Source organism: Pipistrellus kuhlii, unplaced genomic scaffold (genome assembly GCF_014108245.1).
Source record: "Pipistrellus kuhlii isolate mPipKuh1 unplaced genomic scaffold, mPipKuh1.p scaffold_m20_p_61, whole genome shotgun sequence".
NCBI lineage: Eukaryota > Metazoa > Chordata > Mammalia > Chiroptera > Vespertilionidae > Pipistrellus > Pipistrellus kuhlii.
This window is the reverse complement of record NW_023425564.1, coordinates 479,049-542,500: the sequence shown is the minus strand read 5'-3', so window position 1 is coordinate 542,500 and position 63,452 is coordinate 479,049. Positions and strand designations below refer to the sequence as shown.

Genomic DNA, 63,452 nt, shown 5'->3' with positions numbered 1-63,452 from the left:
AACTGTTTTCCTTTAATATTTCAAATTAGCTTCAGATACGCCTGACGTGAAATGTTAGCTCTTCTTAATAACAGACCCAGCTTCTAGATAAGCACATCATGTCACAGGTAAGAAGAGTCTTTTGTAAGTCTCCCTGGTCCTAGCAGCAGTAACATAGATAAGCTGTCATGAGGGCTCCACAGACATGCTTTGGAGTATCCATCCCCATCCTCTTACTACCACCATGCAGAGGATTTGATGGCTGGAGCTCCAGCAGCCATTGTGAGCCATGAGGATGCATCCCATGTCCGAGGGAAGTAGAGCAAAATCATCTAATGAATGTGGATCTCTTGTGATTTCATGAAGCCAATGAACCCTTTTCATGTGACAGAGAATAAAAATCTATGTTGTCTAAGTAACTATTATTTGAAATTTTGCAGTTGTATTCAGTAAAATAAGCTCACATAATACACTATCCTTAAAGTAAAAAAATAATTATACTATCCTGGCCTGAAGTCATGGGTTCAAGCCTGTTGAGGTATTCAATGTGTCCCAAAAATATGCACTTGATCACAGCTACTGACATCATTAAAAAAAAAAAAAAAAATAGCCCAGCCAGTAGGACTCAGTACTTGAGCATCAACCTATGAACCAGGCGGTAACTGCTCAATTCTTGGTCAGGACACCTGCCCAGGTTGTGGGCTCAATCCCCAGTAGGTGGTGTGCAGGAGGCAGTCAATTTGTGATTCCCTCTCATCATTGATGTTTCTCTCTCTCTCTTTCCCTTCCTCTCTAAAATCAATTTAAAAAAAAAAAGGAGGAGAAAACAAGGTGGAAGCATAGGGTAGACACCCCAATGCAGCCTACCACAACAAATTTGAATTTAGAACTGAAAAACAGGGGAAACATCGCCCTGAAGTGCCAGACGGCTGGCTGAGAGGAGGCTCTGCCATCTGGGAAAAAGAGAGAAGGCACACTGAACCTCAGGAACTGTGAAGGAACAGAGAACTGTGTGTGCGAAAAGGCGGCTGTCCAACTTTGCTGCCAGCTTGCTTGCGGAGCACGGAGAGGGTGGGCTGAGTTCCCTGCTGGCTTACTCCCTGCGTGCAGAGGGCAGATAGCTAATGCGCGGCTGGCCTTCTTGTTCTGGAGGAAAACAGAACTACCCTATTGTGCTGATAGACGGCTCCAGACAGGGAGAGGCTAGACTGACTGTCAGGCAGTGGGCAGAGATCTCTCGGAGGTGTGTGAAGCCAGTGGCCATTACTACAGGACTCAAAAACCAGACCCTCATAAGGAGGAGCTGAATAAAGCTTGTCTGTACCACCCAAGACTCTGCCCCATCCAAGCGGAGCACAGAAGCCCTTCCAGTGGCTAGCTTTCTCGTTCGCAGAAATGGGACTCTCCTAGGGAGTGACAGACAGGAATCTAAAGCTTGTCTGCACCTATATCAAAGAGGTGCGCATGCCTGCAACCAATTGTGCGGGATTCAACAAAGCTTGTCTGTGCCATCCTGAGACTCCGCTCCATTCAAGCAGAATACAGAAACCCTCCTAGCTGAGACACTTCTGATCCTCATAGCCAATTGGCTTGGAGATCAATGCTTCCCAGTGATATCAGCAACAAGCAAGGCTTAACAATAAGACTGCACACACAGCCCACAAAGGGCTACACCAAGACTGTCCACCTCAGGTAATTGGGAGGCTGACCCACTGAACCCTATAGGACACCTTAGCACACAAAGCCACCCTACCAACTCAGGGAAGCTGTGAAAATGCCGAGACAAGGAAACAGATCACAAACAAAAGAATTGGAGAAAAAGAAGTGACTGGATGTAGAGTTCAAAACCACTCTTATAAGATTTTTCAAGAATTTCCTAGAAAAGACCGATAAAATAAACGAGACCTATGAGGATATGAAAAGGGATAAACTAGAAATAAAGAATACATTGTCTGAAATAAAAAATATTATACAGAGTCCTAAAAACAGAATGAAAGATCGCAAGAATCAAGTCAAAGATTTGGAACACAAAGAGCCAGAGGACACTCCTCCACAGAAACAAGAATATAAGAGAATCCAGAAAGTTGAAGATAGGGTAAGAAACCTCTAGGACAATTTCAAATGAACCAACATCAGAATTATGGGGGTCCCAGAAGAAGAGAGAGAGCAAGGTACCGAAAGAATACTGGAAGAAATAGTGACAGAAAACTTCCCCCACCTGGTGAAAGAATTAGATTTACAAGTCCAGGAAGTGCACAGAACCCCAAACAAAAGGAATCCAAAGAGGACCACACCAAGACAAATCATAATTAAAATTCCAAGAGCAAAAGACAACGAGAGAATATTAAAAGCAGCAAGAGCAAAGCAGGTAGTTACCTATAAGGAGCACCCATACGATTGTCAGCTGATTTCTCAACAGAAACCATGCAGGCCAGAAGGGAATGGCAAGAAATATTCAAGGCGATGAATAGCAAGAACCTACAGCCAAAAATACTCTACCCAGCAAAGCTACCACTCAGAATTGAAGGCCAGATAAAGAGCTTCAATAATAATAATAATAAAAAAAAAAACCTAAAGGAATTCGTCACTGCCAAACCAGAATTATATGAATTGCTGAAAGGGATTCTTTAGGAAGAGGAAGAAGATATAGATAAAAATTATGATCAACAAATATGTATTGAATAACTATCAACAAATGAAGCTAAAAGCCAAGGGAATTAAAAAATCTGATGAACAATATTAACTGGTGAATATAATAGAATCAAAGGTATAGAAAGGGAGTGAACTGATGACTCTCGGGGAAAAGGGGAGTGGAGGGGTGAGAGAAGAGCCTGAACAAAAATTGTGCACCTATGGATGAGGACAATGGGGGTGGGGAAAGGGCAGAGGGTGGGGTGGGAACCTGGTGAAGGGGAGCAATGGAGGGGAAAAAAAATGAGGAACATTTGTAATAATACAAACAATAAAGATTTATTTTTTTAAATAAAAAATAAAATAAAAAATAAAATTTAAAAAAAGGGAAAAAAAAGTTGTTTAACTTATCTTTAATGTCAAAAACTTGTTAGGAGCATTTCCTGTCAATTGTCAACATACTTGAGTGCTGAAAACCAGCATGTTCAATATCCTGCCCCTCCACTTTTTCTAGGCACAGAAGGCTAAGTACTGCTGGATTGGATGCGGTTATACTTACAATTTTCACTGTTTTCTTGAACCACAGATCCAGGTTAAGAAAAAGGCCCAGCCAGTGTGAACCAAGGGGTCACGTTTTCCTATCAGGCCACATGCTTGGGTTGCAGGCCTGATCCCTAGTAGGGAGTGTGCAGGAGGCAGCCAATCGATGCTGTTTTTCTCTCATCGATGTTCCTATCTATCCCTCTCCCTTCCTCTATCTCTCTAAAAATCAATAATAATATATATATTTTTTAAATATACAGTAAGAGACTTATTGTTAACCACCTGCTGCTCTGGAGAATAGAGCAGGACATGATTTTTCATTCATAAAACCTTCCCCTTCCCGTGCCAGCCATCACCAGTCCCCATCAGCACTCCAGGGCAGCCCAGAGCACCCTCTGCAGAGCATATCACCTATACAAAACTGTCACATGTTAAACAGGTGACAAGGTTCAAACATCTCCTCTAGCTTGGGTTCTCTGCTGACCCCCACACGTGCCACCAGCATGTATTGAGCTTATTCAGGTGTGACACAGACTCAGAAAACACGAACACACTGCTCTTCCACAATAAAGGAATTTAACCAAAAGCCAATTGTGCTTCCTCTCTGAGGACATCTGCAATAAGCTTCGAATTTGGTCTTACTGGTTTCTGTGTGATGGTATGACTTGTGTCTCTTTCTGCAACAAAATATAGAATTTGTGATTTATTCTTTTCTTTAACAGCATTTTATTCATTTTACATTTAAAGCCAAAGAAGGAGACCTGCCTGGCTTACTAGTGATGGTGAAAGGCGGGTGAATTGGTAAGCCTTCTCAAAGAGCCACTCGCTGGCAGGAGTCCGGACTCAGATCACACCGTAAGACATTTTCATCTGATCCCCAAACATCTGTTTCCTTGGTTTAAAAGAGATTTCTGTCTTCAAAAATGATCATACTCTGACTTTCCTTTCTCCAGATCCCTCAGGGCACAACCAAAAGCACCAGGATGCCAGGACAGAGACCACAAATGCCCTCATTGTTATTGTTATCATGTTAATTGTTGTCTGCACCCACCTAAGCAAAAGAAGCATATGTCTATCATTTAACTTTTCATCCAATCCCAGAGTTTCCCCCAACTTGCTTTCTCCCGCCTCCCTAATCTATCACAAACCCACCTAGGTCTCCTCCTTTGATTATAATGTATCAAAAAGGATTGTAATGACAAACCGCCATCTCAGAAGCACTATCTCCATTCATTGAGATTCTGCTTCCCTGCAATTGTTGAACGTTTGGCTCAAATAATCTCACAAAATTCTTTACAGATTTGAATGTTTTTTATGTCAACACTTGAAAACAGAAACTGCCTACACAACTCAACCAGCTACATCTTGAACCATGCTGACCTTTTGGGCAAAGGTAAGATGTCCCAGAATGCTGGGAGAATTGTCAGCCAATTAGCCAATTATTGGGATAATCAGGTATTAAGTTATGTAATGTCTGGCCACTGGGTGTACAAAATATAAAATATAATAATAATAATAATAATAATAATAATAATAATACAGCACTATGCAACTATAAAGCTGGTATGTTGAAAGCCACGACTTTGGCCCTGCTGCTTCCTTGGCTCAGAAATCTCTTCTGTCTGTCTCCCTATCTCATTCCTGCTGATCAGAACATTTTCTAATACGGTTAGGAAGGTTATTGCATATTTTCTGTAATCTAATTCATGTTTAATTGACACTCAGCCTAAATTTGAAAATGCTTAAAAAATAACTTGTCAAAAAGGATAAAAAATAATTTACAAGTCTGACTCTGGCATGTTCTCAAGAACTTGTCCTTTATAGTAGCACTGTATTTATTTGTATTGTACATATTTTATTTGTTATTTTAAGAGGAAAACAGTGATGGAAAAAAATGCTAATCTTTGAGATTACAAACCAGAGATAACCTATTGGTTAAGATAAAGTGGATTACATTACCACACCAAATGCACCAAGCAACACAGGTATTTCTCCCTTGGGCTACATGTCCACTGCCAGTCCCAGGAAGCTCTGCCCGCCCTCACCCTTCTCCTTGCTCGGAGACGCGTGTTGACTGGAGCCACCACTGCCTGGAGCATTGCTGCTGCTGTGGAGGGGAGGAGAACCCTGGCGGCCTTTGGCAATGAAATGTTGTCTTCCACTCATGGTCCTCGGCCAGAGGTCAGATCCGACTCCACAGTGAGGGTGCCAGGAAGTGTGACCTCGCTCTGTGCTGTGGGGGCTGCACTGAACCCCACCATGAGTGTGTAGATGGGTTCACTGCTCATTCTAACAAGTGTTTACCGGGTACTTACTGTCCAAAGTGCCAAGGGCCCGGCAATGACTTCCGGTTAAACAGTATGCAGCAAATTAGCACATAAGCAAGAAGCATGCTAGCAAAATGAAACATGTTGGAAGAGCCATAAAGCACAGGAAAAACAGGAATCAAGAGGAATCCTGAACACGGTGAGAATTCTTTTGATTCAAATGCCCGGGAAGGCCTTAGAGAGGAGCTCATTGGATGACAGCCCTAACATAGAAAAATGTTCTGATCAGCAGGAATGAGATAGGGAGACAGACAGAAGAGATTTCTGAGCAGAGGAAGCAGCAGGGCCAAAGTCGTGGCTTTCAACATACCAACTTTATAGTTGCATAGTGCTGTATTATTATTATTATTATTATTATTATTATATTTTATATTTTGTACACCCAGTGGCCAGACATCGCATAACTTAATATGTGATTAACCCAATAAATCTTGCACTCATCCAGCACCGCACATAGTTATTAAGATGTTATTGACTGTATTCCCTATGCTATACTTTACCTCTCCATGACTATTCTCTAACAACTAATTTGTGCTTCTTAATCCCTTCACCTTCTTTGTCCACTCCCACCCCCTCTCCCACCTGGTAACCAACAAAAAAAATTCTTTGTATCTATGAGTCTGTTTCTGTTCTGCGTGTACATTTTGTTTGCTGATTCAATTATTGATAAATATGTATTTATTGCCATTTTATTGTTCATAATCTTTATCTTCTTTTCTTCTTCTTTAAGAAGACCCTTAACATTTTACATAATACTGGTTTAGTACTGATGAACTCCTTTAGCTTTTTCTTCTCTGTGAAGCTCTTTATCTGACCTGCAATTCTGAGTGATAGCTTCACTGGGTAGAGTAATCTTGCTTATAGGTCATTGCTTTTCATCACTTTAAATATTTCTTGCATTTCTTTCTGGTCTGCAAAGTTTCTGTTGAGAAATCAGTTGACAGTCATATGGGAGTTCCTTTGTAGGTTCCTAACTACTTTTCCCTTGCTCTTTTAAGATTCTCTATTTGTCTCTAATCATTTGCATTTTAATTATAATGTGTCTTAGTGTCGGTCTCTTTGGGTTCATCTTGGGCTCTCTGTACTTCCTGGACTTATATGTCAATGTCCTTCACCAGGCTAAGGAAGTTTTTTCTGCCATTATTTTTTCAAATAGGTTTTCAATTTCTTGCTCTCTCTCTTCTCCTTCTGGCACCCCCATGATATGAATGTTGATACACTTGAAGTTGTCCCAGATGCTCCTTACACTTTTTTTTTAATTCATTTTTCTTTTTGCTATTCTGATTAAGTGGGCTTTTGTTTTTGTTTTGTTTTATTTTGTTTCTTTGTTTCCTTATATTCCAAATCACAGATTTGATTTGCAGCTTCATTTATTCTACTGTTGATTCCCTGTAAATTATTCTTTATTTCCTTTAGTGTAGTCTTCATTTCTAACTGGTTCTTTTTATGCTATTGAGGTCCTAACTAAGTTCCTTGATTATCCTTATAATCAGTGTTTTGAATATTGCATCTAGTAAGTTGCTTATTTCCATTTTGCTTAGTTCTTTTTCTGGAGTTTTATTGTATTGTTTCACTTGGACCACATTTTGTTTGTCTCCTCATTTTGGCCACCTCCCTGTGCTCGTTTCTGTGTATTCGGCAGAGCTACTATATCTCCCAGACTTGGTATCATGGCCTAATGTAATAGGTGTCCTTGTAGGGACCAGTGGCACAGTCTCCCTGATCACTCCTGCTGGGCACTTGAGGTGTGCCCACGTGTGGGCTGCATAACCTCCTATTGTAGTGTGTCTTGATTACTATTAGCACATCAATGGGAGGGATTTACCCAGGCCAATCGGCTGTAAGGATTGGCTGTGACCACTGACCACCTACTTCCAACCATCTTGGAGAATCAGATGTGTGGGGACCCACAGCACAGAGCAGGACTTACTTCAGCAGGGCTCTAGTGCTCACTGAGACCACCCCTTAAAAGTGTCACTTAGATGTGGTCTAGCTCTAGGACCTCCTGGGAGGTGCAGGCCAGTATCAGCTACCACTTTTGTTCTACTGGGGACCACCTGGAATAAGCCACAAAGCAATGTGCAGATAGCTGCTTCCTGTGCTAGGCTTGGAGGTACCCAGGCAAGGCCAAACTGTGAACCAAGGTCAGATGCTGCTAATGTGGGGCCTAAAGCCACTTAGTGAGAGGTACAGGCTCCCTGAAGCCATATGCTGCTTGGTCAGAGATTATAGGAAAACCTGAAGCATAAGCTGAGAAGAGCTATTCCTATGGTAAAGCCACTGGAAAAAGCTTGGGTAGGCTCAAAAGTTGGTTGGGTGGGGTCTCAGGGAGTCACCAGGGTGGGGCAAACAGTAAGAATCAAGTTGATGAAATTTCAAATCTCAAGTTGACTCCTGTCTGCTGGCTGTATGGGGGAAGTACTCATCAAAGGAACAGTGGCCTCTGCCAGCACTTATGTCTGGGAGAAAGCTGCCTCTCCAGCTCTTGCCCTGATGCTAAACAATTCAGTTTCTCCCCATATGCCTCCATTGTCTTTCAAGCTGTTGTCCCAGTGCTGGCGTTCAGAGGGAATGAGTCTGAGTAAGTCCATGTGTGGACTCTTTAAGAGGAACTGCCTGGGACTCCAGCAGCCTCCCTGTGGCAGCCACAATCCCCACTGGTTTTTCTAGCCCAAAGTGACCGGGACTTCTCTTTCTGGCATGGGAACCCTGGGCTAAGGTGCCTGGTGTGGGTCTGGGACCCCTCGCTCCTCAGAAGAGACTTCTGCAGCTGAGGTATCCCTCCTGATTTTTATCTGCCACATGTGGGTGTGGGACCAGCCCATTCCACCCCTCCATCCCTCCTATCAGTCTTGATGTCCTGCTTCTTGAATTCTCTAGCTGTGGGACTTCCACTCAGCCAGATTCCAGGTGGTCCTTACTGATAGTTGTTCTGTAGTTAAGTTGTAATTTTGATGTGGTTGTGGGAGGAGGCAAGCACCGTCTTGACCTGTGCCGCCGCCATCTTGGCCGGATGTCCAGTATGATGCCAGTTTTACAGTGACAATGGCAACTTAAATCAAGCCCACTTCCCTGTTCTCCTGAGCTCCTGATACTAACTGGCGGCTGTCACATGGGCTGTTAAAGGTTCTGTGTGGTGTCTGACGGGTGCTTCATGCATGTGCACACATGCATGCATGGTGCTGACAAGCGCTTGGTACTTGATACTTTCAAGAGGGACCCCTTGAAAGTCAATGTGTCCTTGTTATGGGATAGATAGCAAAGAATATAATCCTGACTTGGATCCAAAAGCAATAAACCTTTCCTCCCTTTTGTTGTCCCTAATAAAAACCTGCAGAAGGCTGATGCCAAATTCATTATGACTGGACCCACCTCTGCAGTTTTTCAGGACCCTCAGACCTCCCACCTTATAGAAGTTTCGTGAAAACTGGGGTTTCCTCGTGTTCCTGCCCCCAGGCTAAACCCTTCATTTGCTTGAGGCAAAGGGTGTGTGAGGAATTATAAGAGCTAACCAATAAAACAACGATAATAACTTATCCTTATAACTGTAGAAGTTATATAGATGTCTGCCTCTCTGGGGTGGGCAGAGACCTCTTTTAGCTCAGAAACGGTAATGGGATGGGAAAGGGACTGAGAGCAATGCCATGCTGGGAATGTAGGAAGGCAGGTCCTGCCCTGTCTGAAGCAGGATGGTGGCAGGACAGAGCAACTGCCTCAGGTCACAGCTGACCCTCATTCTCGGAATCCAGGGCAACAGCAAGCTTCAGAGCCCAGGATGGTGCATGGGCCATGCTGGAATTGGGCCAGGTAAGGACGGAACATTCTAGACAGTTTGGGGGTTAGACCTAAGACCAGTGAGGTCACCCCATACACGGAGTGGTGTGCCGGGAGCAGCTCTGCTGTCCTTTTCTCTGCACACCGATACTGAAAGATGCTGTAGGGCCAGGACCCCTCACACCAGTTTGCTGCCCAAGAAACATTTATTAAAGGGGAGCCCCAATTAATAACCCACCCCCCCAGCAGGAGATTTAGGGAGCTGGCTGGCATTCCATATTAAGTTGGCTAACAGCATCTGTACTCAAAGTTTATTCCACATGAAATGTTCCTTTAAAATACCCTGAAGCCAAAGCCACATGTGGACCTGCTGTCATGATTTCGGAGAGTAGGCTCCGGGGCTCCACCAGGCATTGCCATGGGCGGCAGCTGGTGCCCAGGCTACAGCCTTGCTCCTCCAGGTGCGGCCCATGGAGCACAGCATTAGCATCTCTAGGAGCCACTGGACATGCAGGCTCCCAGGCCCGCCAGCCCTCTGACTCGGGCCCTGCTGAGCACAAGGTCCTCAAGTGCTTTGTTTGCACATTAGCGCTGACGAGCACCAGCAAGACGCCCTTTAATGGGCCCTAATGGGCCTGGGATTGACGTGGCTGCCAAATGGAGCAGCGGAGTGCCGGGCAGTGATGACCCGGTGGGGGTTGGGCCGCTGCTGAGAGCAAGCTGGGAGCCACTCAAGAAGCTCGCAGAGCGGGGAAGTGTCTGGCTGCTGCTGCATCTGCACAGGTTCACTCCCCCACACTGCCCACCCCACAGGACAGCTCCCAGGGCTTCGGCTGGTCACTGACCAGGTAACTGCCGCTGGTCCAAAACGGGCATCATCCCCACACGCCATGATGGTGTGAATTGAATTGAAAAAGCTCCTGTAGACGCTCATGGCAGACAAAGGTTAATTACTGGCCAGAGCTGTCCAGGAGCAGACGTTAACAATCCTCTTTCTCAGCCCAGGGAGGTTAGGGTCCTGCCCACAGTCACCTCGCTATCCCACCACCCAGGAAGAAGTTTGCTTTGCTTATCATTGTCTTCCTGCGCCAGCCAGGGGAGAAAGAACAAGGGCGGCCAGCAGAGGCGGAGCCTGGAGCGGCCTGGGCTCCTGGGGCCAGCCCACGGAGGAGTGTGGGCCCGGTGGGAGGCGGGCGCTCCTATTTGGAGCCAGGCTGGAGCATCCGCCAGCCCAGCAGCAGGGGCCGGGCGGACACACGCTGGGGCTGCCCCAGGCTGCACAGAGCCAGGCAGGCTTCTCCACAGCCCAGTCACAGAGGAGCGGCCGCAGGAACGAGGTCACGGCCACGGAGGGCGGCTGCACTGAAGAACGAGAAACCAGGTCTCCGGCAGGGTGTCAGAACGAAAGCTTTATTTAATGGTTCATTGTTTCCAGAACATCACTGGCAGCTGGGAGCCAGAATGCAAGGGTGATTTCTGTAACTGAAGAGTAATTAAAATCTGACAGATAATGGAATTGGAACAGTAAAACACTTTAACTATAAATACACGCACAGACATCGCCCAGGCCTAACAGCCACTCGGCGTGCTCCGCGCCCCTGGGCGGAGCTCCGAGCTGCCGAGACCCGGGAGCTGTGGATGTTTCCCGAGAACTTACGTAAAAGCCACACATTACAGACTTAGAAAAATTATCACAAAGCAACTTTTAAAATATTTAACATGTTTATTCTACAAAGAATGAGCACTTCTGAAATATTACAAACAGTGAAATAACTATAGTAGATTATGGATATGTACAACGCACTACTTTGTTTCAAAAACGCAGGAAGATAAAGTTTGTGTGTTAATATATATGTTATTTAGATCTGATGACAATTCAGTATTGCTCTGGTTGGTCCTGCGGTATTGCATGCATGCCCGGGGCACGCCATGGCTTGTCGCTGATGGAGGGCCGGGGGCGGGACAGGGAGCAGGAGCCCGTGTGTTTCCAGAAGCCGGCCGAGCGCTCCAGGCCTTCGGCTTTCTGTGCGTCAAACCCGCCCACCCACACTGAGGCGCATCCTCAGAACCAGCTCCCCATCCCGCGGCCACCACTGCTCCCCTGGGAGAGACCCCGAGACCCCGGCCACAGGGTCCACACTGTCAGTTTCCTGCCCCGAGAGGCACCTCAGGCTGCGTTGGAGCTTCGCTAGCTTCCTGTGACCAGTTTCCATGGTATGGACCCTCACTCCCTGAGCTCTGAGCACTAAAACCACGGCCTGGCCTGGCGCCAGCAGCACTCTGCCGTCAGGAGGACGCTGGCGGGAGGCTCACCCTGGGGCCTGGGACAGGCCAGCGCGGCGACACCAGCTTACTGCCAGCACAGACCCACCCGGGCCCCGGGCCCTCTGGCCAGGACGTCCTGACCCAGAGCCAGATCAAAAACCGACACATTTCTCTAAGAATAGAAACAGGAAACAGGTAGACACAAGTTGAAAGACAACTGTCCTAAAAATCCACCCATTAGCTCTCCCTGACGGCGGTGGACAGTCCGGAGCAGACAGCCAGCAGGGGGCGTCCGTGAGGACACCACGAGGCCTGGCCCCCTCGGCCGCTGACATCGGGCCTCCCACCCACTCCCGGCTCAGGTGGGCGGCCAGCACCTCCCACACACTGACCTTAGGGAGGGGACGGGGAGGGGAGGCATTGGAACAGAGGGTGAGACAATGGCAGGAAGGTCCCCGGAAGGCTGACAGGGTTTGTTGGCATCTGGAGTGGGAGCGCCACTGCGATGGCCTCGGGCCTGCCCCGGAGCAGGTGCCGGGAGAGGGCCGAGGAGGTGCAGCCGCCCCACAGGCAACACCTCTGCCGGCTGCTGCCCATGGCAGGTGGCCAGGGCCACGTCGGCTGCCAGGCGGGCTCAGGAGGACCGCCAAGAGGAGATTCCGGAGTCGGGAACAAAAGGGAGAACTTGGGCTCCGTCAGCGGGAATTTTCGGGAAGCAGAGCCAAACCGGACACTGGACGGCAGAGAATTAGACAGGCGGCCTCGGCCCCACGGCCCGCCCGGGCGCCCGCCGGGCAGGGACCAGCATGGCTTCGATCGGGCTGCAGGGCTAGGGTGCAGGCAGATCATCAGGAGAAGATCATCAGAAGGCGGCGCTTCTGAGGGCACCTGGAGACCGGGTGCTGCCCGAGGCGTTTCCGGAGTGCAGTGCCCAAGGGCAGGAGACAGCGACCACTGCCCTTCAGTGCGGGGGAGCGGGGGGGGGGGCCACTCCCGCCGCGGCCCCTGGAGGGCAGGTGCTCCGCCCCACGGCCTCCCGGCTGCCCGCAGGTCAGGTCCCCGGGCAGAGGACAGCCCCACGGCCAGAACAGGACGCGGAAGACAGCCATTGTCGCTTGTGTTTACAATCTGAGGCTTCGCGGGCGCTAGAGGAGGAAACCTCACGGGGAAACCCTCTGGGTGCCAGAGCAGGGCTCGTAACCGAGGTGCCCGTGCTCACGCCCGCAGCGCTCACAGGCGGGCGTCCGGAACCCGACCGCTGGAGAACAGAAAGCCTCCGCAAGGCGGCCCAGGGGAGGGCACCCCGGGCTCACAGGCCAGCGGAGTGAGCACCTCTGGGGAGGCTGTGGTTCCAATCCAGCTAAAGAACCAGGAGGAAAGCAGCTCTGGCCTGGCTTCTCCCGCTTCCCCTGCCCCGTCCCCCCAGGATGGCACCGCTGCTGAGCGGAGGACAGGCTGGTCTGTGGTGGACCTGCAGCCCGGTGAACATGCTTGGACACGCATGCAGGGCACTCCCTCCCTCGCTCCACTCCTGGCGGCACACACACACACACACACACACCCAGAGGCCACAGAGGCTGCGGGCACTCGGCCCCCTCCCCCGCCGGCACGCGGGTTTTCGCTGGACCGTCTGGCGGCTCCTGGTTCGGACAGGGGCTCATTGTTGGTGGTGTGGATGCCCTCTTGAGGACGACAGGGCAAGTCTCGGTCCAAGTGAGAGTTAACGTGTGGGCATCTTACATGCGGCCTGGCGGGGGGCTTCACGGGGAGAGGGGCGGGAGGGGGCAGGGCGCGGGAGGGCCTCACATGACCACGCACTTGCCCTTGAGCTTCTCTTTCCTCTTCTGCTGCTTGCTCTTCTTGCCGTCGATCTGGAGGCTCACGGTCCTGCGCTTCTCCAGGGTGAGCAGCTCCTGGAAGAGCTCCTTGACGTTGTGGTTGAGCTTGGCCGAGGTCTCCATGAAGGCGCACTTCCAGCGGCGCGCCAGCGCCTCCGCCTCGCCGCTCTCCACCTCGCGGCCCGCGCTCTCATCGCACTTGTTGCCCACCAGCATGATGGGGATGCTCTCCACGTCACCCTTGATCTCGCAGATCTGCTCGTAGATGGGCTTGAGCTCCTCCAGGGACTGGCGGCTGGTGATGGAGTACACGAGGATGAAGGCGTGGCCCTTGGAGATGGACAGGCGCTGCATGGCGGGGAACTGGTGGCTGCCCGTGGTGTCCGTGATCTGCAGCGTGCAGATGCTCTTGTCGCAGCTGATGACCTGCCGGTAGGTGTCCTCCACGGTGGGGATGTAGCTCTCGCGGAAGGTGCCCTTCACGAACCGCAGCACCAGCGAGCTCTTGCCCACGCCGCCCGCCCCGAACACGGCCACGCGGTAGTCGTTGCTCTGCTCCGGCATGTTGCCTGAGGCTGCCTCTCAGCCACAGCGCCTGGCGGGGACAGAGGGAGAGTCAGTGAGAGTCAGTGGGAGGTCACTGGGGTGCCTAACCCTCTGTAGGGGTGTCGAACTCAATCAGAGAAGGGGCCAAAATCTAAAATCCAGCCTAAATCGCGGGCCGAATGGTTTACTGAACAGTCATAAACTGTCATTGTGATGGAAACACAGCGGAGTGCAGTGATGACAGCGCGGTGCGGGCCACATTGCAAGGCCTGGCGGGACGGATTTGGCCCGCGGGCCTTGTGTTTGACACATGTGGAGATGGGGGAGATACAGTTTGCCTTCGCTCTCTCAACATTCAAATTTCATTTAAAAAATCCTGCAGTTCTAAATCCAATAAGTATAGTCAGTCCTCAACTTCTAAAGAGACAGACAGTCTGCCGGGTGGCCAGCTGGGCAGCCTGCTCGTCTGCCCAGGAGAGCTCACAGAGAGATGGCGTTTCACACCCCAACACACACATGTTTAACCTCAAGTTCTGAAAATAAACACCCAATACTCTACTCATAACAAGGGACTTTTTCCAAGCAGGGGAGGGGGCAGTAAGGAGGAAAGGCTATTATCTTCATTCTCCATCCAATTAACTCAGGAAATCCCACCTCCTTCCAGAGCTGGTGTGGCAGTGAGACACTGGGAACACAGAGGGGCCTGGGAGTGCCGGTCCCGGCGGGCAGCACTAGTGGGAGGCGAGGCTGAAATGCCAGCCAGAGCACCGGCCCTGGCCCTCCGCAGACTGCAGGGGGCAGCGGGGCACAGACGGAGCAGTGCAGGTGCCATGCGGGGCCACGACTCAGCTGGCAGCCGTCTGTCGGCAGAAGAGGGGACAGTTAACGAAGCTGGGAGAGAGCTTTCACTCCTCAGCATTCCGACAGCACAGGTGCCTCACGTTTGTGAGTCAGAGGCGCTGAGCGTCACCAAGAGAGGGTATAAACCGCTATAACAGCCGCTACCATGGAGCAGAATGGGGATTGTCTTCATTGCAAACTCCATGCCGATACCTGCCACCTGCCACCCCGCCCTTCCTGGGTGAGAAAGGCCAGCAAACACACCAAGCAGAAAAGGAGGCAGCCCGAGGCTTTGCTTCAGCGCAGTCTACAATCACAGAAAACGTGAAACACGGAGCCATTCCCCAGACACCGCTGTGCTCCCACTTCTCAAACCTTAGGAACGGAGGACAACAGTGACAGCCATTTCAGAGGCAGAGCAGCTACTGAGTGTGGTTCCCACGGAGAGCGTGGCTGCAGCCGGCAGAGGGAGGACATCACAGACGAGGACTGTGCATCCCACACGCGGGCCTCCACGCGGCTCAGACCCCGGGCGTGCTCCCCGCACTTTGGAATCCCAACCTCCTCCACCTCCCTCCCCCGCCCCTCGAGAAGCTAAGAAGCATCAGTGCTGAGAGGAGGCGGGAAGATGCCAGGAAGTTCAGGGGCAGAGAAGCCTGTGAAAGCCTGCCCAGGAGCGTGACTACTCCATGAAATGTCCATAAGGTCCCTGCAGTCACTGCACAAGCACAGACTGCGGGGAGCTGCTCTGCTGGTGACAACGCGGTGGCCTGTGGCTCTGGTGCCCACCCTCTCCGCACCCACCGGGCCCTGGCGTGTGGGCAGAGTGTGCCCCGAACCTCTCGGTCTGCAGCTCACAGCCATTCAGTGTGTGATGACTATTCCCGGCCAACCTAACATGTCTCCATTATTAACTGGCACCCAAGACACAGAAAACAAAGATAGAGCATAAGACAAGAAGCATTTGTAGCTACTGTCATTCATGGATCCAAGAAATATCTATTGAACTTCCTCTAAAGGCAGGGCTCTGGGCCAGCAAACAGCTGTCAGAGCACAGACCTCAGCCAGGGGCTCTGACCTTGAAGAACTTGGGATCAAGTGAAGCAGAAACTCCATGTCACTAAGATTTAATAAATCACATCACGGCGGGGCTGCACAGGAGAGGTTTGGAGGAGCCTACCCAGCCGGGGTAGGGGACCAACTCCCCTAAGCAGTTGGCATGGCAGCAGGAAGAGGCAGGTGAAAGGTGAAAGGTCACTGGGTTTATGAGAGGTCTGGGGCAATAATGTCATCCTCATCTCCAACTCTAACAGTTTTCCCCCAAACCACATTCTCCCACCTCAGAGTCATCATTCTACAAGCATTTATTAAAGAAGAAAAAACCCTCCGCATAATATGCAAACATGGTGCTTACCCGACAGAAGCGCACGGCATAGAAGACAAGCACGGGAGGGTGCGTGATACCCACCGGGCAGGTGCGGGCAGAGGCGTAAACAAAGGCAGGCGGAGAGCCGGGCAGCGCCTGTCCTGTCGCGCCCTCAGGGAAGGTTTCGCAGAGGGCTGGGGGGGTGGGGAGGGAGTGAGGCAATGAGAACACATGTGCCACCAGAGGAGAGACCCCCGGAGTGGAGCGAGAGCAGGGTGAGGGCCAGCACTCTGGAGAACCACGCGGAAGCAAACAGCACTGCAACGGATTAGAACCAGGAGAACAGGGAGAAGGCACGCGGCATGAGGGGAGAGGATCGAATGCCACACCCACCCAGACTAACGAGACAACTTGGCATGCCCTTTACTTGAACTTGCTGCACTTGAGTTGCCTGAGTTGTAAGATGATGGAGTAACATCTCATCATATATATAATTTCAGAGAAGAAGAGAGAACCACCCCAATTTAATAATATAAAAAATTAATCTTTTCTAAAAAAGAAACATCAATGATGATAGAGAATCATGGATTGACTGCCTCCTGCACACCCCCCACTCCCCACCCCACCGGGGATTGAGCCCACAACCATTGACATGTGCTTTGACTAGGAGTCGAACCACAACCTCCTTGTTCATAGGTCGATGCTCAATCACTGAGCCACACCATCAGACGGTAACACCTCATCTTCGCAGAGCTGTGGCATTCAGTGAGACAACACAAGGTCAAACATCCAACACAGCTGCCAGGGTAAAGGGCTCTGGCTATTTTCAGCAAAGACCAGCCAGTAAAGGGTCACAAGGAGCAGTGAGGAGCGTGGGGAAAACTGGAGAGACGATGACAGAATATGAAGGGGCAGATTCTGTCAAGAAGACGTGGAGGGTGTGCAGCTAAAGCAGTGCACAGAGGGAACTTCATAGCTACAAACACTGGCATTAAATGAAAATAAAGGTCTCAAATCAGTAATGCAATCTTCTACCTTATTAGAGAAAAGCAGCAAACTAAACTCAAAGAAAGAAAAAAATAGATTATAGTAAAAATTAGCAAAATAATAAATATAAACACAGGAAGGATGAACTAATAAAACCAGAGAGGTTCTTTAAAAATGTCTACAAAATTATCAAACGTTTTGTTAAACTGACCAAGAAAAAAAAAAAAGGTGAAAAGACTCAAATTATTAAAATCAGGAATGAAAGAGGAGACATTACTACTGACTTTACAGAAATAATAGATTATAAGAGACTCCTATGATTAACTGTATGCCAACAAGTAATATAACTTAGATGAAACAAACTACCAAAGCTGACTCTGGAAGAAATAAAAATATAAATAGACCTGTAACAGGTAAAGATATTAAATTAGTAATCAAAAATTATCCACAAAGAAAAGCCAAGGTCTACAGGGCTCCAGGGGCATTCATTTAAAGGAGAATTGATAGCAGTTCCTCACAAATGCTCTCAGAAAAATGACTGGAAGAAAATACTTCTCACTGTTTCTGAATCTAGCATTACCTGATACCAACACCAGACAAAGATATCACAAGAAAACTACAGACAGTATGTCTTATATTAGTAAAAAAATTTTTTAAAAATCTTATAGATACAAAAATTCTCAGAAAAATACCAGCAAATTAAATTCATCAATGAATAAAAGGATTATACAGCATAAACAAGTAGGATATATACTAGTATGCAAAGTTGTTTTAACATCCAAAAATTAATACAGCACACCTTATATTGATAAGAGACAAAAGACAAAAGCTATGATAGTTTTAGTAGATACAAAAAACTGACAAAATTCAGCACCTAATGGTGAAAAAAAAATGAATAAACCTTAAACCATTTGAGCAAACCAATATGAAAACACAACTGCAGCAACTTGTTGTGAGTAATAAGGAAATAAAAGGTAACTTCCTTAATCAAATAAAGGGCTTATAATTTAAAACCCAGAGCTCAAATAATATGTAACAATATTCTCTCCCTACGATTAGGAAAGATTAGTGTTCACTCTTACAGTTCCCCCTTTTTTAATTGTAATTACAATTTAATACTTGTGTAGACATGAATGGTCATTCTCCCAGAACCAAATAAAGCACCAATCAGAATTATATAAAAGTAATTACAATCAAGAATTTGTTTTTATCTTTTTTGGAGATGAAAAGTATTAAGAAACAAAAGGTTAGACTCTCAAACCTCAAAGGGAAAGTAGGGGAGGGTGGGGGTAAGGGGCAGAGATCAATCAAAGGACTGTGTGCATGCATATGGGCCTGGCCAGTGGCCATGGACAAAGGGGGGTGGGGGCATATTTGGGGAGGGGTTTGGGATGGCAATAGGGGGATGAGGACAATTATGTGATACCATAATCAATAAAATTAAATAATAATAATAATAATTATTATTATAATAAAAAGAAAAGGAGAAAGAAAAAGAAAGAAAATATGAGGAGAGAGCATGACTCTCTACCTAGTAGGGACCCTATGGATTTGAAGGAATGATTAAGCTATATATTATAATAATCTTTTGAGCCTGGCCAGAGTATCTCAGTGGTTGAGCATGGACCTATGAACCAGAAGGTCACCCATGAACCAATAAATACATATATAAGTGGAACAACAAATTGATGTCTCTCTCTCTGTCTCAAATCAATAAATATGAAAATATTGAAATACTGAATATCTTAAATGAATATATATATGAATTAGTTATCTCAAATCTATTTTTTTAGGGCATGGACTCTTAATAACTTGTATCTACTGTAGGATTGAATGAGTTTTAAAAATACAAAGATTAAATAGTTCTGACAGAGTAATTGTTGGAGGTGATAAATATATAGAAATAAATGGATGAATAATTTTCTGAGCCTGAAAAAAAAAAAGAAAGAAAGAAAAAGAAACAAAAGGTTGTAAAGGTAATAAAATTTAATTTTGGTGTATCCTAATAAAATTGCTTAGTATGTTCTATCAATTCCAAATAAGTAAAATAATATAAGAACATATTTTCAATCTTTATAGAATGAAGAGAAAAACACATTAATGATTAAATAGTCTTGGATTTTCTTTACTTCTGAAACATAGTAACCTCCATTTTGGGTAAAAACTGCTGTTTAAAATTTTAACCCTGCTATTCTGGCTTTTATAAACATTTGCTTGCTTAAATAATAGGGGAAAATAAGTCTACTCCCATTCCAGAGAGGCCATAAACTATGGCTCAGACAGAGTTGTCAGTGCTGGCGCCAGGCCAGCCTTGAGATACAGTCTCACGGCCCTGTCCCAGCACCCAGGACCTCTTTCTCAGAAGGTCTGAAGTCTCATTCCAAATTTGGAAAACAAAAAACTAAAAAATATATAAATAGGAAAGACTTCCTCTATTTGGGGCCCAGAATTCCTCTGGGCCCGCTAGCACTAGTGAAATGAAGAAGACTCCAAATAAATTTGGCTTATCAATTAAGGCGTCTTCTGATGTACAGTATAACACTTCTCCCACAGATGAATTCACAAATATAAAAATCAATGTACATTTATATTATAAAGCACAAATCTCCACCACCACAGTCATACGTTTATGTGCAAAGTCGCTGTTGCATGGCTTTGCTATGGAAAACAGAGCACAAGCTCAATGGACAAAGTTGTCTTTGAGGAGCTGTGAGCGACTTATTTCAAATCTGAAGAACAATATTTTGTCGGTAACCTTCCCCAAAACCAAGCCAGGAGAGGATTTCCTTTCTTTTGTTCTCCAGGTGGTCTGCGTCATGCTTAGGGGCCTGAGGAAGCAAGAAGACACACTTCACAAAACAACACAAGTTTGCCATCTGTCCAAGGAAGACGCCTCCTCTGATAGGGGCGGCTTCCTTCCACCATGTTCTACCCACTTTGTATCTTCTAAGTCATCTTTACGACGCTAACCACTGGCTAACGCCCTCCTGTTGTTTCAGGTGCTGCTTGGTTTCCTGTGACAGTTCTGCATCTACGTAATGTCTTTCTTCAGATTTGATGCTCAGAATGACTCTGCATCCTGATTTGGACATGGCTTCACTCAGCCGACCCTTAACCTGAGTAGGTGCATCTAGTTCACACTGAATTCTATCTAGCTGAACACGCAGCTGCTCTTCATCAGCTCGGACGGCATACCCACTCCTGCGCTGAACCTCCTGTTTGATTAGGGCCTGTGGGTTCTGTGGGGAAGGCCCATGAGTTTCCTTGTGTATTGTGCAATGTTGGCCACAGCTGTAGTTTGATCTTCGGTAATTCACCAATATCTTCAGCCATAATATCGAATTCAGGCTGATGCTGCCTGGTCTTGACCCTTCAGCTCTTTGAGACCCACCCTTGGTTCAGGACCTAACTTTTCAGAATCAGGGTTATCCACCGTGGCCTGTTCCCAGAGAATAGGGTCATGGCAACAGGAGGATTCTGTAAAAGCTGTTGGATCTGAGACAGGATTCCAGGGCAGGAGGACTAGGGAAACTGAGACAGGAAAGTTAAAACAAGGCCACACAGGGTGGGCCATTTGCAGCCAGCTTGTAACTAAAAGCCATTTTCTTCCCCAGCCCAGGGCAGAGCAAATGGTTAAGAAAATTAGAGAATGCAGGAAAGAAGGCGGCGGGGGAGGGGTGGGAAAAGGGCAGCTTTCCTTCCTAAGCAGAGAAGCCCGCAGTCTCGGGCTTGAAAAGATAGCGTTGCCAGGTGCCTCTCGTGTGTTAAAAATAAAGGACCTTGACAATGAATTTGTCCCAAAATAGTCGGCAGAGGGGTTTTGAAGCCTGTAGTCCGGAGGGTATTCAATGCCTAGACCCCCACCCATCCTGCCCTTCAGGTTAGCTGAGAGAGTCCACTCATAAGCCAGATGCATAGGTTTGCTTGCTTTGCTTTTTTCAATAAAGATGCATGCTTTAATTGTTTAATAAATTGGCTTTTCACACTGCAGTCAAGGCCTCTTGTGTAAATTCATTTACATGAGAAGACAAGGATGTGACTGCCCGGCCCAGAGCACCCTCTGGGGTCTGTGAGAACAGGCCCCTGTGGAGGCAGGAAAACGTGGATCTGCGGGAGGAAGTTCTCCAGCCAGAGGGAGGGCCACACAACTTGCTGCAGTTCTGTCTCTATATCGGGTTGTTCGACGTGGGCCTCTAGCCTTGTAGCTGGACTCTTCTTGGAGTGCCATTCAGAGAACGCTCAATAGCATAGATGTCAATGTCTGCCTGATCAACTGGCAATGTGTTAACGCCCTCTGCCTTACTGTAAGGGCCTGAATTGTATATTTTAACCGGGTAACTTTATTTAAAAAAAAAAAGTTGTTATACAATTAAACAGTGGGGTGCCTCCTTAGTGTACATTCCCTCCACTGCTTACAAAAGTGCACGTGTTTCCTGTATTTTGGCAATTTGTCTGGATGCAACTAAAATCCCACCTTTAATCATTTCTAAGGGCAAGAAGAAAAAGATTGAACGTGTTTTGGGCGTTTTTATTCTTGAAACTGAAAAAGCCTGGGCCACACAACCAGTTATAAGGAAGTGGGTCGATTTAATGCTGCTGCTTGTTATGCGAGGGAGCCAAAGAGGTCTGCTAGTCTGGGATGCAGCCAGCACTCACCACCCTAAAGACATGAAGACATTTCTTCACGAAAGAAAAATAGATCAGATAATGATTCCCGCAGGAATGACCGCCTACCTGCACACTCTTGATATTGCAATAAACAAGCCATTCAAAGACAATTTGTGCATAGAAATTAATGATTACATTGAAAATAGAATGGAGAGAAATCAGCGTGGAAACTTTGTGAAACCTAAACTGCAAAAAGTTGTGACTTGGGTGAAGAATTCATGGGAGAAAATCACTGACAGTTGCATTGCAAATGCACTGCGAGCAGGCTACCTTGACAAGAAGTACTCATTTAAAGACAGTGCTATTGCTAAACATGAGAGATTTGGTCCACTGATTCTGAAAGAAATGGAGTCACAAGAAATTCACCAGGAAATTCAGGAATTGGATTGTTATGATGATGTTCCAGAAGATGATGACATGATTGTCATTGAATAAATGAGTAAATTCTTGATACTGTAGGATTCACAGTTTGTCTGGTTTGTGTTGACAACTACTGTACTACCGTATACAGGTAATAAATATCCTTTATTTTCATTAAAAAAAAAGTTGTTATTTAAAAAAAAGCACACACACACAAAATAAAAATACCCAGAAGACATCAGGAGGGCAGGAATCCACTGTGTGTGCTGCCATTATCTGCTTCTTCTACAACTGAGTCACTGCCTGCAAGGAGAGGTCCCCAGACCTCGGTGGAGAAGGTGTTACAGGTGACAGCCGGCATTGCTCCTCACAGCCAGGCACCAAGAGAGTCCACGTGTCACCACAGAGATGACAAGCAAACAATGGATACTCATACCATGGAACCAACGTATTCCCACAGGAAGAGGATGCGGTGCAGAGACGAAGCCTATGGACAGCTGGTGAAGCTGACAATGCAGACGCCGGAGGCATGAGAAACATTGTCTCTCTCCTCCATGTGGGTGGTGGCTACAGAGCTGTTCGTGCGGTTGTACAGATTGCTCTGAATAATTTCATTCTTTTTCAATTATGGAAATAAAATACCAAACCTTAAAGTCGTCAGAAACTGGGTCCTCCCGTAGGAATCCCCCTCAGGTCCCAGTAAAAACCCTCTTGTTAGGTGCCGCACAGCAGGAACGGGAAGGAAGGCTTTGCCTTCGGAGGTCGGGCAGGCTGCCACGCAGCAGGTAAGTGGAACGTGGGCTGTGAGGAGAGCGGACGTCATTTCGCACCAGGCTGGAGAGTGATGGGACTGACCAGATGACTAGAAGGACGAGTGTAGATTTCTCCGTAGAGATATCTGGGGGCTAAGGGAGGGGAGGGGCAATCGGAGTCAGGTGACGTAGGTTAGAGGAGTGGAGGAGGTTACCTGCAGAGGCCCGGAGATGCCGGCCCAGCGGAGAGAATCAGGAGAAAGCAGGGCCACCGGGAGCCAGGCTGTGTGAGCAGGATGGTCTTCAGGGAGAGAAGGATGGAGCGAAGACACGGGATGCCTGCTGGGACGGGCACAATCCAGCCCAGCCGCTGTCCGGCCTAAACACTGCGAACAGCCAGTGGGAGTGGTGTCAGGCATGTCTTTAAGAAATAAGATTGTAGCTGAAACCGGTTTGGCTCAGTGGTAGAGCGTCAGTCTGTAGACCAAAAGGTCCCAGGTTCGATTCCGGTCAAGGGCATGTATGTTGGTTGCGGGCACATCCCCGGTAGGGGGTGTGCAGGAGGCAGCTGGTCGATGTTTCTCTCTCATCGACGTTTCTGGCTCTCTATCTCTCTCCCTTCTTCTCTGTAAAAAAATCAATAAAATATATTAAAAATAATAATAAGAAGAAGATTGTAGAATCCTCTTCGATTCACACACACGGGCCCCTCTTTGACAGTCCTCGTCCCCTTTCCAGAAAAAACGAGGCTCTGTTGTCATCTCCTGGTGCTCACTGTGATAATCTTAAAGAATTCATTCACTGCTTTCATGACGGATCTTAATGTCTTTTTATTTTCCAACCACAGCTGGCATACACTGTTGTTAGTTTTAGGTGCACACGTGGTGACAGACGTGTATGATCCATGAGGCGGTCACCCTGGCACTCGATGACTTGACGAGTGACTCTGGGCCACATCTCCCTGCAAATCCGCGTGACCTTCCTCCGCGGCCGCGGTCCCGTCAGGGGCTGTGCTTTTGGTCACTTACCGGCATTTCAGCTTTCCAGATGCAATACTTACAACTCGTTCCACGTTTTAGATCGTCTGCTATGCTTTTCCGCGGGCTGTGTCTGAGCCCATCAGCCCACAGCTCTGGGAGGACTGTGAAGGCTCTTGCTGTGGAGGGAGCCCGGGGGCCGGACCCCCCAGCAGCCTCGCTCAGTGGGGCGGGATTTCTGCGTCAGCAGCATTTAGCTCTTACTATTTTTTTAGCGTTGTTTGTTTTTTGCCTACGTGACACTCAGTTGCCAATTTGTGTACTTTATCACCTTCCTTTCGTCCATTTTGCACTTTCATCAGCCATTACTGGTAAATTCTTCCATATGGCAGGAACATTTCCGAGGCCATGCTCTCACTTGGTTCTTCGGCTCTAAGGATGATGTAAGTTTAACTTCACGATCCAGCGTTGGTGATGGGAAAGCTGCAGTCAGTGCGCCCCCGTCTTTGTAGGACGCTGCGTGTTCCCCTCTCTTTGGGGGAGTCATGGCCCTGTCTCCATTCTGGGACGTTTTGACAGGAAATGTCCAGAGCTGCTTTTCAAGTGCGGGGTCTTTGGGGGTGAGAAAGGGTTAAAACCTTATCCTTTCTGCAGCTTAGAGACATTTTTTTTCTATTTCTAAAAAGTACATCATCCCAATCCCTGTATCTTCCTGGAACTTGTGTCCTATGGTGGGCCCTCTCCCTGGCTGTGCCTTCTGTGGACTCTCCCTATGCTTCCATAGCCTTCCTGTGGTCTGACTTTTCCGTTTCCACAGAAGCACTTCCTTGTTTTAGGAAAGGCGATACAGCACTGGATTTCAACAAGACTGCTACCTGAGGTTTGTTGCTGCTGGCCTTGTGTTCTTATTTATCTGAAGATCTCCGTTCTGTTTGTTTATTGTTCTCTCCACGCTGTTGGTCTCACCCAATGGCCGGATCTCGGCGGCCTCCTGGTTTATGGAGGAGTCAGTCCTCCTCTGGGGAGGCGATGGCTGGCTTCTCTGGTAACGCGCAGCCTGTTCCCCTCACCAGCAGACCCTGCGGACTGTCCCTCCACCCTCTGCTTCCCTTTTCTTGAACTTGTTTGGACTGAACTGTCTCTACAATCACTTGTATGTGAAGCTTCAGCTACACAGACAGATGCACAGGAAGGAGCAAGGAAAAGGTGTGGCCCGCTCATCTCAGCAAAGAGGCACAAAACCTAACAATGTTTGTCCTGGAATGCAGCATTCAAATGAGCTCAGCCCGGGCTCTCCTCGTCATTAAGGCCTGAGTTCCAGGAAAAGGAATTTGACTTCCTGAGTCACAGAAGTCTCCACCCGGGAGCAATTAGATTCTGGCGAGTGACATGAAAGAAGCATCTTAGCTAAACCAAGCTTTGCATCTATTAGATCTGGATTGAGCCCGTTTCCAAAAACAAATAAATAAAATGGAGAACAATGACTGAAAAAGCTCCACTCCTTCAAAGTAAAGCTGGGAAGTCTGACAGTGGCTATCCTCGCTGCCCATCCCCACAGCCCAAGGCAAGGGCTACCCTCAAGGGCACACGCTCATCCACTCCGCGTTTGCTTGCTTCTCTGCAAGACCCTCTTCTGAAATGCATTTGTCTTTATTATAACATTTAAACTTTATTAACTTTAGGCAAACTCCACCCTTACGGCTGGAACTTGAGAGTCTACGTGTGAAACTACGACTACCAGAAGGTAAGTGGGCCCCATAGGTAGAAATAAGGATATTACTAAGCACATCCGTCAGGTGCCCTGAAGGAAACCAAGAAACCGAGCCAGCAGCGCATACTTCTCTAGGCAAGAACAGCTACTTTTACATAATGTTAGAATCTCAATTTAACAAAATTCACTCCAGGTGCCTTCATTGCTGAACCTAAAAAACGAGATGTGTTTCTCAGAGGCAAACACATGCCCGATTGTAAGGAAGTTAGACCTTCACAGCTCGTCTTTCTCCAGAAGCAGAGTGCCCGGCCGGCCTGGCCCAGCAGTTTAGTCAGTCCAGGGTTCCCGGTCAGGGCACAGGCCCGGGCTGTGGCTCAATCCTCAGTGGTGGGACTGCGAGAGGCAGCCGATCTGTGATTCCCTCCCTTCATTGATGTTTCTATCTCTCCCTCTCCTTTCCTCTCTCTGAAATTAATAAAAATCCTTTTTACATTTAAAAATGAAAGCAGCAGCATCCTCTTTTCAGGAACCTGGTCTCCCGTGCGATGGAGAAACCCAGCGAGGCCACGTGAGAGCAGGTGCTGGGCAGGCGCCACCCCGCGCCGGACGGGCAGCCCCCGCGCCAGGCTACAAGAAAGGGCCTCAGGGGCTCAGTGCCAGACTCTAACGTCTGCGCGAATGCAATTCATGGAGAGAAATCGAGCATTTCTTAGGATGCAAGGGGCAGAATAAACGATTCTCTCAGTTTCATTAGCAAAAGGCAAATAAGCCCACAGCTTATGCATAGCAATAAGGTTCCCTGATGCTTGTCTGAAGCGACTCCATTTGGAGAACCATGATGGGCAGGAACCCCAAAGAGCCAGAAAAAAATGCCCTGAAAAACACGTTCAGACTGCCCGGCGCCTGACCGCACGGGGCCCTCTCTGCTTCTGCCCGTTGCCTGCACAAGGGTGAGGGAAATTAAAGGGAAATCATTGCAATGATAAGCAAGGCTACCAGCTAGGTCACAGCACACGTCACCCAGTTTGACCCACGTGTCCAGTGCAGCACAGAGCCCTGCAGGGAAGTAAACACGGGAGGAGGAGGGCGACTGTCACGCAGATGCTGTGCCCAGGAGAATGTGCGAGGTGCCATGCACCACTGCTTCATGCTGCTGCGGACCGCACATCCAACCACGCACTGTGCGCCTGCGCCTGCTGAGTGGACGGCTTCAAGTTTTAGCCAAATGAAAGGCGGCTACTTGGCTAAGGAATACAGACTGGCAAGTGGTGAGAAAGATTCCTTCCAACAATCACCAACTATTTTGTCACTCAACTCTTGGAATCCAAGAACCCATTGCCCAAGCCAAGGTCATGAAGAGTTATCCCTCTGTTTTCTTCTATGAATGAGAAGAAAACACGCTGTCTCCATGTTTGCATATGGCGTAGCAAGGGCCCAGGTGATCCCTTGACGTGGAAATCCAGTTGCCCTGCTTGTTCCCTGAATAGTCCTGACTCTTGTCCGGATCAATTAAGTATAAACGGGCGTGTTGGCTTCTGTGCTCAGTTCCACTCCATTGGTCCCTGTGTCCATCCTGGGCCGTATCTCACCGTGTACTTCCTCCCTCCATAAATCACACAGTAAATCTGTGTGACTGTAACTAACAATAAATGTGAGCACAGTTAGCATCACACTATACAGAATAAGCAACAAGCTGTAATCTGATCTGACAAACTAAATAAATAACTAAACTAGACTTAATCAAAATTAAACACTTTATGCAACGAAGGACATTATCAAGAAAGCTAATTGAGAACCTCCACAATGGGAGAAAATAGATATACATGATAGGGATCTAGTACCTAAGATATATAGAAAACTCTCAGAACTGAATAACAAAAAGAAAAACAAATAAAAAATGAACAAAGAGCTTGAATAGACATTTCTTCAAAAAAGATACACACATGGCCGACACGCCCATTATTAGTCAGTCATCAGGAAACGCTGGTCAATGCCACAGCTCTGCCACCTCACACCCAGTAGGATGGCTACCATTTAAAAACATAAAAACAAACACGAGTGGGAAGAACAATGTCATGGAAGACGTGGAGAAATGCTGGTAGAAATCTCAAACGGTGCAGCCTCTCTGAAAACAGTGAAACAGAATTACCAACATCTACTTCCAGGTGTACTTCCAAAGTGACTTAAACAGTGTGTCAGTGACATGTTCCTATATGATAAAAGGCTACTGTGCAAACTGTTCCCTCAACCAGGAGTCTGACCAGGGGGCAGGGTCAGCCCACCAACTGCCCTCGACTCCTCTCCCTGCCAGCCCAGCCTGCACCAATCTGTGTGCAGGGCCTCTTGTACTGGCATAACTGAAGGGATATTTGCACATTCATGTTCAGAACAGCACTGCTCGCAATAATTAAGAGGTGGGAGCAAGCCAAGTGCCCACCAATTTGGATAAACAAAATGTGGTCTACACGCAATGGAACACTGATCAGCCTTCAAAGGGAAGACAGCTCTGACCAACGCTACGATGCAGACAGCACGTGCACTGAAGTGCACCAGTCACCAAGGACAGATAGGTCTGGGCCACTGCGGTGCGGTCCCGAGAGCAGTAAAAAATAGAGAAGGAGCGCAGAGTGCTGGGTGCCAGGGCTGGGAGGGCGCTATTGCTTCACGGGGACAGCAGTTCGGTTTTGCCTGGTGAAGGTTCTGGAGGTGGAGGGCGGTGACGGCTGCACAAGGTGCTTAAAGCTCGGAACCTGTACACTTTGCAATGAATAAGATATAAATGCTTAGTTCTGTATATTTTGTAAAAATATGTGATTGCAACTAGCAATAAATGTGAGCACAGTTAGCATCACATTATACAGAACAAGCAATGAGCTGTAATCTGATCTGACAAAACCGAAACTATCTAATTTCCTGAAAAGACTAATTGAAATTTGCACCTACATTCACGGTGATGTGAAGCTTAGATTAGCCAGGCATGTACACTCACCGCAGCCCGCGCTGCGCCTGCAGCCGCCGCACGTGGCGAAGCAGAGCAGGGCCTGCGCCGGGCTCAGGCACCGCGTCCGGAGAGCAATGTCTCCGATGCGCCCGCCGGGCGAGGGGGAGAGCGCCGCGGTGCATCCACGCAGCTTTCAAAGGAGGAAAATGAAAAGGAAGGAGATTTTGCTCCGTGCAGCAGCATGGAGGGACCTGGAGAACAAACACATGCTAAGCAAAATTAGCAGCCAGAGAAAGATAAATGTCACATGATTTCACTTTTATGTGGAATGTGATGAATTGAACTGCCAAGCAAATCAGAGGCAGACTCATAGGCAGAGACCATGCAGACAGCATGGTGGGTACGGGGGTGTTGGGGGGACGGGGGGAGATTGAGCACAGAAGAAAGGAGAGAACTCACTGCATGGACAGCAGGAGGCAGAGGGGGCACAGAGGGGTAAATGGTGATGGAAAATAAAAAGTAAAAAGAATGTTAAATATCTCTCTCACAATTTTGATATTGATTACAAGGAGAAATAATAATATGCAATACATTGGGTAATGTCAAACATTTAAATTAACTTTGAGGGTGTCTTTTCACTTTTAAATGCTATTTCTAGAATAGGGGTGTCGAACTCAATCAGAGAAGGGGCCAAAATCTAAAATCCAGCCTAAATCGCGGGCCGAATGGTTTACTGAACAGTCATAAACTGTCATTGTGATGGAAACGCAGTGGAGTGCAGTGATGACAGCGCGGTGCGGGCCACATTGCAAGGCCTGGCGGGATGGATTTGGCCCGCGGGCCTTGTGTTTGACACATGTGTTCTAGAAAATGAAAATGACACGTGACTAATATTGTGTATTTACTGGTCTGCACTGATTTATAACATAAAAACAAACCTCCAGCTGACACCGGTTTGGCTCAATGGATAGAGCATCGGCCTGTGGTCTGGAGGGTCCCGGGTTCGATTCTAGTCAAGGGCATGTACCTTGGTTGTGGGCACATCCCCAGTAGGAGGTGTGCAAAAGACAGCTGATCAATGATTCTCTCACATCGATGTTTCTGGCTCTCTATCCCTCACCCTTCCTCTCTTTAAAAAATCAATTAAATATATATTTTTTTAAAAAAATGAAAAACCTCCAGGCTTTTTTAGCAAAATTTAACAGCATATCATATTTAATCTAATATATTACAAAACTTAATTAAACTTGATTTTTTTAAATGCTTAAATCCTCTTCTTATTGACAATGCAAGGCAAGAAGCCACAAACCACCGAAAAAGACTTATTTTCCTGCTGTGGTAAAATATAGAAAGTAAAACAGCGAATGGCAGGGTGATGACTGAAATGCATACCTTCCTCTGAATGGATATGGAAATCAGTAGAAAACAGTGCTGAGGGTTCGAGCAAAGCTGTATGACAGGTCTCACGGGCAGAGGTCGGCTAACAGTTGAGCAAAAGTGCGAGTGAGTCAAACCACTGTCATTTGCTGGCGTGACTCCCTCCGTAACAACAGGCTCTGGCGCCGCTGGCCGTGGGTGCGTGGGCGCTGGCACTTCCTCCCTCCGCCTCCGGGGATCCGTGCCCGAGGGAAGGACTCATGCGCCCGCCCGTCAGGGCACTGACCCACCCAGATGAGCACGGCGAGCTCGCTGACCTGCTTCCTCTGCTGCCCAGCTCGCCGCTGCGAGACCGAGGAGACCGCGGCAGGGAAGATACGTGTGCTCTGAAAGGCCCAGGGAACAGTTCTGGAAAATCTGCGTACGAAAACCACTCACAGCAGCAGGGCAGGCCAAGGGAAACAAATGGCAGAAGGACGTGTGGCACACGCCAGGCAGAGGAGGAGCTGAGCATCACTGACCGCCTTGCGGCAGCCACACCGGCAGCAGAGTGCGGGCCGCTGGGCACCGGCCTGGGCGGTCCACCTGCTTCTGTTCGGAGGAAAGCCCAGGACAGGCAGGCTCGTTACGGCCTGGATAGGAGCAACACAAACAATTCTACCCATTGCTGGCTCACTCGTTACCTGTGACAAGGAAAATATGTGCTCAGAACTAAAGGGCACGAGGGGTGTGTGTGGGTGTTTTTTATAAAAAAGCAACTGTTCTGAATGCATTTCCGGAGTCTGTGTGGCAGGTGGCTTTAGTAGTTTGCCATCTAGCAGGAATTTTTCAAAAACAAGCACCTTTCCTCCGGCCCTGGATGTAAAGGCGGCGTTTAAATGTGAGCGGGGACATGGTCTGCTCTGGAAAGACAGCTGCTTACGGAGAAAGCATTTTGAAAAAAATATGCATAAAAATTCTTCCACCATGACTTTTCCAGAAGCAAAGCAAAGGCTTTCCTATCTGATCTGCACAACTAAGCTTGAGAGTCGATTCTTTTTCATTGTAAAGGTCTCCCACTAAAGGGTCTCACCGGATGGGTACGTTGGCAAACACATCTATGCCATTTCCTTCAGTTCCCTTCCCAGTGACCGGGCCTCAGGCGGCAGGAGGCCAGGGCCTCGCCAGAGAGAGGCCATTCCGGCAGAGCTGGAGCGACGTGTGAAGCTGGTGCGGGTTACGGGGGGACGGAGGGTGGTAAGGGTGGTGGGGGGAGAAGACCCAGGGGCAAGCACTCCTGTGGTTGCTCTAGGAACACGGAGGCTCCGAGTGCAGCAGGAAGAGCGATGAGGCAGAGGTGCCATGGCAGGGGCAGCGGGGGCGTGGGGAGGCGCTCTCACTGAGGAGGAGGAGGGCCACGGTTCTGAGGGGAGGAGGGCGGGCTGACACTTGCTGCGCTGGGGCCTCCCGAGGACTCAGAGGGACAGGAGTGGGGGCAGTGGACCCCTCAGGAGGGCCGGCGGTGGGGTGTCGGCAGGAAAGGTGGGGATGCCACTGCCCCCGGTTCGCTCAGGCAGACAGCCAAACACCTCGTCCTTGGTTCGCTCCCCTCCCTGCCAAACTCGCCACCAGTGATGTCACCTGGTTCCATGGCTTTGGTATCAACCATATGCCCATGGCCATCTGCCAGGCGTGCCCACGGCCAGGCCTCTGGCCCGAAGTGCGGGCGCTCAGGGCCGTCCTCTCCTGGTGCTGCCACTCATGTGCCATGGAGACACCCCAAGGCAACGCGAGCAATGCTGAGCTCCCCTCCTCTCTCAGCCCGGCAGCCTCCACCCAGGCCACCTGCACCGCGGAGTCCTCTCGAGTCCCTCTTGTTTTCTCTCCCTCACATCCAACCCACCAGCCACGTGGGCAAGCGATATCTTCAAAACGCGTCCAGACCGAACCCCTAACCCCTAACCGTAACCGCCTCCCTGGTTCCCGGGCTCCTGGACGCCCGCGCCTCTTCCCCGACTTTTTATTTTCCATCACCATTTACCCATCTGTGCCCCCTCTTCCTCCCCAGACATAAGATGGGGTCCCAGAGGCTGGCTCAGAGGATGCTGTTAGGGGAAATCACTGTTCGAGGTGATTTAGAGGTTGGGTACCAGGTGAACTAGAAAAGGCTGATGCTGGTGGCCAGCATCCCATCCAGAATCAATGTGAAACTATGAGATAGCAGCCCCAAGCCAGGCTGTGAAGGGGAAGGAGAAACCCAGACAGTGAGCAAGAGGAACCACCGGTTCTGGTCAGATAGCATGGCAGGCGCCTAGGAACACTGACCACCACGCAAGTGTCCAGAGGTCCTGTACAAGCCTGACCTCGAAACCCCTCTGATTTAGGGGTTAGCAGCCCCATTTTACAGATAAAGGAACTGAGACTCTAGCTCAGGCCTGGGAACATCCCGCCCTCAGGCCACATAATGTGAAATCATTTGGTCTGGTCCTATATTAGGGGAGACTTAATTAAATGTGTGACTAAACATAGCAGGCTAATTTTTAAGTTGATACTTATGTAGACCAGTGAATCTACACTGCTAAAAGAGAAAGATGCGAATTAAGAGAAAGATGCAAATTGGCCATACCTTTGCGACACCCACCAGCCAATCAGGAATGAGTATGCAAATTAACCCAACAAAGCTGGCAGGTTATATTGCATACAAAGGCACTGAGGGGCCAGAGGAGGGACGCTTGCGTCATTGCCATGGTGATGATGCAGAGGTTCCACACTGCCCCAGCTGCTCCGGGCCTCTGGGCATCATGGTAAGGCAAATAGGCAGCTCCAGGCTGGAGCCAAGGCAGAAAGGAAGCTCCAGACAAAGCGAAGGTGGTGCTGGCAGCCAGGGGAAGGAAGGCCCATTCTTGCATGAATCTTCGTGCATCGAGCCTTTAGTGATGTTATAAATATCCGAACGGCCCTGGGCAGAAAAAGGGTTCCCCACCCCCGGTCTAGATGGTTAAGTAGCAGCACATTGCTCAGCTCTTAAGGGGCCGCACCTGCACTTCTACTGAAGGTTAGCAGATCCTGGGCAAGCTCAGCCGATCCCAGTTCCTAACAGCTGAACAAGGAGCTCCGGCCTCCACAATGCTGAGAAGTTTTCTTTACACCAACATGTCCTATTACCAAGCAACTTTCAGAGTGTCTACAATTTACCTTTAAAATGTAATAGTGATATTAGGCAGCTGATAATGGGTGACTGTGTATGTTTTCTGATTCATCAAAAAGCCATAGGTGCCTTTAAAAAAGCTGAACTCTGAGCCATCGTAACACACACCTGGAAACATGGGATAAACTAATGCCCTGGCTATTTAAACAGTGTTTCCACCTAACCCTGATGCCAGGCTGAGCAGCCAGGGCCCCGGCTGCAGTGCCAGAGGCAGAGTCGAGGTGGCTCTGTGATCTTCGCGTGTCCCAGAAGGCATGAAAATGGTTAGGATTCACATACCTTTCACTGTTCAGTGAAAATAAAGACTCAAAGTTCCTCACGTACAATTTCTCACTAGTGATGTTCTGAACGAGCACAGATCCTACAATTTAGGTGTTAGAGGCAGCGGCTGTCTCTGGGCCGTAGGGCAAGATCCCGGGCCCCAAACAGGGTCCGTGTTTCTATAATGGAAGTGGGAAGACTTCATGGAATTTGGAATTGACCTAAAGGATAATCTTTTGAGAAAAAGTCTCAGAATGTTCATGTAAGAATGAAAACAGTACAAAACAATTACCAATGCAAAAATCCACATTTCATATACCTTTCCGATGCATTGACTTGACTGAGCTCACTTTTCACATAAACTCACAGCAGCGACTAATGTGATTTGTTTCAATTGCCAGTAATAGTCAAGAGCACAAATCAGATGGAAAGGAAGGTGGGTAAGGAGACATTGAGCATGTAAGCCACAGGTGAGTGGAAGCAGGTGCTAACAAAACCGTGCCAGGTCAACGAGAGAGAGAGAGAGAGAGAGAGAGAGAGAGAGAGAGAGAGAGAGAGAGAAGCACTGCCTCCCAGTGTTCCCTGCAGACCTGTCCACGTTGCCAGCGGAAGCGCACCCCGTGCTTTGTAACTCTGCTACGACTGCATCCCTTACCAACCGGTTTCTCACCGAATGCTTTTTTGCTCAGTGAACAGCCTTAAACAAAACATCTCATCTTGGTTTTTCAGACTATGTGTAGAATATACTCTTATAAGTGGAACTGCTGGGTCAAAGGGTGTGTGCATTTTAACGATGGTAAAGATTGCCAACTGTCCCAGAAAATCGGCACCATTGTGCGCTCAATGTGTCTGAGTGCTGGCTTCTTATACCTTTCCTAGTCCAGTGTCTTAGCAAATGCTTTACTCCTCTCCAGTGGGAAAAGAAATCCGTTTCCCATTATTGATCTAATTGCAGCTGTTTAGTTTGTAGGACACGGAGCATCTTTCCATGGGAAAGCGTTGTGTTTGTGTGCTGAGGCCTGGTGCTCTTGCTCTCAGCTCCTCTCAGCTTGCGCAGATGGCCTTGCCCAGGGCGGAGGCGGCAGTATGTGACTCCCTCTCTGTGGCTGGAGCCCGCACCCCGGGATTAACACGCTCATCGTGTGATTCAGACACTCACAGAAGCTGAGCCCCACCGTGTTCAGGAAAGTAGCCTCATCAAAAAGATGTGGCTAATATTCCTTCCCAGCTGTCATTTGTCTCATGATGATGCTGTTTATTTTTTCTGGACAGAAATTTAAAATTTCTATGCAGTCAAATTTAACAAACTTCTCCCATTTAGTATCCCAGTTTGGGATCATCTTTAGAAAATTGTTTTCTCCTCTGAGATTATTAAAAATTCTCCTGTTTCCATTTTCATTCTTTATGTTTAATTATTTGCTAGCCTAATCTGATTTATTTCTGCATGTTGAAATTGTTGGTATATTTGTACAAATTTAAACATTGAAAAGATGGAAGAACTAAACAGGAGATGCAGTGTCATCTGCAAACCCACCTGAGAGAATAAAAAATATACTGACACCGGTTGTTGTGATTCCTGGGAAATTTAGGTGCTTTTCCAAATCTAGGTCGCCAGTCGTTTCTAGCATTCAGCCGCCCCTCCTTTGCTGGCGGACCTCACTAAGACAGCGATGTCCGTTAGCATTCTGAGGTCCCTCATTCTTGTGGTCAAGAACCCAATGAAGACCAAAGGGGCTGGAAAGAGGAGCGCTCGTTCTGTCAGCCAGGCACCCTGCCAGGCCAGGAGCAGTGGCCAGAGGGGCGGCCGGGATGGACTGAGAAGAGGAGGCTAGGTGCACACAAAAGGAACATGCCGCCACCTGGCTGCCGGGTCCACGGAGGACTGAGAGCGCCTGGCTGTGGTCCAGTCCCCAGACCGGGACACGCTCCTTTCCCCCTTCTTAGTCCCATTTGAGGATAAACTCCAAACTCGGAAGTCACAGGTAGATACATTAAACACCGCCAAAAATAAACTTACACAAGATCTCACATTGCTCTAAAGTGTGACCGTGGCCCTTGTATTTCCTGTTGTCAGTAAACAGACTGAAAGATGCCATCGAAGGAGAGCTGCCCTCCGAGGACTCCTCACCCAGCTGTGGGGAGGGTGGGCCCCGCTTCAGAGGTGAAGGGAGGAGAAAGTGAGAGGGGACTGGTGTGCATGTGCCATGTGTGCCCGTGAGCACTAAGGCCTGCTACAAAGTATCTTCTCTTTCTCAGAAAAACAATCACTTTCCAAACATGAATCAGCTTCAGAAAACACTGCACAAACTAAGTGCCGGTCCCTCCACCTCCGGCAGCACGGAGGAGGCGCCCGGCTGAGACAGCACCGCCACGAGGCGGGCGTCCCTCCGTGTTTCAGGAGTAGTATTCCCGGTCGGTCATACCGCATTCGCATGTCACCAGCTTCATCTAATGGTGGACACACACAGACACAAACATCAAAAGTGTGGAAACACGCCTCACAGCGAAGGATACGACCCTAAGCTCCGAAGGCTGTGGCTGCTCCCAGGGGCTGCGGCTGAGGGCCCAGGAGAGGGATGGACACAGCCACACCGGCTGGCCCCTATGAGACCGGGTCTCCCTGCTGACACTGAGATCAGGGACTGGCCCGAAGCAAACTAGTCCCTCAGCACGAGGGCCCTGCACACAGAGGCCTGCCCCTGCTTCCGCACAGCAGACCACAGCTGCCCGCAACGCCCCGTCCACCAGTCTGTCCACTGGTTACAGTCTGTACAACCAGGGATGAACCTGACCAACCGTCTTGTTTACTGATAAAGAAGTAAATAAAAAGTTCAAGATCATACTATTAGAGCAATTTGAGATTGTATGTAAATTTACTTTTGATGGTGTTCAATTGGTTTAATGTAATGACCCTTAATATTTCAGCTTTTAAATTGTTTTGTCAAAAGGTTAAAAATCTATAGCTGTGCTGGCCAATACACTGGCCACTAGTCATGTGGGTTACTGAACTCTTGAAATGTGGCTAATCAAAATTGAGATATTCTGTAAGACTTAGCATGAAAAATGTATATATCTTATTAGTACTTGGTATCTTCCTATATAATAAAGAGGTAATATGCAAATTGACCATCACTCCAACACACAAGATAGCCACCCCCATGTGGACACAAGATGGCCAACACAAGGTGGCTGGCAGGGGAGGGCAGTTGTGGACAATCAGGCCACCAGGGGAGGGCAGTTGGGGGGACCAGGCCTACAAGGGGGGCAGTTTGGAGGGCCTAGGCCTGCAGGGGAGGACAGTTAGAGGCAATAAGGCTGGCAGGGGAGCAGTTGTCAATCAGGCTGGCAGGGGAGTGGTTAGGGGATGATCAGACTGGCAGGTGGAAGTGGTTAGGGGCAAGCAGGCAGGCAGGCGAGCAGTTGAGAGCCAGCAGTCCTGGGTTGTGAGGGGGATATCTGAATGCCGGTTTAGACCCAATCAGTCGAACATCCTCTGAGGGGTCTCAGATTGAAAAGGGTGCAGACTGGTCTGAGAGACAACTCCTCTCCCCCGTGAATGCACGAATTTTGTGATTATATCTTTACACAGTCATTTTTTATATATTGGGTTAAAGAAAACATATAAAAATTAATTTTACTTGTCTAATGTGACTACTGGGACATTTAAATTACGTGTGTTGTTCACACATTCTATTTCTCTTGGAGATACTAACTTATGGGAAAAGACTTAACTGCACTGAGCAAGAGCAGCAAGGAATCTTTCTTTCCTGAACTGGCCAGTGGCAAGAGCAGAGGAGGAGGGAATGGGAGGCATTTGCTCTGAGCCTTTACCTCATCAACAAAGGAGACACTTGCAAACCACATAATAAAAACTAGAATTGTTTGAAATCAATTAAAAAATAAAGTCAATACTTACATATGTGCATGCCTACATTTACCTTGCTAGAGAACATTAGGAATTGTGACAATATGACAACTATCATCTTCCCTTTTGATGAAAAGCAGCTATTTTCCACGAAAAATCATAACCAAAAATAACTAATGTCCTAGAAATCAGTTCAGTTTTTAAAGAGACATCTGCCCATTGCAAATACACACACCAGACAGAGAGATGGGTAAGTCCATAGACAGAGCACAGGTGCATAGACAGATGACGGAGACCCAGCCCATCGTAAACGTGAGCATGGGCGCAGCGCTTATCGGAATTGGAAGTTACAGATGGGCACCGGATGCTTTTTTAACTTAAAACAGCTGACAAGCCGCCATCTCGCCGCAGACAACCAAATGTTCCTCTCTGTAACCAAGAAATTCTTATAGTGCGAAAGTTTACTCTATTTATTTTGGGGGTAAATGATTATTTTTGTCTAAATCAATAGGTTAATTTCCAACATACTAATTTACCAACTATGGCCACAAAATCAGAAGAATGTACACTGTTTTTATTTTCTCGGATTCACTCTCCTTTTAAGAAAAGAACCTCCATTTTTTGCAATTTGATTTCTCAGTGAGCTGTCAAGCCTCAGCGCCGGGGCAGCGTCCAGCCTGGACACTCGGCTCCGGGTGTGCACACGTGACGTCCGTGAGGAGGCCCGCGCACCACTGCCCACGCCGAGGGCGCCGGCCACCGGCACGGCTCAGAGGGATGCCACAGCGGGCACTGCCGGAGGTGGCCTCTGTATCTTTTCTTAGTAACAACTCTATCGAGGCTCTGAGAAAGAAAGATTCTGGAGGCTTCTAGTCACCATGCACATAGTCCTGCAGAGAGGACTGAGGCTCACCAGCGAGGCTGAGCCCTGTGCTCCCCCCTTTCAGGCCGGACCGCTGTCCCCACCACACATGAGGGCGGTCGGATGGGATGAAGGGCCTCCTGGCCTGCGAGCTTCTAGTCCTGTAAGATGGGCTGTGGGCCTCCGCTGCCCACTGACAGAATCATTGATAATGTGCAATTTCAGACAACAACCGACAGAACAGCATCACCCCACAGATCTGGTCAGTTTTTTCTAATGTTATTCTCCCTTCCCCTCCTTCTTCCCCACCCCCTCTTAGAAGCCAAGAGCGTGGAGCAAAGTGCACTTGATTGATCTGGAATGTGCATGCTTGGTCCTGGACTGTTATCTATTCTAGAGCATCTTCATGAAAATTTTAAAAGTTTTCAGCTCCACGCAGAAGGGACTTCCTGTGCTCTCTCCACCTTCCCTGGGGCACGGGCTGTTCACAGGCTGACAGGGACGCACAATGCGGATTCCTAAGGAGGGAGCTGAGCACCCTGAGGGGTCCCACCTAGGTGCTCTGGCACCTCAATGGGTGGAACCACTTGTCCACTGAGCTCCCCATTCAAGTCTCTCCAGCCCCACAGAATGGGAACTGGAGTTTTAAAGGGGAAGCAGCATTTTCCGGGGTCTCAGGCCTGCTCCCACCCGGAGAAGCCCGAGATGCTCTGCAAGGAGCCTGAGAGCTGGGAGCTGAGCTGGGAGCTGGGAGCTGGGCTGGGAGCTGGGAGCTGGGAGCTGAGCTGGGAGCTGGGAGTTGGGAGCTGAGCTGGGAGCTGGGGGCTGGGAGCTGGGAATTGGGAGCTGAGCTGGGAGCTGGGAGCTGAGCTGAGCTGGGAGCTGGGAGCTGGGAGCTGGGAGCTGAGCTGGGAGCTGGGAGCTGGGAGCTGGGAGCTGGGAGCTGGGGGCTGGGGGCTAGCTGGGAGCTGGGAGCGGAGCTGGGAGCTGGGAGCTGAACTGAGCTGGGAGCTGGGAGCTGGGAGCTGAGCTGAGAGCTGGGCTGGGAGCTAGGAGCGGAGCTGGGAGCTGGGCTGGGAGCTGGGCTGGGAACTGGGAGCTGAGCTGGGAGCTGGGAGCTGGGTTGGGAGCTGGGAGCTGGGAGCTGGGAATTGGGAGCTGAGCTGGGAGCTGGGAGCTGAGCTGAGCTGGGAGATGGGAGCTGGGAGCTGGGAGCTGAGCTGGGAGCTGGGAGCTGGGAGCTGGGAGCTGGGAGCTGGGGGCTGGGGGCTGGGGGCTGGGGGCTGGGAGCTAGCTGGGAGCTGGGAGCGGAGCTGGGAGCTGGGAGCTGGGAGCTGGGAGCTGGGAGCTGGGAGCTGAGCTGAGAGCTGGGCTGGGAGCTAGGAGCGGAGCTGGGAGCTGGGCTGGGAGCTGGGAGCTGGGCTGGGAACTGGGAGCTGAGCTGGGAGCTGGGAGCTGGGTTGGGAGCTGGGAGCTGGGAGCTGGGAGCTGAGCTGGGAGCTGGGAGCTGGGTTGGGAGCTGGGAGCTGGGAGCTGGGAGCTGGGAGCTGGGAGCTGGGCTGGGAGCTGGGAGCTGGGAGCTGGGAGCTGAGTGGGGAGCCTGGCGCTGGGCTCAGAGAGCAGCTGTGGCATCTTGGGGGACCACAGCCGGAGGTTGGAGGCTGCACCTGGAGTGCATTCTGCTCCTGGGACCGGCGGGCAGCGGGGGGACCAGGGCCAGCGGGGGGACGGGCAGCGGGGACAGCAGCGGGGGGCTCCCCAGGAGAGAACGCACAGGCGGGCAGCGGGGGGGGACGGCGGGCAGCGGGGGAGACAGCGGGCAGCGGGGGGACCTGGGCCAGCGGGGGCACAGGCGGGGGCACAGGCGGGGGGCTCCCCGGGAGTGGCCGCACAGCCACGCCGCCGAACCCGGAGGCTGCGGCCGGGAGAGAGCGCGACCCCGCGGCCACCAGCCCGCTTCTCCCACAGGGACCACGTCCTCCGGGGGCTGGATAGACCCCTAATCACTGCGTCCCCAGAGCCCGGCCGGCTTTCCCCCACACCAGCTCCGGCTGGGGAGAAATCCCAGAAACCGCAGGGTTTTAAAGAACGTGTTTAAACCGGGTATCAGAGCGCTCTCGCCGAGGGCGCCGGCCCCTCCGCCCGGGTCCGCTGACCCGCCCCGGGCCACCCCCCGAGGCCCGGGCCACCCCGAGCCCCGCCGCGGGAGCCCTTACCTGACCAGCGGGTGCTCCCTCCGCTGCTCCGCTCGCCTCCCCGGCAGCTCCGCGACCGGCTCCTGCGATCCGCTCCTCGGGGCGGGCGGGCCTCCGCCCCCGCAGCCGTGACGCGGGTCAGCCGCTCCGGCTCCTCTCCGCGCCCCGCGCCCCGGCGCCGCCCACCAGCGGCGGTCCCGCCCCGCCCGGCCTCCTCCCCCGCGATCCCGGTGCTGCGCCCGGTCCCGGTGCTGCCAGGCCGGTCCCGGTGCTGCCAGGCCGGTGTGGTCAATGGCGCAGGCTCCCTCCAGAGGCTCCCCGGCGCCGCCTGCCGCCCGCCGCTGGGATGGCGGCGGGGCTGGCTCCTCCGGGTCTCAATGGATTAAACGCTTTCAGTGACAGTGAGTGACAGTGAGCCAGGTGATCTGCTTTAGGCGGTTCCAGTTCCCGACCGTCATCACCATCACCCAGCGGCCTCTCCTCCCTCCCGGCCACACCGGACCGCGAAGCCCTTCCTCCCGGCCCGCCGGGCACCGGACACCGGGCACCGGGCACCGGACACCGGGCCGCGGTGCAATGGGCGTTGTAGCTGTACCGGAGGGAGTGACAGCCACTGGCCCTCCGGCCTGAATCCCCCTCTCCCTGAGCAGTCTCACATGGCTGTTTCAAGGAAATAACCGCGTTTATTTTCTGACATTGGTAAACAATTTTGTCCAAGAAGTATTGGTCAAAAACAGGTGAATCAGCAAGAAATGAGATTTATGACTAACAGTTCTGTGCCGGCATTTTAAAGATGCTTGCCTGAAACGCTGATCCGTAAATGTAAACGACGGGTTTGAGGAAATATTTCCTCTGTGTTACAACTTGTTATTTTTAATACTACCAAATTTGCTAAGGGTTGAGCAATATTTAACATTTTATTGATTTTATATTAGACTTAGCTCATCAAAGCCCATTTACCTGTTCTAAAACTGTTATTTGGATTTCTGTATCATTACAAATAGCATTGTCCTTTGATGTTAATTTCCAAAGTGCATTTCTGCCCTGTTACCCGGAGGAAATGCTTGTCTTTGAAATCTAACTCCGGGAGCTAGTAACCAGGAGCTTTATGTTGCTACTGACTCACCAGTGCTGGCTGGCGGCTGGGGCCTCGGGAGGAAAAGAGGTCACCGTCTGTCTGTCCTCTGAGACCACCAGCAGCGAAGCCATGGATGCTGCCGGAAGCAGGGGCCTCTCTTGCCCATCTCTTCCTCTCCGGGGTGGCATGGCCCTGGGAAAGCGTCCAGAGCAGGGTCTGCACACGGGGAAGGCTCCGGGCTCCCTGCCGTCATTTCTGGACTCTGAAAGCGCCGTCCAGACTAACAAATCAGGATGTTTATCGTGACAACCCAAAACATAGGTTATCCAGTTAAATGACCAAGTGGAGGTTGAGGACTAACCAGAGAAGGGTGAAAAGCTTCAAGAGCTAAAAGTATTGAGCTGGGGGATGGGAAGGAGCTGGGAGGAGCGGGGAGAGGGAGAATGGAGATATCTATAATACGATCAACAATAAAAATATGTTAAATGTTCAACAACATAAAAAGTAATGAACACATCGAAGGCAAAAAGCCAGGTCTAGCCCAGATCTAGGAGGGAGCAAGAACCTGGAGAGGGAGAAGGGCACCAGTTCGATTCTGCAAATTACACGTTGCGGGAGAAGCCTGCGTTTTGCCACATATGAGTATTTGTTCTAGAAAGAGAAGCAGGGCCTAGGGCCCGTTTACAGGAGCGATGGACTGAGCGGTCTGCCTGCCTCCCCCAGCCCTGACTGCATCGGCCAAAGGAGCAGAGTGCTCCCGGGACCGCATCGTCAGGTGAGTGAGTAAGACATGCCGAGGACTGCCGGGTGAGACGCTCCAGGCCAGTCTCACACTCTGCCCTGATGCAGAACCACCGGCCGGCTTGTCACACTCCGGCCGAGGTCCTGCTGAGGCTGCCGCAGTGGCACTGAGCTGGCCACCGGGTGCAGACTGGCTCCTGGGCTAACGTGAGCGGGGAGGGGGCACAGCATTCCTGTATATTCCAAAGCAGATTGCACCGGACTCAGCCAGTCCGGCGTCCTTCATTCCGAAGAGGCTGTGTCCTTCTCAGACTCACACATGTGCCCACAATCTTGCGGGGAGACCATAAAAGGAGCCTCTCACCTGCTCCTTTGCTCTCATGACCTGCAAGCTTACACGTGGTCTTTGTTCACCTCTTGGGTGAACCCCATCACTCTCTCTCTCCCTCAAGCCAGAGCCGGTCTGAGGGTCAGAGGGCCCTTTGTACAAAGAACTCTCTTGGGACAGACACTGCCCCTCCAGGTCAGCCGGGTGAGAGGGCACCTGCGGAACCCGCCCCTCTCTCACCCTCTGCTGGTCACCCTGAGTGTTACACAAGGGCATCACCAAGCACCCAGCCCTGCTCCTCCCAGGTCCGCATGGTCCATGTGAGAGCCAGCAGCTCCACTTGGGCTGGGGACGGCCCACAGGCCCAGAGCCGCAAACACCACCCAGGGAGGGGCAGAGGGACCTCCCACCTCCAGGCAGGAGTGGAGGAAGCAGGAGAGCCCTGCCCGGCTGCTGAGCCGGTAGATGCCCAGGAAAAACACCCGGGGCCCAGCTCCTCCGGCCTCACTGTCGCCCTTTTGTCCTGTTTCCTCTGAGACAGGAGTGTGGGCACCGGCAGGTTCGGCACCTCCTGGATGGTCGTTAGAAATGCAAACCTCATCGCACTGGGATTTGTATAATCAGAAACTCAAGGAGGGACTCAGCAACTGGGATTTATATAATCAGAAACTCAAGGAGGGACTCAGCAAGCTGTGTTTTAGCAAAAATCTAGGTGATGCTAAGGAGCTCAAGACCCCCTGCATTGAAGTTAGTTTCTTAAGATTCATTTTTAACAAATGCATGTCACCATATCTCCCTAGAGATTAGTGCAAGGCTGTGCCATCTTAAAAATGTGCTCAAGGGAGGGTGAACCAGATGCTTCTCATCCTTAGTACTTGTCTATTCAATCAAATTCTTAGAGTTATCACATCCGAGGGTGAGGGACACCCCATTTCCCAGTAGTCTTGTCAGCAGGATGTCCAGGACTGGCCATGTTCTGCTTCCCACCTCTGCCTTCTCTCCATGGAGCTACTCTAGCCTAATTGCTGGGTGGCCAGACCCTCCAGACTAAGATCTTGGCCCTGAAATGCAAGAAGCTTTCACATCTGCTGGGAGAAAAGAAAGCCCAGGCCCCGGGCAGAAGGGCCCCCGCAAAAAGGAAGAAGAAAATGCAGTCTGTCTTTGGGTTTTGTTCCCGAGCTCACTGGCCTCACATCAGAGCTCTGAGGTTCGGTGGGCGTTCGGAGATGCCCAGCCAGCGAGCAGCACCAGGCCCGCCCACTGGGTGCCATCCCCAGGCCCTCTGAGCACCTGCTAAGAGCCTTCAGCAGCAACGCCGCGGCCACTGGGCGCGGGACTCAGCCCACGCGTGTCCGTGTGCAGCGCTCCCCGCACCACCTCAGTAGCCGAGGACGACTGGTAGAGAATGGCATCAGACTGACGTGAGTGAAGACTCTGAGAGCACGCCTTCCTGCGAGAACACAGGCTGTGTGTTACTCCGCTGGTTCTGACCCTGACTCTGCACATCGAATCCCCCCTCAGGCCGACCCGCTGCCCCGGGAGGCGTGCCTCTTCTCCCTCCCCATCCTTGATGCCATGTGCACCCCGCAAGGATGGGGCGCCACACTGTCTGTCTGCTTTTAATCTTTCAGCTCAGCAGCCCACACAGATGCTAGAGCTGCTAGCTGTTTTCTGTCATCTGAGAGGTATGTTATCCCTGTTTTATCTAAGCTTGACCTAGTTCTCTTGCTCTACTAAAACATGAACAAATGCAGACAGATGCTGTATCCCTATGATGCAACTTGGTGAGCTCTTTCTGCTCTGCAGGCCCCGGGTCCCGCCCGGCAGACCCAAACATCCTGTGCCCTGTGGGACACGCGCCTGTCTTCACCTTCCTCTCAGCCCCAGACTCTTTGTACAAGACTCCGCCACTTGTGCCACATGCAAAGCTGCCGCCTCTGCAGTCCTTCCTTCTCCGGGAGCATCTCACGCAGACTTCCATCTCACACCCCACCAACTCCTCCGCTCAATGAGCTGGCCCTTCTGAGACATGCCTTCCCCGCTGGCTACACATCCTGCTTCCTGCTGGCTTGCAGCGCGTTCTTCTTTCCGAGAGGATTGAGAGAAGAGAGAGGCAGTGAGGGCAGGTCCCTGGGAAAGAAATGGGTCCCTGAGGGGCAGAGCCAGCGCCAAACCACCAGAATGTTTATCTCGCCGGCACAGAGGAGCAGAACGCTACAGGGGAGGAAAGGGAAGTGCTGGCGGGCCTAGAAGCGTTGAGGCTTTGAAACTGACGCCAGGCAGGGAAGGGGGAAACCAACCGGCCAATTGGGAAAAGCACGAGGGGACACAAAACGAGAAAGGGGCCCATCAGAAAGCAGCATGAGCAGACAAAGAGGCGGCAGCATTTACAATATAAATCCAAGACAAAGAGACTTCACAGGTTACCATTTGGGGCCCCTCTCTGGGCGGGGGTTTGTGTATGCTTGCAATAAATGTCCAAGCTTTTGCCTAAAATCTTCTAGTCCATGATTTTTATTCTTCAACTTTGTGGGAGAAGATCCCGGAATAAGGACTCCGGCTTGCCGTTAGGGTAACACTTTCATCTTGCCATCTTTGGGTCACCTGCCATCTCCGATCCTTCAGGTCTGGAGGTCCTCTCCCGCGGATAGAGCACCCCTTCAGATGCCTGCTTCCTCCTCTTCTCCGTCCCACCCCAGAGCTCTCAGCGCCCTGCCAGCCTCCGTGCTGGCTCACGAGGCTCTCGTGACGTGGCAGCTGGCAGTGTCTCCTGTTCCATCTCCGGCCCTCTGCCCTCTGCTCCCAGGAGCCGGCCGGACTAGCCTTCTCTCGGTTCCCTGAGTGCACCAGTGCTTCCTCCGCTGTGCTCCCCTCTGCTCTGTGGCTCATCGGCTACACTCATTCCACGCCTCTGCCTCACCTCTGCTCCTAAGCACACTGTCCCTGAGAGGCCTTCCGTTCCTTTTGGTGTGGGAGGACCATCCCCCGGCCTTCAGACGCGTGGCCCTGTTTGAACACAGGGCTATCACGGAGATACCTGGAGGTGAGTCATGTGGGAGTAGGGTGGGCCTTTGGAGTGACAGCTGTTCTTGTAAGAAGAGGAGCAGAGGTGCACAGAGGAAGGCAGCTGTGTGGTGATGAAGGCAGAGGTCGGAGTGACAGACACACCTAAAGAATTGCCAGCAAACAGCAAAGTTAGAAGAGGAAAAGGATTCTCCCAGGCTTTCAGAGGGAGCTGGCCGGCAACAGCTTGAAGGACTGCAAACTCCAGCCCCAGAATCCCGGGTCCAGACTCCCAGCAACATATCCCCTGAGCCCCAGCCCCTTCGTCTGTGGTATTTTGTTATGGATTCTGCCTCCTTCAGAGCCTACACCATAATTAGCCCCCATTTTCTGTTTGTTGACTAGTCATATAGGTTTCATGGATGTTTTTGTGTGTGTGAGAGAGATCCTTGTGCTTTGAGAGAGAGGTATTTCCAATTCTAGCATCGCCTTCATGCTAAGCCATAGACTAGATGGCGTTAAATATATAGGGATGATCATTAGCATTATACGAGATTTAACGCCATCTGGTCCATGGCTTAGCATGAAGGCCATGCAGGAGAGGCTCTTGCAGAGCTGACACCCTGCCTTCACTTATTGCCGCTTCATTCTTCACCCGCCATGGAAATGCTAACCGAACCTGCCATAGCGAGCACAGGGAACGGAATCCTCAGTTCACAGCCGCTCTGGCTGCAGTCGCTGAGCTGAGGCTGCTGCTGCGGCAGGAGCAGCGGGCCAGCAGGAGGACAAATGGCTGCGATGTGGAGCTGCGCTCTCCCTGGACAGTCCCACGGGCCTGTCTCGCGTTCGGGAGAGGCTCCAAAAGAACAAAGCAGCGGAGCCAGAAGGCTTTCTCTAAATGTCACTGTAAGTGGGTAACGAGAATGGAAGGAGCTCCACTGGAGACAATAAACCAATTTTTGCGACAGAAGATGAAGTAATTAATTATTCAACTTCATTTCCACAAACCACATTCATTCTTTACTCTGTAAGTAGGCAGCAGGCTGCACACTGCATTCCCAAGAATCTTCTTAACTAAGAAACCAGCTGCAGTTCCATTCTGGAATCCCGAGTTTGCAGGTCGGTGGTTCCTGGCAGACGCTGGAGGCACAGAACCACCTCTGGGCAGGCAGGCCCTCCTCCCCCACTGGGATGCTGGCAGATACTCAGCCTGCGGTTCCAGCAAGGCCCCTCTGACCAAGCAGCAAGCACAGGCGGCCCTGGGACTCAGCCCGGAGCTCCCCCAGAGGCATCCTGGGCTGGCTCCCCCACTCCCCTGGCAGACCTTGCTGGAGGGAGGAGTCTTGGAGTTAAACTGGGTAAGAATTTTCCTCTGGTTTTGCAGCATCCTCCAGGCGGCGTCACGGTGTTTGGAGAAGCCCTGTGGCTGGAGCGCTGCCCAGAGCCAGTGACCGAAAACCCGAGCCTCCTTTCTACTCAGCAGGACCAAGCTGGCCACATCTGCCTGGACACTTTCCTTGTTGTTTTGTGTTTTGTTTTCAAAAAATCCTACTGCATAGTTATGTTTCCTCAGACAGAGCCATGACGTGTGTGTGTGTGTGTGTGTGTGTGTGTGTGTGTGTTCATTACTGCCATGTGCTGCATAGCGACATTCCCTCAACGGCAGAATGCATACAATGGCCGTCTTGACAGGGGCAGAAATAGAATATTGGGGACCAACTATAATTGTAAGAAATACGAATCATGCTCTGTATGGTTTTGCTCTGACTAAAAAAGGCGCATTCTAACCCGGCTGGGAGCTCACTGGACATGCGGCCCTCCTCCCATTGGCGCTGCCTGCTACCGTGGAGAGGTGAACGGCCTGTGGCAGAAACCGGAGCCACCAGCCCTCTGAAGAGCCCGCCTCGGCACACCCACAGGCTTTGCAAATTTCCGGCTGCATTGCTTGTTCACTGGCCTTTGGGTACCCTTTTGCCTACTTCCCCATGTGATCTTTGCTCTTCTACCCAATATAAATAGCTTACATGGGGGGGGAGGGCAGGGCAGATGTTTGTGGATGACCTGCTGCTCCCACACCGCTGGCCAGGCCTGGTGGAGGCTGCAGGCTGCTGGCCCTGGGCAGGGAGCCGCTCTCGGCACTCACTCCCCGGGAGCGGGAGCGGGAGCGAGGGGTGCGCTGCGAGGCGCTGGCGTCGGGAGCTGGTGAGGAGAAGGGAGCTGCAGAGAAGCTGATGGTGAAGGAAGGACCAGAGCTCTGCCCTGTGGGTGGAGCCGCCCTCCTGGAGGCGCCGGGAGCACTGGACGCGGAGGCCGCAGCGCCAGGCCCGGCTTCTGGGAACAGAGAACAGTCTTGCTGGGGCCACGGCGGGGCCCCAATGGAGACCGTGTGTCTGGCACCGTGAGACCCGCCCGTGCCCGCAGAGCAGTGAGCCTCCTGTGGCCGGCTCCCCCAGAGGCCCCTCACGTCCAGGTGGCGCCATGGAGGGGGGGGCTGGTGGGGACACCCCTCAGGATGTGCTCACTGAGGTCGGTGCCCTCCACCCCAACGCTTAGGGTGGGCACCTTCCGCCGCCTTCACCGCCAAGAGGGCCGGGGTGCAGCCTGAGCGTGTGCCCGCCGCCTGGGCCCTGGCCACACAGCTGAGCGGGGACGGGACCATTCCCCAGGGTGACCGTGTCCACACTGCACCAGAGCCCGCCGTGAGCCCCCAAGTCGCTGACTGTCCCTCTGGAGACGCTCACTAGGTTCGCTCACGACGTCAGAGGACTTGCCAGGCATGAGGGGCCAGTTCAGCGGCTGGCGAGAGGCCACCGGCTCCCTGGGCGGGCAGGAGCTCCTGGCGGGGCCTGGGAGCTGGGGGTGAGGGGCTGTGGGACCCGGTGCAGGACAGGGCTGAGGAGAGACGGAGCAGAAACTGGGGGGAAGGAAAGGAAGATCCCCAAGAACGCCCAGTGAAGTGTCAGCAGGCGCTTCTGCAGAGCTCGGCACGCCACTGGGAAGTTTGGAAATATGGACCCAACACCAAGGTCTCCCTGACAGAGGAATGAACATGGAGCATTATGTGCTTCAACCTCACCTGTGATCCAAAAGCAAAAGTGACCCATCGCGGTCACAGTTCTGACCAGAGTGACACCTGCTCCTCAGGAGCCCTCAGCCGTTCCTCCCGGAGGTGCTCCCCGAGGGCATGGCTGTCCCCACCCTGGAACTTCCCAGACGAGGTGTGGAGAGGAGGCAGCGGCACTGCCGGCCCTGACCCTGAAGGGCCCAGGCTAGTGCATGTGCCCATGTGTTCGTGTCTTAGCATTTAACAAAAAGTTTAACAACTGAAAGTAAAGCAACAAAGTAATTTTAAATAGAAAAAAGCATATAGAATTAGGACTTAAAGAAAATGATTTTGTACAGCTGTGCGGCGCATTTGTATGTAAGCTGAGTGTGTGACAAGAGTCAGAAAGTTAAAGTTGGAATAAATGAGAGTCCCAGGACACTGAGGTGGGTTTGTTGCTGTAGGAAGGAGGGTGTTTCATACATTCACTGCAGGGAGCGCCGTCCGCAGGGCGCTCAGCGTGTCCTAGGCTTCCCTCTCCTCACCGCTCACTCCCTCCCCTTCCCCCTCTCACCCAGAGCCCACCAGGCCTGTGAGTGCATCACTTTCACCCGTCACGTGTTTCCTGTGCCTTGGGTGTGTTTAGATATGTTCACACACACACCATTGTGTTACAGTTGCCTGCGTGTTCAGGAGAGTAACACGCTGCATGGTTTGTGTGTTAGGAGCAATAGGCTAGACCTACAGCCTGGTGTGTAGAGGCCGCACAAAGATGGTTGTGAGGTGCACTCTGTGGCGTGTGCATGAAATTGCCTAATGCATTCTTCAAACAAAACTCTGCTGCTAGGCGATTGCAACTGTAAAAGGAGTTCGCTCACATGATTATGGAGACTTCTGTCCCAAGGCATGTGCTTGGCAGGTTGAAGACTAAGGAAAGCCTCAGGCTGGTCCTCCCTGGTTACAGTCTGCAGGCCAGCAGGCTTGAGGCCCAGGAGGACTTGAGTCAGGAAAAGCTGTGGTCCCAGTTCGAAGGCCAGCAGGCAGGAGACCCCTCCTGAGGGCATCAGCCTCCCTCTGTAAAGGCCACCAGCTGATGAGGGCGGTCCCCACACTGGGGCCGGCATCTGCTTACAGGGGCCACCAGGTTCAAACGTCAATCCATCCTCACAAGCACCTGGAGTAATGTTTGACCCAAAGTGTGGGCACTGTGTGACACATACAATCACACCCGCCAAAGGGTTGTAAGAGAAGATAGCGTGAGAGTGGGAGAGTCAGGGGACCATCAGAGCGTTGGGTACAGAATGGGCGATGGGCCTGACGGCCCAGGGCAGATGCCACTTTGAAAGAGGCCCTGGAGCAGAAGGACGAGGTTCTCTCTGTGGTGACTCCAGGGTCAAGGGTATGAAGAAGGAGTGTGAGAGGAGGAACCTACATCAAAACAACTAATGGGGAAAACAAAACACCTCTGCGCCAGGGTTAAAGGACCAGCTTTCTCTGCTCGGAGGTGGAGAGTGAGCCAAACCCAGGATGAAGGCGAGGAAGTAACACAGACACGATGATCTCCCCGGCAGGGGCTCAGTCTGAGGGGTGCCAGACTAGCTCCTCCTGGACGGCCTGGGCCCCCGAGGAGCCTGCCTGCTCCCGTGGTCCTCGCCCAGGCCCGGGAGGCGGCTGCCCTGGCTGCCCGCAGCCCTGGACGTGGAAGGCAGGGCCACCACAGGAAGCACCGTGGGCATCGCCCCGGCTCCCGTTGGGAATGAAAATGGTGTCGCACAGCAAAGCCCAGCGGGCGGCCGGAGCACGAGGCCCTGGAGGAACGCTCCGTCCTTTCATCCTCCAGAGGTCCAGCACCATCGCCGTCCCCTCTCCCCGCGACACTAACTCTGGACTCTGCCCTCCAGGATGAGGTGTGAGTGGCAGGTCAGATTGGGTCTTCGGGCATTTGTGTGAAAGAAAGAGGCCCTGAGTGCTTCCACGCCTTCCTGAGACCCGCTGACGTCTGCGTGGACAGAGCGGACAGCGTGGGCTGAGCAGAGCTGCTCCTTTGGGTTCAGGGCAGTCTCCGCTCACGAGGTCGCTCCCATTCCTGCCTTCAGCTCCCTGTTCCCTTTTCCATCGGTGCACACGATTCTCATCCTTACAGCACTGGCTCCAGGATGCCGCTGTGCCATGCCAGTCCTCGGCTCAGCAGCCCTGCCCCCTCCCCAGCACTCAGCTGTCTCAGACGGCACTCCTCAGTACACGCGGCCCCCCTGCCTCCCGGACCCTGGCTCTCCGGGCAGAGGGCGTGCTGCGGTCACCGTGTCCTGTGCACCTGCCACCCTCACCGCAAGGCTGCCTTCCAGCCGGGGGACAGCATCACTGCACGATGACAGACCTGGACCGCTCCTGGGCGCAGCGTTTGTGGGAGGCCTGATCCTGTGCATGACATGACCTGACATGACACGGGCGTGCCGTTTCCTGTTCTCGCACGTCTGCTGGCTCGGAGAAACCACTCTCCTGAGTTTGGGTCTGTCACTCTCCCAGTTCTCTTGTCTCTTGAGCTAGTTAGCGCCCCTCAGTGCTGGGCTTCCCACCGCGGGCAGCACGGTGTGAGTGATCTGCAGCGTGAATCCTCGGCAGCTTTATTTTCTTTCCTCCTCTCAGAGCTTCATCTGCGGATCTGGGCAGGATCATTTTACTTCTGAATGGCGTTCCTCTCTTCATATTTATGACTAATTCGCTATTGCAAACAATGGCTATGCAAACGCTTTTACACCTGACAAGTGCAGGGACTGGCCCTCCCAAGAGGCCCGGGTGTCCGCGAACAGTGACGCCATCTCCTGGTGCTCAGGGCATGAGTGCAGGCTGCACCACACCCCCACTGACAATGGGGTTCTTATTAATTCTTTCAGGTCTGATGAGTGAAAAATGCATCAAGCTATTTAAATGCTCGCTTCTTTGATCACCAGTGAGTCTGGGCATTTAAAATATACATGTATTGCCTTTTCCTCTAGATTACTGGCACATGATGCTTTTCTCTTTTGATTTTAAAGATTTCATATTTATTTATATATTTTTGTTGTTCAATTAGTGACATTCAATATTACTTTATATTAGTTTCAGGTGTGCAACATGCTAGTTAGACAATCACATAATTTACAAAGTAATCACCCCAATATTTCCAGTACCCACCTGGCACCGGATGTAGTTATTCCAATATTATTGCCTATATTCCTTATGCTGTACTTTACATCCCCGTGACTGTTTTGTAACTCCCAATTTGTACTTCATAGTACCTCACCTTTTCTCCAGCCCCACCCATCCCCTCTGGCAGCCATAAGTCTGTCCTATGTCTTTGAGTCTGTTTTGGTTTTGTGTGTTCCTTTATTTTGTTCCTTAGATTTCACATATAAGTGAAGTATATGGTACTTATTTTTCTCTGTTTGCCCTATTTCACTTAGCATAATCCTCTCCAGGTCCATTCCTGCTGTTGCAAATGGTAAGATTTAATCCCTTTTATGACTGAGTAGCATTTCATTGTACAAATGTACCACATTGTCTTTATCCAACTGGTGGCCACGTGAGGTGCCTCCATGTCTGGAATATTGTGAATAATGCTACAATGAAAATAGGGGCACATGCGTCCTTTGGAATTAGTGTTTTGGGTTTCTGGGGACATGTAGGCAGGAGTGGGTTTGCTAGGGCATAGGCATTGCTAATTCCTTTAGAATGCTCCATGGTGGCTGCACCAGGCTGCATTCCCTCCAGCAGTGCCGGGGGTTGCCTTCCCTCCTCATCCTCCAGCACAGGTTGTTTGTTGATTTAGTGATGGTAGGCATTCTGGCAGGTGTGAGGTGATACCTCACTGGGTTTTAATTCACATTTCTCTGATGATTAGTAATTCTGAGCATCTTATCATATCTCTGTTGGCCATCAGTATATTCTCTATTGAGAATGTCTATTCAGGTTCTCTGCCCACTTTTTAATTGTGCTGTTTGTTTGTGATGTTGAGTTTTGTAAGTTCTTTATAACTTTTGGATAGTAACACCTTATCGGATGAACCATTGGCAAATATGCTCCCCCATTCAGTAGATTGCCTTTTCATTTTGTTGGTGGTTTCCTTTGCTGTGTAAAAAATTTTTAGTTTAATATAGTCCCATTGGTTTATTTATTTTTTTCTTTTGCTATCTTTGCCTGAAGAGATATAACAGAAAAAAATATTGCTAAGAGACATGTCAGAGAATTCACTGCCTATATTTTCTAGGAGTTTTATGATTTTGAGTTTTATATATGTCTTTAATTCATTTTGAGTTTATTCTTGTACATGGCATAAGAAAGTGGTATAGTTTAATTGTTTTTGCATGTCTCTATCCATCTCTATCCATTTTTCCTGACACCATTTATTGAATGTTTTTACCATGCTGTATATTCTTGCCTTCTTTGTCAAATGTTAATTGACTATGTAGGCAAGGAATTATTTCTGGCTCTCTCTTCTCTTCCATGTGATCTATGTGTCTTTTTATGCTTGTGCCATGCTGGCCGGATTGCTCCAACCTTGTAGTATAATTTGCTATCTGGTAGCACGATAGCACCAACTTTGGTCTTCTTTCTCAAGATTACAGTGGCTATTAATGGCAATAATCACTCTCCAATATATTATAAAAGTTAGGTATTTATCAGTTCATTGCTTGGCATGTCTCCCCCCAAAAAATATAAGCTCCTATTCTGTATTATTTTATAAGTTAAGCCAAGGTTCTAAAGCAGTGCCTAGTAAATTACAGGTGCTTATTAAATATCACAAATTATTCTTTCAGTTTTTTTAATCTAGCATCTATTCTGTGCAGATGGCATATTTTAATGTCATGCCTTTAATGGTCAGCTGCTTATTTTGGTTGATTTTTGTAGTGAAAGCAGATGTATTGTAAGCATTCTGAGATAAAAATGGCCTCTTGGGCTAAACATTATCATCCGCAAACAAATATGCTCTACTTTTTCTCAAAGTCCTCCATCTTCTATCTCCCTCCAGCTACCATCTTATTTCTCCAATCTATGCTAATAATAGAGGAATATGCAAATTGTCTGGGACACAATCATAGTAACAGTAATGACCCAACTGCAGGCTGGCAGGCTGTGTGGGTGACAAGGCCAGCCGGGAGGTTAGTGAGGGATGACCAAATGACTGAACAGCAGGCTGAGTGGGGTGTCTAGGTGTGCAGGGTGGGCAGTTGGGGGCAACCAGGCCATGAGGGGGGTAGTTGAGGTAACCAGGCTGGCAAGGGGGGTGTAAAGGATGACCAAGCCAGCTCGGGGGGGAGGAGGGTAATTAGGAGCAATTAGGCCAGCAGAGGGGGGCAGTTGAGAGCAACCAGGCTGCCAGGGAAGGCAGTTAGGGGCGACCAGGCAAGCAGGGGGTGGGGGGCAGTAAGAAGCAACCAGGCTGGCAGGGGGGCATTTTGGGAAACCAGACTGGCAGAGGGGCAGTTGAGGGCAACCAGGTCAGCAGTGGGGCCAGTAAGGGGTGACTAGGCCAGTGGGGGTAGGGGGCAACCAGACTAGTGAAGGCGAAGTTGGGGGAAACCAGGCCAGCAGGGGGTGGGGGGGGGGTAAGTTGGGGGCAACCAGACCAGCAAGCAGGTAAGCAGCTAGGATGACAGTCAAATATCCTCTGAGGGGTTCTGGATTGGAGAGGGTGCAGGCTGGGCTGAGGGGACTCCACCCCCCCCACACATGAATTTCGTGCACTGGGCCTCTAGTATTCTTTATAAATCAGAATTAATTCTCAAAACATTGTGTATTCCCACTGTCTCCACTCCTTCTCCTGCAATCACTATTCAAATGTCTTGGTCTGGCTTCACCCACAGCACCAGTGAGCCAGGCTTCCATGGGGCCAGATCGAATGTACTTCTCAGCGGCTGCATGAGCTTCCCCTCGCTGGGCTGTGAAAGGTCCTCTCTGCTGGCTCCCCGCCAGTGGCGACATTTTCTGAGCTGTGTGTCGTCCTCTCCCTGAGCACCTCTCCACATTGAGGCCCCTCGGAGTTTGATTCTGGGCCTCTATTCTCTTCCCTGACTTTGTTCCTGCTCGTCTCCAAGATTTGATCCCATCTTTGTGTTCATGACAGAGCTGTCTGGAGCTTTGACGCTCTGTGGTTCCACACTGGCATTTCCAACCACAGCCTCCAATCCCATGTGGTCCTTAGAAATGCCTGTTTCTAAAACAAACCTGAGAGTTCTGTTCCCCATGTTCTGTATCCTTGTTCCTCGGGTCATAAAGAGGGCCACCATCTGCTCACACATCAAGCCAAACACTCGACCGTCTTCCTAGCAGGTGTTTGAACATGTTCCGCCTCCTCGGCTCTCCCCACACCTTCCCATCAGTTCCCCTTCCACTCTTGTCTTTCCCTAATCCAGCCTACCCACCCTGCCGCCTGCCCCCAGCAGCTAAAACGCTCCTTGAGAAATGAGTTCCGATGATACTGGACTTGTGCTTCCCAGGAGACTTGCAATGAGACTCCCCTTCGCCATCACCTCCAAGGCCTCCTCCTTCTTTCTTGCAGAGCCTTGTGCCCCTTGCCCCTTGCCCCTGGCTCTCCAGACACAGCGATTCCCTCCCTCCCTGAGCACCCTCCTCTGCCAGGGCAGGCACCTCGCACTGTGGCTCTGTGCACGGGACTAGCTCCTCCTTTAATGCCCTCTCTTCAGAGGGCCAGCAGACCAGCTTGCTGCCCAGGGGCAGCAGATGCAAGGATGGGACAGAGCCTCTGTCCTCTGACCCAGCTACAGACGAGGCACTTGCTCAATATGAGTCAAATGAATGGCATTTGCCAAGTTCTTCACTGCTGGGAACGCCATACTGGTTTGCATTTCAGAAACGGTCAGAACTACTTTAATGTAATATTATAGGACAGAGCTGCCACAACTGTAACAGTGCTCTCTGCCACAAAGGCACAGCAGACTTTTAGATCTGATAAGTAATAGGCATAATCTAAGGTTGAAAAGGAAGGGGGGCACAGAGGGCAGTGTTACCCACTGTTCATTTCTCTCAAGCATTTTCTCTGTGCCAATGTGGGTCTAAGTATTCTGTAGATGCTTTCACTCAATTGCATAACCATTCTGTTTGTTTGGTGTTATTGTTATTCCCATTTTATGGATGAGGAAGCTGTGGTCAGTCACATGGTTAAGCTCACAGGAATTCCCAACTGAGAAGTGGCCTGCCGACATCCTCTGACTAGGGCCAGCCACTCCCCTAACTCACAATGTTCTCCTCTGAGAGCCTACCAAGGGCCCACCTCACAGGCTTCCTGTGAGAGCCAGTGGTCAGGAAAGTGCCCTCCTCAGTGCTTGTTGACACACTGATTTGATTTCAGGGATTGTTTCCCTGTTCACTCTGCTTCTCTTGAGTAGAAATCTTTACAGATTGTCAGCCTTCCTCCATCTACATTGTCTTTATCTACAGAAGGAACAAAGCACCACACGTACACACATCACACACAGAAACATACACCATACACATACACAGACACCCATATACACACATTACACACACAATATGTACACATCCACATAATACACACACATGCACATACTCTTTGCATATCTAGTTCATGATAAATTAATTTTAATATCCTAAGCAAAAAGAACCCAAACAGACCCACACTCAGACACATCATAATTAAAATGCCAAAAATTAAAGTCAAAGAGAGAATCTTAAAGGCAGCAAAAGAAAAGCCATTTGTTGCCTACAAAGGAGCTCCCATAAGACTGTCATCTGATTTCTCATCAGAAACTCTATAGGCTGGAAGAGAGTGGCATAAAGCATTCAAGATAATGAAAACCAATGATTTAAAACTAAGTTTACTATATCCAGCAAGGCTATAATTCAAAATAGATGGTGAAATAAAGACTTTCCCAGAAAAAAAAAAAAGGCTAAAGGAGTTTATCACCACCAAACCAGCACTACAAGAAATGCTAAAGGAACTGTTGTAATGAGAAGATATATATCTCAAGTGGCCAAATTATTATTATCTTATTATGATCTCTGAATGCATAATAATCTGGCCACTCAGTGTATATCCTATATAATAAAAGGCTAATATGCAAATTGTCCCCTTGACCAGGAGTTCAACCAGCAGGCCAGCTGGCCAACTGACTATGTCCCCTCCCCGTGGCCAGACCCCACCCATGCATAAATTCATGCATTGGGCCTCATATATATATGAGAGATAGGCATACAGAATTAAAAGGGCAACAAATAAGTACTATAAATAATAACCTTAAAGGATTAAATACTCCAATCAAAAGACACAGGTTAGCTGATTGGATAAAAAACATGACCCAATTACTAGTATATACTATCTACAAGAGACCCACCTCAGAAAAAAAAGACTCAAATGAAAGCAAATCACAATAGACAACAAACGTCACTACATAATACTAAAGGAATTGATGCAACAAGAGGATATAACCCTGGTAAACATATATGTGCCCAATATCTACAAAAACTTCTACCAGACTTTAAGGGAGAGATTGACAACATTACAGTCATAGTAGGGGACTTCAACACCCCACTGACTTCACTGGATTATTCTTACAGATAAAAAATGAACAAGGAAGAAGTAACTCTAAAAGACATACTGAATCAGATGGATTTAACTGATATTTATAGAAAATTTCACCTCAAAGCAACAGAATATGCATTCTTCTCAAATGCAAATGGATCATTCACAAACATAAGCCACATGTTAGGACACAAAACAAGTCTCTACAAGTTCAAGAAGATTGAAATCATATCAACCATCTTCTCATATCACAATGGAATGAAATTAGAAATCAACTATAGCAAAAAACTCAAAAACATTCAAACACATAAAGGCTAAACAGCATGTTATTAAATAAAGATTGGGTTACCAATGAGATTAAGAAATAAATAAAAAAAACTTCCTGGAAACAAATGAAAATGAATACACAACAACCTCAAATATCTAGTACACAGCAAAAGCAGTAATGAAAGGGAAGCTCATAGCACTATAAACCTACCTCAAAAAAAATAATAATAAACTATTTAACCCTACAACTTAAGGAGCTGGAAAGAAAACATCAAATAAAACTAGGAGTAAGTAGAAGGAAAGAAATAGTAAATATTAGAGAAGAAATAAATAACATAGAGGCTAAAATAACAATACTAAACATGAATGACATCAAGAGCTGGGTCTTTGGAAAGATAAACAAAATTGATGGACCATTAGCCAGACTTATCAAGAAACAAAAAGAGAGAATCCAAATAAATTAAATCACAAACAAAAGCAGAGGAGTAACAACTGACCCCACAGAAACAGAAAGGATTGTAAGAAAATACTATGAACAACAATATGCCAAAAAGTTGGACAATGTGGATGAAATGGACAAATTCCTAGAAAAATACAATCTTCCAAACTGAATCAGGAAGAATCAGAAAACCTGAATAGGCCAATAACAACTGAGAAAAAAGAAGCAATAATCAAAACACTCCCAGCAAACAAAAGCCCAGTTACAGACAGCTTCACAGGTGAGTTTCACCAACATTCTAAGAAGAACTAACACCTATACTCCTAAAACTATCCTAAAAAATTCAAGGGTAAGGAATACTTCCAAACTCTTTTTATGAAGTCAGCATTATCCTAATTCTAAAACCGGATAAAGACACTACAAGAAGAGAATTATATCCCTGATAAACATAGGTGCTAAAATCTTCAACAAAATATTAGCAAGTTGGATCCAGCAATATGTTAAAAGGATCATATATCATGACAAAGTGGGATTTATTCCAGGGATACAAGGCTGGTACAATATCCACAAAACAATAAATGTAATACATCACATAAAGAAATTGTAAGGCAAAAATCACATGACCCTATCGATAGATGCAGAAAAAAAACATTTGACAAAATCCAACACCTATTTTTTATTAACATTCTCAGTGGGAATAGAGGGATCACACTTCAACATGATAAAGGCCATATATGACAAGCCTACAGCACATATCATGTTCAATGAGAAAAAACTAAAACCATTTTCCCTAAGAACAGGAACAAGACTCAATGTCACTTTCACCACTCTTATTCAACACAGAACTGGAAGTCCTTGCCACAGTGATCAGACAAGAAGAGAAAACAAAATGCACCCAAATTGGAAATCAGGAAATAAAACTGTCATTATTCACAGATGACATGATATTGTACATAGAAAACCCTACAGACTCCATAAAAATCCTACTAGATTAATAAATGAATTTGGCAACATAGCAGGATACAAAATTTACACCCCAAAATTGATGTGTGTATATTTTATACACCAATAAAATGAATTCTCAGAAAGAAAAGGAACTAAACAAACAATCCTGTTTAGCATTGACACAACAACAACAACAACAACAACAACAACTAAAATAAGATACTTAGGAATAAAATTAACCAAGGAGGTAAAAAGACTTGGAAAACTACAGGACGTTGAAAAAAAAGAGATAGAAGGAGATATAAACAAGTGGAAGAGTATTCCATGTTCATGGGTTGGTAGAATCAACATCATTAAAATGTCCATACTACCCAAAGTAATCTACAGATTCACTGCAATCCCTATTAAAATAACAACAGCATATTTCACAGATCTAGAACAAATACTCCAAAAATTTATATGGAACCACAAAAGACCCTGAATAGCTGCAGCAATATTGAGGAAGGAGAACAAAGTTGGAGGGATCACAATAACAGATCTCAAGTTATACCCAAAGCCACTGTAATGAAGACAGCCTGGTACTGGCCCAAGAACAGGCATATAGATCAATGGAACAGAACAGACACCCCAGAAAATTGACCCAAGCCATTATGCCCAATTAATATTTGACAAAAGAAGCAAGAGCATACAATGGAATCAAGACAGTCTCTTCAATAAATGGTGATGGGAAAATTGGACAGATACATGCAAAAAAAGAAAACTAGACCACCAACTTACACCATACACAAAAATAAACTCAAAATGGATAAAACATTTAAATGTAAATCATGAAACCATAAAGATCTTAGAAGAAACCACAGGCAGCAAAATCTCAGACATCTCTCATAGCACTGTTTATTGATACATCTCCGCCATGGTTGGCAACCTGCGGCTCGCGAGCCACATGAGGCTCTTTGGCCCCTTGAGTGTGGCTCTTCCACAAAATACCACAGCCTGAGCAAGTCTATTTTGAAGAAGTGGCATTAGAAGAAGTTTAAGTTTAAAAAATTTGGCTCTCAAAAGAAATTTCAATCGTTGTACTGTTAATATTTGGCTCTGTTGGCTAATGAGTTTGCCAACCACTGTCCTAGGGTAAAGAAAAGTAAAGAGAAAATAAACAAATGGACTACATCAAAATAAAAAGGTTCTGCACAGCAAAAGAAAACATCAACAAAATAAAAAGGGAGCCCACTGTATGGGAGAACATATTTGGCAATGATACATCTGATAAATATCCAAAATATATAAGGAACTCATACAACTTAATAAAAGGAAGACAAGCAATCCAATTTAAAAATGAGCAAAGGACCTAGATAGACACTTCTCCAAAGAGGACATACAGATGGCCAAGAGACAGATGAAAACATGCTCAAAGTCACTGATCATCAGAGGGATGGAAATTAAAATGACCTATCAGAATGGCTTCCATCAACAAATCCACAAACGACAAGTGCAAGGAAGGATGTGAAGACTGGTGCAGCCCTTATGGAAAACAGTATGGAGTTTCCTCAGAAAATTAAATATGTAACTGCCATTTGACCAGTGATCCCACTTCTAGGAACATAGCCTAAGAAACCTGCAGCACCAATCAGAAAGCATGTATGACCCTATGTTCATAGCAGCACAACTTATAAATAGCTAAGTTCTGGAAACAGCCCAGGTGCCCCCTCAGTAGATGAGTGGATAAAAAGCTGTGGGACATTACACCATGGAACACTGTGCAGCGGCAAAAAAAAAAAAAAAAAAAAAAAAAAGGCTCTGTCACCCTTTGAGACAGCACGGAGGGACCTGAGACTATGCTAAGAGAATAAGTCAGTCAGAGAAAGACAAGTATTACGTTATCTCACTCATATGTGGAATCTAATGAACAAATAAACTGATGTACAAAATAGACCCAGAGACAGAACATAGAACATCTTTATCTCGGAGGGAAAGTGGGGGAGGTTGGTGGTGGGATGTGATCACCGGAGGAATCAGTTTATAACCTGACAGACAGTAGGGTGCTGAAGGCCTCAGGCTAGGAGGGGCCAATGGTCAAAAGGGACATATGTAATACTTTCTATAATAAAGATTTAATTTTTAAAAGTTGAAGCTTAGTTTTCATTTTGTGAAAGAAACCAAACATTTATTTTTCACTCAGAAAGAGATACCTTTGTTAGTTAAGCTTGAGCTTGATACATAGCTAAACAGAATGGACTAACCTGTGTTCATTTTACACCTGAGATTTTTACACATGAGATTGGTCTCCCTATATTCTTTTGTAAAAATCCTCACCAGAGGGTATGTTTATTATTATTTTTTTTTTTTTTTAGAAAAAGAGAGAGAAGGAGGGGGGGGGGAGAAACATTGATATTAGAGCAAAACATTGATTCGTTGCCGCCCATGCACACCCTGACCAGGGATCGAACCCGCAACCTTTTGGTGTCCTGGATGACGCTCCCACCTACTGAGCCGCTCGGCCAGGGGGTCTCCCTACATTCTTAGTCAAAGCCTCAATGAGCTTTTTACAGATGGTTTGCGCTTTGCATGCCCCTGGGTGTTCAGAGCGAGGAGAGCGGGGGCCCTGTGTGCCAGGGCCCTCCGCCTGCCCCACTGCAGCTTTCCTCTGTGCTTAAGGCACATCCTGGCTTCTGACAGTGACATTTTCACTTTGAAAAAAAAAAACAACAAAAAACCTTTTCCCAGCGGATGGATTTGCTCTGCAAAGCTGAGGAGACAGGAAAGGAAATTGTGCTGAGCCTTCCAGCCTCAGACACATTGACCGTCTTTGCGGCCTGTCTAGGCAGCTGTGTGTCCTGAAGACCAGAGAGGAAACCTATCAATAAACAAAAAGTGTAACCGATCAATAAACAAAGGGCTCCGGCGCCCAGGTGAGCGGCTGCAGCAGAGCTCCACCCACCAGCCCTGGGGGAGGGGGCGGCTCTGCCAGGGCGGTCACCACCCAGAGAACAGGTTCTCTAACCTGCTTCCCAGGCTCCACAGATTCCAGATTCTCCTCTGGAGGCTCTGGCGCCTGGCATCGCGGGTGCCAGAGGGGCTTTGGCATGCCCGCTGTGCCGAGGTGAGGAGGTGAGACCAGGGTGCTGGGAGGACTTGGAGCGGCTGTCTCTGCACCTGCGGCGGGTGGCTCCGGCGTCACCCTCCCTGCCTGCCTCCTCAGGGGGAGGGGAGGAGGGTGCTGCCTTAGAGCCGGGAACCTAAGGGGTCAGAGCAGGGCCCGAGCAGACGAGGCGTCAGCTCAGCGGCTCCCCTCCAGCCCGCTGCTGCCCAGGGAGGGTCTGCGGAGGCAGGACGTTGGCGGGAGCCCCCCTCGGCTCTCCTAGCCCGCCAGGCCAGTGTCAGTAACAGAACAGGAGGCAGCAGGTGCCGCGGGGCGGGCGGGGTGGGCGGCTGTGGTGCCCTCCTCCTCTGAGCACCGCCCGGCTCCCCCAGCTCGCCGGAGGCCTTAGCACAGCAGGGTTTGGGTTATGACAAGCGCTGAGGGTTATGCCTATTTGGAGCAGGCGTGGGGTGTGAAAGCTTGGGAAGTGCCATGTGCTGGTGTGGAAGGGGAATAGGAGAGAAGCCCCTGGCCTACGCCATCCTCCCAGGCCGGACTGCCCGCCGGTGCCACCCACCAACCGCAGCCTCTGCGGGCGCCCAAGCACGCGTCCCTGAACAATGGGCAGGTGGCTGAGGTTCTAACTCACGTCATTCTACTGTGGGCCTGAATGCTCATCAGCTTTAAAAAAAATTCCAGTTTTTCAAAGCAGAGTTGAAAGAAGTGTTAAATCTCGGAAGACGCTGAAGCACCCTTTCCTTTTGCAAAACCATTGACAACATTAAAAAAAAAAAAAAAAAGAAAGAAAGAAAAAGGAAAAAAGAAAAGAAAAAAAGAAAACAGACGGGTCGGGGGCTGGAGAGGGGACGCAGGGATGTGGAGGTGCACAGGCCAAGGGGCCGGCTCCCAGGCCAATGCCGGCCGCCAGGGGGCAGCCAGAGCAGGCATCTCAGCCACAGGGACCTTCCTTGGTTTCAGGTCTTTGATCTTTAGCTCAGAGATTCCCACAGGGGTGGCGGTGTGTGTGTGGGGGGGGGGGGGGGGCGCTGTGGGGTGTGGGACAATGAGAGATGTCAGATTTCAGCCGCTCAGTGGGATGGCCATGGTCTCCAAGGCCGCATCACCGGCTCAGACAGCAGCCTGTGCTTGCTTCTCTGCAGAGAAGCCGTGAAGGAAGGAGTGGGCTGTCACTCACCGAGGGGAGTGAGTGAGGCAGAAGGTGGTGCATGTGGCAGAGGGTCACATGGGAGCCATGCGTGTCCTCTGTGACTGCTCTCCCAGGGGTCTCTGTGGTGGGCACTGCAGCCCCTGTGCACTTGCCCCAGGGCCGAGTGTGGGGCACCGGCAGGACTTTCTCTCCCCATGGCTCGCTTTCTCCTTGTAAAGTGAAAATCTGAGCCCAAGAGCCCTGCCAGCTGTGCCTTCCCCACTGTGCCCTCCCCAGTGTGCCCTCCTGGCTGTGCCCTCCCCAGTGTGCCCTCCCCAGTGTGCCCTCCCCAGTGTGCCCTCCCCAGTGTGCCCTCCTGGCTGTGCCCTTCGGGCTGTGCCCCCCCCCCCAGTGTGCCCTCCCAGCTGTGCCCTCCCGCCAAATGGCAAAATTGAATTTTGCCTTAAGGAATCCCATCATTTTATTGGTTCTATTTCCACTGTTACAGCTGCTAAATGACCTATGGTGGGGTTCTCATTTTTATTCTAGAAGCTTCTTTATAAGCAATTTTCAACTGAATTAACCAAGGCA

The 63,452-nt window shown here is 49.5% G+C and overlaps 1 protein-coding gene across 2 annotated transcripts; it reads right to left on the bottom strand.

The window, feature by feature from the left end:
* Positions 1 to 10,645: 10,645 nt before the first annotated feature.
* Positions 10,646 to 40,386, bottom strand: DIRAS2 (DIRAS family GTPase 2). Of its 2 annotated transcripts, none has more exons than XM_036420071.2 (2): positions 40,274 to 40,386; positions 10,646 to 13,952 (listed from the first exon to the last, which is right to left on the bottom strand). In XM_036420071.2, exon 2 carries the CDS (start codon positions 13,919 to 13,921, stop codon positions 13,322 to 13,324), a length of 600 nt encoding a protein of 199 aa, XP_036275964.1. In that variant the 5' UTR covers positions 13,922 to 13,952; positions 40,274 to 40,386; the 3' UTR covers positions 10,646 to 13,321. The 2 variants fall into 2 exon arrangements, with proteins under 2 accessions (XP_036275964.1, XP_045430987.1); XM_045575031.1 differs by lacking the exon at positions 40,274 to 40,386 and adding an exon at positions 23,092 to 23,232.
* Positions 40,387 to 63,452: the final 23,066 nt, after the last annotated feature.

Coding starts and splice junctions, on each gene's coding strand:
- DIRAS2 (XM_036420071.2), bottom strand. CDS start 13,921: ATGCCGGAGCAGAGCAACGACTACCGCGTGGCCGTGTTCGGGGCGGGC.